At 40.5% G+C, this 72,089-nt stretch overlaps 1 protein-coding gene across 5 annotated transcripts; it reads right to left on the bottom strand.

The window, feature by feature from the left end:
- Positions 1–53,898: 53,898 nt before the first annotated feature.
- ZBBX (zinc finger B-box domain containing) lies at positions 53,899–71,645 on the bottom strand. 5 transcript variants are annotated; one of them, XM_064721491.1, is made up of 20 exons: positions 71,548–71,645; positions 71,310–71,366; positions 71,148–71,210; positions 68,570–68,635; positions 67,754–67,841; positions 67,147–67,260; positions 65,949–66,042; positions 64,806–64,851; positions 64,554–64,663; positions 61,123–61,297; positions 60,150–60,270; positions 59,407–59,546; positions 59,099–59,202; positions 58,689–58,792; positions 58,058–58,089; positions 57,386–57,645; positions 56,599–56,758; positions 55,927–56,082; positions 54,833–54,971; positions 53,899–54,182 (listed from the first exon to the last, which is right to left on the bottom strand). In XM_064721491.1, exons 5-20 carry the CDS (start codon positions 67,819–67,821, stop codon positions 54,107–54,109), a joined length of 1,899 nt encoding a protein of 632 aa, XP_064577561.1. In that variant the 5' UTR covers positions 67,822–67,841; positions 68,570–68,635; positions 71,148–71,210; positions 71,310–71,366; positions 71,548–71,645; the 3' UTR covers positions 53,899–54,106. The 5 variants fall into 5 exon arrangements, with proteins under 5 accessions (XP_064577561.1, XP_064577562.1, XP_064577559.1 ...); XM_064721492.1 differs by having other exon boundaries at positions 71,466–71,634; XM_064721489.1 differs by lacking the exons at positions 71,148–71,210; positions 71,310–71,366; positions 71,548–71,645 and adding an exon at positions 70,964–71,043.
- Between the last annotated feature and the right edge of the window lie 444 nt (positions 71,646–72,089).

The raw sequence follows: 72,089 nt of genomic DNA, 5'->3' as shown, positions 1-72,089 counted from the left end.
GCTGCTCCTCTGGCAATGCAGGGGGCACAAAGCTGCTCCTCTGGGAATGCAGGGGGCACAAAGCTGCTCCTCTGGCAATGCAGGGGGCACAAAGCTGCTCCTCTGGCAATGCAGGGGGCAGAGGCTGCTGTGCTGTCCCAAAGCTCAGATTGTACCCAGGTAGGAATGCTTGGCTCCTCCCCTGGGCGGAGCATCTCCCCATGGGATGATGGGATTGGATCAGCCGTGCAGGGACACTCACTGGCCATGGACAGAAGATAATTAATAATTAATGATCCATGAGCAGAAGAGATCTGGAGGGAGGATTGGCTGTGGGAGAGATAAAGAAAACTCCCAATGAACAGCAGAGAACTGCCCCAGCTCTGACAGATGACAAATAGAATACACACATATTTTAGAACCCAGGACATGTTCTCATCCATCACTGGATGAGCACAGCTGGACAATGGAGAGCCAACCCTCCCCCTCAGGATAACCAGAGCTCTCTGTTCTGCATGGAGTTTTTGGGACACAGGGTTTAAAGCCCCAAAAAGGTGAGGGATCTGTGTTACCTGTGGCTGACAGCTCACCCAGGGCAGCCTCGTGCTGCTGAAATCCGCGGGACAGCTTGGCACATGCCAAGGCAATTATTTGTGTTAGCACAGGCACTGCCAGGAAGGCATTAATCTGGAGATGATTAGAACCTGCTGTTTTCTTTGTGAATGATTTATCTATTGACTGTGGGAGTCATTTATTGATAATTTACAAATGGAGAGCACGGCACAGCTCTGCCGGCTGTTGGCAGCCACTCCCCGAGCTGTCCCCAGCACTGTGCTCCAGCCACGTCTCTCTGTCATCCCTCGTGCTCCAGAGTCAAGTGGGAGGTGTCCCTGTCCATGGCAGGCTTGCAATGAGAGCAGCTTTTGATGCCTTAAGATTTAGTTTTTGTATTTTCCAGATTCTGTACTGCCTTAGTGTGTAACCCTGAACTCCATATAAATTGTTACCATTCCCTTTTCCAGCCCCAGAACCAAGGACACCAAGGCTGCAGCTTCAGCCCCAAAAGTGCAAACAGCAGGGGATGGAGGGGAGAAACCGGGAGGGTGGGACTGCACAGCCTGAGCTGGAACTGGACAATGAACCCAACATGGAAAGGGACCAAAACTTATAAAAATGTGAAAATTCGTGACTCGCTGTCCATCCTTGTGTCCATCTTGGGTGTAGCCTCAACCAGGCTCTTGTGCTGCCCAAGGTGGATCCTTCGAAGGCCTTTCAATAAATACTTGCTTTACTCTTCAACTCTGTCCATCCTCTGTTCCAGGCAGCCTCTCCAGGGCTCACTTTGAGGTCCCTCCCCACCCAAACCATTCCATAGCTCTGAACCACATCCTGGGCTCTTTACCCCACACCCAAGATCTCCACTTGCCCAAATCCTACAACCCAACTTCAATAAGAACCTTCAAGGGAGCAGAACAGAGATACAAAACCCACAGCAAAATGGGAGAATTCCTTTGCTGTACTCAGTAAATGCCTGTGTTAATTTATCTCCCTTTTTATCTTCATCTAACATGTTTATGTGGCACAAACAGCTCCTGGAAGAGGTACAAAATTTAGGAGAAGAGAGCCTCCCACCTCAATCAAAGAAATGTATTCCATGACAAAGGAAAAAAGATGAAAGGTGTTTGTATTAGCAATAAAAGAACACCAGTGCTAAGATTTTTTTTTTTTTTTAACTGTGAAGGACAAAACAGAAATCATATAAAAGACAAAAATAAACAGAATTAATAGGAACTCAAAGCAAGGACAAGCTGCAGGTCCCTGATGGTGTAACAAATTACAAAGCAGGTAGAAACTAATGTCAAGAAGTATTTATTCATCTCTATAATGGGAACAACTTCAGGCAAGGACAATAATCACAAAGCAGGAAAGTGTTCATTAATTAAATGGAAACAAATCAGAATTGCTCAGGCACAGCTTGCCAAGGATCCTTTTGGCAGGCAGAGATATGCAATGTTCCTCCTTGTGCTCAGAACCTTTTGCATGACAAGAGCTTGAAGGGAGTTTATCAAGGCTCCTGCCTGCACAGGTAGCAACATTGGGTTTGCTGCTTTGCAAACCCATCAAAAATGGAAATCTCGATCACTTATACATATAAAGGGCTTAAAAAACCTCAATAGTGAATCACAGGCCATGGTGAAACCCTTGACTGATTTAACTCTTTCATGAGGTTTTTAATCAAACCTCATTTCAGTGAGATTTTTCAGGCAAAAGTTGTTCCAATTTTGGAAAACCCCAAATTCTCATTAGCTTTTCATGGGATTTTCAGAATAGTGACTACCAAAGCAGATTCTCTGTGCTTGCCCATCCCCTGTGACCCATCAATTCCCACTCACAGCACCAGATCCCTCACCAGATATTTGGAAACCTCCCCAACCCTGTACCAGCACCATGGGTAGCACTTAAATACTCTTAAAAAGATTACATATCCTTCTAAAATTGTTAAATTTCATATTTCCCATGTCTGGGAAGGGAGCTAAAAACCAGATCTTCCCTTTACTAGAATGGGCATGATTTTATTACAATTTCTGATATTTTTATATAACATTGCTGTTGTTGTTGTTGTTATTACTCACAAGTTGTTGTTATTACTTTCCTCCTTTGGTTTGTCCATGCAGACACGTCCTGATCTTCTCTCAGATCCAGTCCTCCAGACCTGGAGATATACAATCCTATTTTTGGAGCAAAGACAATAAATATTAGGCAAAAAAAAGAGGAATTTCTGGAGATCAGCAGTGCCTCAGCAAGGGACTGGGGCCATGAGTTTGAATCCCACTGCTTGAAGTCTAAAATATTTGGGGATTTTTAGATCTGACCATTTGTGTGTTTCAAAGGACTCAATCAACTGCAGCTCCTGAAACACCCAGGACAATTTGCATACAGAGGGACAATTTATTTGCAGGGTTTCAGAGTGTCACAAATTAGGAGGGCTGAGTTATGAACTCCTGGAGGCCCTGATGTACAGAGGAAAGCGCAGTGAATCCCTAATGACAGCCCCATAAAGATGATGTGATAAATACAGCATTAAAAACCCAATAGAGGCATGAATCTGCTATAATTTAAGGAGCTGCCATTAAACACATCAGGGCTGAATTTTTTGTTGCTTTTTGTTTCACTACTGCATCAACACAGAGTGGTTTGGGTTGGAGGGACCTTCCAAAACATGAAATCTTTCCAAATTTTAGGAGATTCCTTCCTTCCTCTTTGCCATCCTACATTTTCTCTTTGCAAATATATAAAGCAAAGAAACCCAATCTGAGAAAACCACATCAGATATTCCACACACCAAAATCTCTAAAAAAAGAAATAAACCACTCTCCACATTAAATACAACTTCCCTTTTTACAGCACCTTTTTCCAAGTGGAAGCCTCCCCGTTTTTTCATTTCACCATGAGCTTCACATAGCTCAATGTTGACTCCACAACCAAAAAGAAAAAAAAAAAGATGAGAACATTAAGATTTCCATAATTCTCCTTTTTATTCTGGGAAGTCACTGCAGGAGTTTTATAAGGAGGGAAAAAGTAATTTCTGAAAAGTGAAATGAATGCAATATTCATGGGGTGATCCGACAGACCATGTTTGAAGAAGCATAAAATTATCTGCCTATGAAGGTCAATTAGTTTTGACATTAATTTTGGTAGCAGAAGTTAAACCATTTTTTTCCTACACCAGTGACTATATATATATATTTTATATATATATATATATATATATATATATATATACACACACAGCAAATTCTAGAAAAAAAATGCAGGAACATTTGCAAATTGCAAAACATTTTCATCATTATTTCAATTTACGAGGGAACTGGAACATCACTAAATACTTTGATATTATTTCAGCTTCAGGCAATGAGCACTGCTGGCACATTGCTGGTGGGGATGGGGCCTGGTTATTTTGCAGGAGTCAAACCAGGGGCCATTGAGGAAAAGTGCTTAAGAAACTGATGGAAATTAGAAGTTCTTTGGAACCAAGCACTGAAAACCATAATGAAACTTTATTTCAAATTAATTACACTTTTTAATCGAAACAGTGGAGATGGTGCCAATCTAAACACAACAAATTACAACAAAATCTGATGTAAAATAGAAGTAGTTTAAAGACTTGCATGGAAGGGAAATAATTTATCATTCTGCACGAGAAATTTCATTTTCTACTTTAAAAAACATGACTTGCCAAATGAATCCAGCAATAACTGGAAACAGACCAACTTCCACAAATGAATGTTTTATATTTTCAAGTATACTTCAGTTAATTACAAAATTAATTGGCCTTGAAAATGCTGGAGAGTCTATATTTCATCACCCCCACCCCAGGCATGTGGGGGGACATTTTTAACCAAATACAATTCTCTGGTCTGAAAAAAATCTGCAGAAAAAAACATGAGTTTTTGGGGGGGTTTTGTAGTTGGGTTTTTTTGGTTATAATTGTGGATTTGTGTGTGTGTGTGTTTTGTTTTGGTTTGTGGTTTTTTTGGTATTTTGTTTTTGTTGGTTTTAGGGGTTTTTTGGTGGGTTTTTTTTTTTTTTTTGGTTGGTTGGTTGGTTTTTGGGGTTTTATTTTTTTGGTTTTTTTTTTTTTTTTAGGAATAAAATAACCTTAATCTTTATAAGGGCCCAGAAGTGCAGTTTGAGGCTCTAGAAGAGCCAGCTCCCCCCAGAAAAGATGGGAACATACATGGCAACATCATTGCCAGCACACAGTTCCTCACTCTTCACTTTTAGGATCTTTTCCCCATAAATTTTTATCGATTCCTGACTGCAGTTCCCAAAAGGAGAACACTGCAGTCCAGATTTGAGCATTGCTGCTGATGTTTTCCTAAAGAGTCTCCACTGAAAAGGGACATCTCTGGCAATCAGTCAGCACAGGGAGAGTTTTTGGATTTTATCCCAATGCTGCTCTGCCCAAAGCTCCATTTCCATCCCCATTTCCCCTCACAGGACACAGGATCCTCCCCCAGTTCTGGAAAATAAATCTGCTCCATCCATCCCTAATGCACAGAACACTGGGAGGTAAGGAAAGGCATGAATGGCTCGGAGAAATGTATTAATAATTTTTACAAAAGAATAATTTGTGGGATTCTTTCCAGAACCAGAAATAAATAAGGAATAATTTACCATTGCTCAATTTGCCATAACCAGCTGAGGGAGCTTGCCTTGGCAGATGGTGTTTCTGATCAACAATTCCCATTATTCCTTCAAATTTAAAAATTAAATGGCCAAAATTAAAATGTTCTGATGCCTATATTAATACTGATTTCTCTCTCCTCATGTCTTGTCAATTCTAATCTCAATATTATTTTTTTTTTCCTAAAAAGGAGTCATCATTGGAAAAATTTAAATTTTAAAGCAGCTGCGTCCTAAAAATAACCAAAAAGAAACCATTTGGTGACTATACCTGCCAAGGCGGTCAGATGGGAAGGATTTTCTCAGTGTCACAGCATCCATCCCACTCCCTACTCAGCACTTTCGTATGGAATATCAGGATCTCACCCGCATTGTCACTCAGCTGTCCCATGGTGTCACCCAGGCTGGATTCCTGTTAAAGGAGCAGAAGGAAAAGTTCTGTAACAGCTTTATATTGTATCTACCACCCCAGCAATGCCCTCACTCAAATAACACCTGAGTTGTGACCAGACAACTGAACTGAACCCTCAGGAACTTTTAAGATAAAGAACTACAAAACTTCCAGTCAAGACACAAAGAAAAAAATAGAAATCCAAAGAAAATACTAGAAATACACATTTCTACCCCTCTGCTTTTACTCAAACACTAAATTAGACCCAGCCCATTTTGAGCAGCAACACGCCAGCTTCCAAAAAGTTTATTTTTACAAATCCACAGCTCCTTCCAGCTTTGGGGAAACTCAAACATCTGCTTCTCCTGGCCGAGGCACTCAGCATCCTGCTGCCAAGCAAGTGCTCCCGTCAGTGCCCCGTGGTTCCTGCTCTCCATCCCTGTGCTGGCTGCAGACCAGCCGAGCTCCAGGTTCCCTCTCCTGCCTCTGTGCAGGCTCAGGGCTCCCTGGATGCTGCTGCTATTATTAGGCTGCCCTGGTTCCCCTCAAAGTCCTCCCACAGCTCCCAGCAGGATGCCAGGAGCTGGCAGGCTCCGAGAGCCTGAGGGCTGTGCATCTGTTCCGAGACTGACAGGTAGCACAGCAAGTTAAAAAGCCCAGAAATTTGCAGCAGAGGGCTCAGCCTAGACAAGGAAAAAAAAAAATCACCAAAAAAAAAATTCCCTGTTTCAGTTTGTTTTCCTGAGCACCAGGTCATGCTCTGCCATTGCTGCCTGTCAGGGCAATGCCTCAGGTTTGAGCTTTTATATTTTTCAGGTTCTTTTTATATCTATCTATATCTATATCTATATCTATATCTATATCTATATCTATATCTATATCTATTCTATCTATATCTATATCTATCTATAATATTTTGGTATCTATTTATATTTTTTTTTCAGGTTATTTTTTATATTTTTCAGGTCTTGCTTTAGTGTGTGGGTCTGGGCTTCCTATAGGAATAGTAAGTACAGTGAGCTCTGTGCACAGAGCAGGGAGACAAAACAATTCCTGCTCCAGCTGGGCACCAAGGACAAATGACCCAAATCTCAGCCCAGGAGCACAAACCCCGTGGGCTGCAGAGAGAAAAACAAGCAGGGTGGGACTGCCTGGGCTGAAGCTGGGATGGGACAATGAACTGCAAGGTGCAAATGGAGCAGAACTGATCCCAGGGACAGAGCCCATAACTGCTCGTGTATTTTGGGGCCATTTTGGGTTCATTTTGTGCCATTTTGGTTCATCTTGGGTGAAGGAAAGGAACATCCAGGCAAGGTCCAAAATCATTATTTGGGCACCTCCCAAACACTTTGCTCCCTTTCCTACCCCACAAATCAATTCCCTTCCAAGGCAGATGGAGTTCTCACCCTCTCATTGACCACGGGTGGAACACAGGGTGAAGAATCTCAAAGAAGGATTTTTGTAGCCTGGTAACTGCCCTTTGACCTGTAAATCATCTTTAGAAAGTGATCAGAGAGATCTCTGAGAGACCACAGCCAGGAAAACACTTGAGAAAGTCCTGAAAAAAAAACCCTCATGAAACAGGGAAATATTTCATTCTGCTGGTGTTAGTTGTGAACTTTTCCTTGACTCCACATCCCAAGCTGAAATCTGTGTGCCAAAGGGAAGAGGTGGCTTCAGGCTGGTGATCAGGGCACAAGGGGACACTGAAATCCAGTGAAAGACTGGATTAAAGCCTGCAGGGACAATTCCAGTGGCTGCACTTCCATGTAAATCACCACACCACTGCCACTTTTCTCCCCATAAACTGCTACTCTTCCATCCTGCAGCTCCTCTGAATGAAGTCCCCACACCCATGCAGAGCAGAGATTTATGCTCCAACTGTTGCACAATTTCAAATAAACCTGATTATTTTTTCAGTAGCCTTGGGCAGGGTTTGGACCTGGCCTCTATTAAAGCTTGAGTTTTCAGTTGGTTTTGCTGCTTGGTTTTGTTTGTTTCAGACTAGTCATAAATTAAATTTATTAATTGATAAGAAAATATCTCTTCTGGTGTGTGTGATGCTGCCGTGGTTGATTTCAGGTCACTCCTATTTCACACACCTTTATGTTAAGTCAATTGCTCTCTGCTATAAAAATTACACATTAATTTTGCTGGTTTTTTCTCTGTTCTGTAACAAAAATCCCTCGTTCACCCCTGGCAGCAGCTGTCAGAGTGCAGCCAGTGGTTCCTGGGTGGGAACCAGTGACTGCTGACATGGACACGGTGCCTTCTGCTGATCCCCCAGTTAAACACAGACATTTTTTTATTTATTTGCAGTCTGTACCTGCCAACCTCAGCAATGCACTCGTGCCACCTATTGGCAAATGACAGCAGAGTTCCCATTTCTGCTGAGCACACCTCAAGGAAAAATCCCAAATTCAGAGCTCCAGAGCAGCCTGCAAATCTCCTCATCCTCCACAAAAGCAGCAGGGTCCACAGTGAATCCTCCAGAATTCTGGAAACATTCTCCTGAGTCAAATTCCTCATTTTTAAATTTGTTTGGCAAAAAAACTCCAAGGGTGCATCCTCTATGGGTAGAAACACAGCTTAAGTGAAATTCAGGTTTGTTCATTCATTTCCAATTATTTCAATTCTCCAAACACTTTAGGAAAATGCAGACTTACAGACATGCTAAGTTTGGCAAATAGAGCAGGGCTCTCCAATCAATAGAGTGCCTCTGAATATTCTCTTGCACAACAAAATGCAGTGCCCAGGCAGTTTGGGGAGTCCTGCTGTTCAAATGGCAATAAAGAACACGACAGGAAATATTTACTGCTGCCAGCCAGGCAACAGACAGGTTCTCATTACCTAATGACAGAAACTGAGAACTCCTGGGTTTTTTTCCCTTTTAGTGTATTTTTCCAGTCCAAAAGGCTGAGTTAAAATGCAGTACATTTATGAGCACGTGTCCTAGGAAAATATGTGTGGTATCTCAGAGCCCAGGAATACCTAACATATGCATTTCTTTTTTCATTTCTTCTGAAAACTGATGTAAAGCTGGCTTAAAACCCAGTGCTGTGTGTGGCTGGCTTCACTCTGAGTTCTTTTCATCCCTGATAGAAGCATTTCCTTCTGCATAGGATGGTCATCCATTTAATTGCATGGTACAGAGAAAAAAAAAGCAAAGGAAAACTCAGCTGTGGAGATAAATCTCAATAGAAATGTGATGAGTGCTCCTGCCAAGAATCATTTGCAAAAGTTGCTATTCAATGCTAACCATCAGAAGTGGGACATCCACGAGCCCATCTGGGAATCTGGAGATAAGGAGCTGCTATTCAACACCCAGAGCAGTTTGTTCCTGGCCAGGAGCAAACCCACCACTTTAAATCCTGGTAACTTGGGAGAAAAATGCATTTTTGAGCTGCCACAGTCACAGAGCCTGAGCTGGGGAACCCAGGCCCCACTCACAGCTGGGGTTTGGGCTTTTGGAGCTGCTGAATACCTGATACAAACCAGGGGACCAAAAGAGGGGGGAATCCAGCCTGAAAAGCACATTTAACACTTCTCCAGGATGGGGCCACAGAAAGGAATTCTAATGCTGAGCTTGGGCCAAGAGAACACGAGTGCCAGTGTCTCTTTACATTTCTTTTCTCCAGCTAACAGATGCATTTCTATGTGGCTCCAATCACACTGTAGACTGTGGAATATTCCAGTTATTCTGTCTTTTTCTTTCTTCCCCCAAGGATTTCCAAAATTCCCTTGGGGCCTTAAGAAAGAAGAAAAGGGAGAAGTCACTCTCTTTCCAGATGAAGATATTTGGAAAAGCCACTTCAGCATCTGCTGTCAGCTGTCTGGTGGGAGGATGAGTAGACCTGGAGTATCTTACTCCTAACAGAACTTCAAGCCAACCAAAACCCAACACTCGTGAATTCAACAGAGATTGTGCTGAGATAATGCTCATCCTTGGATAATGCCATTGCTTCATGTACAGCAAGGCAAATTGTAACTTAATTGCACATTATTTCAGCATTATTGCTAATCCATTAATACAGGATTTTCCTCCATCCAATCAAAATGAAAAAGAAAAAGCCCCCAAAACAGTTAAAGAAAAAAAATGTACTAAGATCAAAGCAGAGCTGCTTCAGTCAATCCTTTCACTCAAGAAAAATGTTGGATCAATAAAGAAAAGCCTAAAATTCTCTGTTTATCTATCAGCATTAATGTGAGGATCTGGGAGAGCTGCACACCCCTCAGCTGCAAATCCTACAAATGTTCAGGCAGCTCATGTTCAGCACACACTGCCCTGCACTGGGTTCCCATGGCAGCAATTATTCCTGAAGTTCCTCAAAGATGAGGTCCCAATGCTTTTCCCTGCTCCTCCCATCTCCAGAATCAGCCCCTGGTGGCTGTGCCTGGCTTTCTGTGCAAATTGATTTTTGTGCCTTGGGACAGGACTCTTGACAACTTTAAATCTTTTATTTTCTGCTGCTCTGAACTGAGGGAGGTCTGCTTTGCTTCTCCCAGCCAAGGCCATTCCTGGCCCCCAGGTAACCAGCACAAGTTAGAAGGTTTTTATAAAGCAGCTAAGTTTTCTGAACAGCCTTTTCTTTCATCTCCAGCACTACCTGGACAGAACAGCACAGTGGCCTGAGGCCAGATGCCAAGAAGGCTGAAGACAGAGAGGGTGTTGCGCTCTGAAGAGGTGTCTAGCACAAAATCTGCTCCTTTTATCTGCTGCCTGTGGAGCACAGCCCATTCTGAGCCAAACACAGCATCCTTGTGTGCAAACAACCCTCAACAGTGGGCTAGAAAATTGACTTTCCCCCTGCCCAGCCAGCTCCGGGCTGTTTTCTCTTCCATCCACTTCGTGACTTCTCATCTTGTGCTGTCCCTGCCCTGAGAACCAAAAGGAGGAATAAACATTAAACTCACAGTAAAGAGAAAACTACCCAGCATGCCCAAAAAACCTAGAGCTGAGGGAGATCCAGCCCTTTCTCTCTGGCCCCAGCACAGAATCCCTGCCCCAGGCTGCCCAAGGAGGCACCTCCATGGAGCCACTGCTCAGGCTGTGCCTGATGTCCCCAAACCAGCCCAGAAATTGTTCCTCTGCCACCCCTCCACTGTGCCTGCTCCAACCTGTGACATCTCTCACTTCACTCTCCTGTCATCCCATCCTAAATCCTTCTGAAGCCACGGGAGAAACCCAGAGGGATCTTGTGGGACAGGGATGGGGGACAGGAGAGCTGCAGGCCCGATTCCCTCCTGCTGCCCCACTGGTGGCTCCTCTTGAGGCCTGGTTGGGACTACCTAAACACAAAATTAATAAGGAATTAAAGACAAAATTAATTAATTAAGAATGAAAGACAAAATTAAGTAAGAATAAAAATAATTAAAGTAATAAGAAACAGTTCTATTGATTGAAGCCGTTCATGTACATCCAGGGCAGATCAAGCCCCCCAGGGCCTACACCCAAACTGCCCCATGGCTCACGGGTTTCACATTTTTATAACTTCTGGCCATTTGCACTTTGGGGGCTCATCCTCCAATTCCAGCTCCAGGTAATGAAGGCATTGAGCCCCAGTTTGCTGCCCCAACTCCCTTTTGTTTCCATCTCTGGGCCCTGAGGCAGTGAGGTGTCCTTGATTCCCAGGCCTGGAGAGGAATTGTTGTGTCTGCCCCAAATGGGACAGCAGCAGCTGGCACTGGGTGTGGAGCTCAGAGTTACACACTAAAGAACTGCAGGGTTACAGATATATAAAAGTAGTAAATATATAGAAATACTAAGGTATCACTCTGGCAAGACATTCCCTGGAATTCCTGCCCATGCACTGCAGGGCTGAGCTGGGCCCCAACAAATTTTGTGTGCAAATTAAAAAACAGGAGCTCTCTAATGGCAAACACTGGATGGATCCACCTCCCCAGCAATGCCAATTTTCACCTTTTGCAGGTAGAAGAGTTGAGAATTATCATAAAACTAATCCAGGCAGGCTCTCAGGAGAACAAGCAGTATTCAAATGCAATCAAGGCAATGTGAAATGGAGTCTGTGGAAACTCCTGGCACATCTCATAATGGATTGCTCAAATATGATAACAAGTACACTGATTTTTCTCTCTGAGGCAGATTAAGGCAGTTGCTTTAAAAACACAAGATTAATCTGACTCGTGCTTTGATACTTATTTGTTCCAGCATTGGGTGAAAAAGTTGTGTGATAATGCAAAACCATCCAGCTGGGCATTAAGAGCAAAAATATGCCCACTGATGCAGTGCCATGCCATAAATTAAAATTAATTAAGCTTAGGCATCATCTTGGATGGGAACAGAATTTGCACCTGTAAATCTAATACTGAAAATCTGTGTTATTTTTTTATAAAACATCTCTAAAATTGTGTTAATCTTTAGTTGACTTGTGGCACCTTAACTTCACATTTCTTATACCTTTTTGGACAGGAAAACTTGAATATATTTTAAAAATGTTGTTAAAGTGATAGGAATTAAGTTGAATGTTTTTATCAAATACAAATAAAATACTGAGGAGATAAGCAGCAAATTTGCCATCAATTTCTAGGAATTCCTTTAGATTTACTCCAGTGAAAGTAAGAATAAATATCAGCAGTTTTCATTAGTCCTGGTCTTTTACTGGCAAAATTCTACTGACTTCAAGGTACTTAATGGAAAAACAGAGAAGAGAAAAATAGCAGCCTTTAGTGAGATAATTTTATACATGGATGGACAGATGAAATAAAATTTCCCACCATTAAATGATCTGGGAAGTGACAGGAAAGGTTAAAATAAAGGAAGCAATGGATTATTTTCTTGCCAAGGGAAGTTTTGCTTTCAGGAAGATTGATGCCCAGTGAAGGGAGAGAAGGGAGTGGCTGAAGGAAAGAAGGGAGAGGCTGAGTTTATGTCTGGAAATTCAGCAGCAGGTAAAAGGCTCAGCAACCTCTTCCTTTTCCAGCTCCTTCTCAGGTGGAAATATTTCTGTAGCTGCACAATCAGCAGGAGCCCACTCAGCTCTGAAATCATTAACAAAAGGGGTTATCTCATTAAGCATGGAAACAGGTCATTTGGATACAAAGGGAAAAAAAGAGGAAAACATAAGGGAAATGACAAAAGAAGGAAGAAAGATTTAAGAATGTATTTGTTACATAGTTTCCAATACAGCACATGCTAAAATAAAGAGACCCAAATGATTCTAGATATTAAATCCAGTTTTCCCTCTTCCTTAGTATCCTCATTCACCTTATCCAGGAGGACAACTTTCCTTTCTAGCTGAGTTCACCATATGAAACTCAGAACTGCACAATAAAGCACCACAGAACCTGAAAAATATAAAAGCCAAAACCTGAGGCATGATGCTCATCCTTCTTTCCCAAAGGCCACTTCCTGTCTCCAACCCCATCTTCAGTTTCTTTAACTCCACAAACCCTGATCTTTGTGAAAAACACCATTAAGGATGTCTCTGGGTAACCAAGAGATTTTCATTAATTATCTCAGTAAGCACTAAAGAACGAAGAGCGCATATAATATATGAACAGAACATCACCAACAAGGTGTCTTCAACACTGCAATCTTAAAAAGGCCTGACAAAAAACCTAAAAAGTTACTTGCATATTGAATTTTGGAAAATTTTCAATTTTGAATACAAAAATTAGGTTCTTCTGAAAGTTATAAGCAATGGTGTTTTTTCCAGATAATTGATTTAATAACCAGGGATAGACATTACTAGAATTCAAGACTGCAAAAGGGATTCTTCAGCACCCTGTGTAAGTGATTTCTGTGTCAGAAAAGATACCTCACATTCTTTTCAAAAGAGAAGAAAATACATTTAATTTGAGAGCATAACATCTGATGCCACGCAAAGATAATAACATTTCTTTTTTTCTTCCCAGCACTTGATGATTTTTTCCACTAATATGATTTATACACAAAAACAAACAAACAAACAAAACAGATTTAAAAGAAAAGCAAGACACATCTTAACGATTACTTTGATAATGCTAATATGCCCTTTAAAAAGGAGTCCAGCTGGGAAATTGAAAGGGTGACAAGTGGAACCAACTTGTATTAGCTTGGCATGAGACCAGTCACTGGCATGGCCTAAATGACAGTGACTGCATCTGGGAAGGGGTTGATAAGGAAATCCTGTTACAGTGCACTGCTAGATTATTATTTTTTCTTCCCCTCCTTAAATTACATCTTACATGCTTTTTCTCTTTTTTTTTTTTGTCATTTCTTCATTTTCTGACAACAAAATTGTTTCATTTGAAACACTTTTGATTAAGCAAATGCCTCAATGATAGCTCCCAGCACTTTCTTTTAAGTGAGGGGGAAAAAAAAGTCTTATGTAAACTAATCTGATCACTCAAAGACTTTGGCTGGGCATCCTTCCAGTCAGAAGTTTAAAATTTATGATAGTGGTTTACAAAGTACCTTCCAGAGTGAGAGGAAGAGAGAGCATAAGCTCTTTAGATGACCTTGATCTCTTCAGCTTCACTGGAGGCCATCCCAGGGGAAGGATTCTGTGTTTCCAGCAGGGATCAGACTGGAGAGGTCACTGATGGAACCTCGGGGTGTGCAGAGGTGCTGGGGAAGCACCAGCCCCAGCTGAGCTCCCTGAGGGTGCAGAAGGAGGAGAAGAAGGAGTAAATTGAGAGGGTCTTGTCAAAGGCTCTCACCCAGCTGATCCAGCTCTGGTTCCAGCTGGATCTGTCACCGCTGTTCCCCCCCCTCAGACACAAATCTTCATCCCCAATTAAGCTGTCCTGTGACTTCACAGGTCTCACCAGGCTGTCACAACTTTGTCAGGAGAGGTGGAGTGTTTAAAATAACCCTCCTGCTGCTGACATTTGTGTTTCTGAGGAATAAACACCATCCCTGCCACCTCTGACTTCCCCAGACTTGTTCTGACTCTGAATCACAGCACAGAGCTCAGGGTCCATCACCTGAACATTGATCCAAGGGATTTTTAGTTTCTCCCCATTCAGTGTGCTGGGAGATGGCAACATCAAAAATACAATCAGGAAAGCCAGCAGAGAAGCAGGTGAGTCACACAAATTCCAAATATTGGGGTTCATTTCATCATTAGGGGTGGCTGAATTAATGAGAGGAAAATAAAACATAAAATAATCTGAGTTAAAAGTAGAAAAATAAAACATAAAATAATCTGAGTTAAAAGTATAACTGACTTTTCTCCAGGTCTGTGGGTTGCATGCAGGCTCCTCAGGAATTTCTGGAACTGCTCGACAATTTCAGTCAGATCTGTCAGATTAAAGGTATAGAACATAATTATCTTCTCATTAAAAAATTGATTAAAAGGCATACAAGAGCACTGCAGCATGTTAATGCAAAGGCACCACGTTCTGCATTAAAAGATGCAGAGCAAGTTTGCTGAAGAGACTGGAGCATCCCAGAAGAATCTTTAGCCAAAGCTTATCCAGGCTTCAAGATCTTTATCTTCTCCCTATCTAATGGCATTTTCCTAACTATGCTCTGGAAAAACAGTGCTCCTGCTCCTTGGAGAATCCCAGGAGGGTTTGGGTTGGAAGGGACATTAAATCCCATCCCATCCCATCCCATCCCATCCCATCCCACCTTCCCTGTCCCAGGCTGCTCCAAGCCTCATCCAGCCTGGCCTTGGGCACTTCCAGGGATCCAGGGGCAGCCACAGCTTCTCTGGGAATTCCAGCCCTCACAGGGAACAATTCCTTCCCAATATCCCGTTAAACCTGCCCTCCTCCTTCAAAGGTTCCTTGCGCTGGCTGGATTTTCACAGGAACTCTTGGACTTCTGAAGCTTCAAAAATATGGCATAAAATCAAAGGACAATTCCAAACTTCTTTAAAAACATAAATAAAATTGGAACTCCTGTTCTGGAAATCACGTTGCAGTTTCAATACTGCAAGATATTTTAATCTTCCTTTCCACTCTGTTTTTTCTGTGTCATGTTGAGTTCACCTTTCAGGAAACTGTGGGTAAAAATAGGGTTCTGTTGTCAGATGGATTCCAGTCATCACAGGACACCAATGTTCCCAAACAATTCCAAATCCTCTCCAAGTCCCTGTGAAGAATCTGAGGAACTTCAAATGGCCTGAATGGTTCAATATTTTGATTCACTGGTATTTTACCGAGCACTTGCTACAGTAAGGTGCATTTTCCTTTTAAACTGGGCAATATTTCAGCCACCTTCCAATCCATTTGGCCCTATAATTTCTGTCAGGTGCAAATTAAGGTAAAATATTACCCAGGCCAAACCCAGACTGCCTGGCTGGCTCTGACTAATTTTCCAGTATGGTTTTATGCAAATGTGCATCCTAAAGCATTGATTTAGCTAAACATGTGCACAGCCAACATTGCTCCTGGCTCCCCCAGTCATTAATTTAATATTCATTTCATATTCCCATGAAGTAGAGAAGTTATTTTACTTCACTACAGAGATTAAATGACTGACTTGGAGAAATTCAGTAAATTTGTGAAAATGCCAGGAACAGAATCCAGATCTCCTGCCTAATTCCACAACAACCATTCTTCCAGGCACCATGCACTGCAGCTGCACAGTGGAAATGCAGAAGTTAATTACTCTCAATTCTTGTCCAATATAATCTATTTACTTCTTCTTCAGGATTAAAACTAACGTTTTGTCCTAGTACAAGCCCACTTTTTCTCAATAAATTCAACATTCCAGGTGGTTTGGTTTGTTGTTGATAGAATTTTTATGCAGAAGACCACAAATTAAGTTGAATTTTTAGCCTGTAAATGTTGATTATGTTGATTGAGTAAATAACGAGTCAAGCCTTAAAATAAGGCATTTTATGCCTGGACAACAATTAAAACCTCATGTCACATTATTTGTTAGTTTTCAAGCATTAGGAGATGTCTCCTCTTTCATGCAGTCTTTCAGCAGCTGAAGATTTTTACATCTATAAATATTTAAATCACCTCAATATGTTCTCCCTGTACACGAGCTGCTGCTGAAGCTACATTTGTTTTAGTTTTCACTCTGAATAAAGACAAGCCAACTGATTGTGATCTTTTCCTCCTGGTTCATTTGCCACATGATTTTAAAAGGGACAAAGCAAACACACAAAGCTGACAAGGAATATGAAGCTTCCTCCCCACTAAACCTGATTAAAGGAAGTCGTCCTGAAGTTAATGTCAATGGAAATATCATGGAAACATGACTGCTTGTGGTATTTCCAATGGAAATACCAAACAAAGAGCTCTCCAAATACTACTCCTCCTGTAAATATCATGAGGATATTTGCTGCTCAGCTCAGAGGCAGGAGGATAAAATGGAGAAGAGGAAGGAGAGAGCAGAGAAAGGAAAGAAAAGTGGGGAAAGCTGAGGAGCAGAGTGGGGCAGAGCCCTCTGTGAGGATGCAAAACAACAGAAGCAGAGGAAGTTCTCATTAATACAATCTGAACTTTAAGGGTTGGTTAGGATTCAGAACTCCTCAGGAAATGAGTGAAAAGGAGGCGAGCACAGAAGATTGAGCTACAAGACCATCCAGGCTGGTTTTGAGCAGCTCCAGAGAACTGTCCAGGCTCCCCATCCCTGGAAGTGCCCAAGGCCAGGCTGGACAAGGATCACCTGGGACAGTGGAAGGTGTCCCTGCCCATGGATGAGCTTTAAGGTCTCTTCCCACACCAACGCCCTGGGATTAGAACCTCAGAACTGGGATGGGAAAGGCGCATTGGGAATTGAGGTGAGAACGAGATGGAAGAAGAAGCATTTTAAAGCTTTTCAGAAGTAATGTAAATGTACACAGACCCACATTCCCCTTGTCAAAACACCTGAACAGTCCTTACTTAAGGCACTGATTCAGCCTAGGAGACACATTTTGCTATTTTCATGCATATGTATTTTTTAAGTGTGTATAAATATATACATAAAGCAATTTTCCTGACAGTGTTTTCCTGTCTATGGAAATGCATTGCAACACTTATTTTGATCCATCCTCCCAGTACATTATTCCAGAAGCCAAAATGTATTAATGAGAAAGAGACTGTGCAGCCCAAATCCTTGTTGATTTTCTCAGTCCATCCTACACACAATAAAATTAGCACCGGGCATCTTTAGATGCATATTTACAAGTTTGAGTTTTCAGCTCTTGTACAGAAACAAGACAAAATATGAGGCTATTATTTAGTTTCTTTTGACATCAATCTTTCCAGATGATTGATTCTGCTTTTTTTTCCAACACAATTATAAACGTACAAGAAGTCTAGAAGAACTTTTGCAGTGTAAAAAACACCCTGCAGAGTGAGAGGAAATCCCATTCACGAGTGAAAATTATTTGTATTCCACGGCTGTGAAAATAAACTGAGTACTTCACCAGTTTTGTAGCATGGATTAATAATGCATAGATGTTCACAAATGGTGGAGGAAAGCTTCAGTCATTTCAAAATCCTTCTGATCAGTCAGCATTCCATAAAATGTCATGGAGGAAGAAGGAAGCTTTGGAGAGCGCAATGAACACTGTGCTACTGAACAATTATTTATGACTCACATTGAATTGATAAAAAATTATTCCTATTAAAATTCCTCCTGGATGTCTCACACACATGCCAAAAAGTTCTGCATTGAGGCCAGAGAGTCTAAAAGGTCATGGAACTGGAAGGGGAAGAAGAAAGAACTCACCAAGTGGTTTCACAGAACGTGAAGAACTGAGAGGAGCCACATCTCCAAACTGCCCAGAGAGCTCTGCCTCCCACCTGCCAACACAGGTATAAAGACCAAAAAAAAGTGATATTTAGCTGCCTTGCTTCTTGAAAAAAATAAACCCAAAGTTAATACCATTTACAAAATAAATATGCAGGACAAATTAAGGATGTATACTACATGAGCATGTAATTTGAACTATATATACAAAACGAATATGCATTGCAAATTAAATATAAATTAAATCAAATCTTATCATTTCCAACCTCGCACTATTCCAAAATAGATAAGACCTTGTCACCCTTTAAATGTATTCAAGTACACGATACCTTCAAAAGAGCTTCATTTATCAAGCCAAGATGAAAAGAAATTTACTTAAATTAGAGGTTTTGGTGGGGGTTTTTTGTAGCTGCACCAAGCTGAGAACATAAAGCAGGCAGCAAACAGCTCAGAGATACACAATCACCTTCAGGATTCACCTGGCATAAGGGTTTTATTGATCCTGGTGTTATGAGATCCCATTTAAGACAGAAGCCATTCCATCCCCACGTCCAGCCTTTAGTGGCTCAATAAACATTTCTATAATTCCACACTCACACTGCATACACAGAGCAGGAGCAGCTTCTCCACACTCCCTGGGGACTGAGCTTCACCAGCTGCTGACTGAGCTGCCTGCTCCATTGATCAGCCAGATCTCCCAATAAAAGAGGTGCCTCAGTCCTGATTGAACTGGGGGAGCCCAAAAATGGGAATTCCCTTGGGATGAGGCATCAGCATCTCCCTGATTCAAGCCACGGAGGGGCAGAGCCCAATTAACATTTCCAGGGCAAATGGAAAATGTGATTTGGGATCTGCCAAAATGGTTTTTTGCTGCTGTTTCTCCAGAAGGAGAGGTTTAAGGATGTGCTCTAAGAGCCCAGGCTGGAGAGTTTTCATTTCAGCACAAGGATCTTGGCACAGAAATTCTTCTAGAGTGGAGTATTCTCTTGGATCAAAGAACTCCAAGCCCTTCTTTTCCTCACTACCTGCCCAAAAAATTATTATTATTATTATTATTATTATTATTATTATTATTATTATTATTATTATTATTATTATTATTGTTATTATTATTGTTATTATTGTTGTTATTATTGTTATTATTATTATTATTATTATTTATTTGGGCAGGCATCAGTTGCCTGGGCTCTTGGAGCACATCCTTAAACCTCTCCTTCTGGAGAACAGCAGCTGAATATGCCCTGGAAAATGTTAATTTTCCTTAATAATTCCATGATGGTGGGATTCAGTGCTGGGCTGTGTTTCCATATCTATTTGTGATGATGATGAATGATAATAATAATTATATTATTGCTGCAAATAGATATGGACACACACAGCCCAGCACTGAATCCCACCATCATGGAGTTATTAAGGCTGGAAAAGACATTTAAGATCCTCCAGCCCAACCATCAGCCAAGTTTCCCCATTAAACCACACCCTCAAGTGTCACATCCACTTGTTTTGCTCCGAGATCTCAGAGTTCTTAAAGCTCAGCTGTACCAAAGGATGACATTTTCATATGAAGGGGACAGGAGTGTTCCTCCAAGCCACAATTCAGCTCTCTCTGTAGGAATTGGCTTGAGCAGATGGAATTACATCAATTTTCCCACTTTCATCAGCACTGTCAAATAAATTCAAGACATGAGTAGTTAACAGAATAAGGAGTTGAACTGGCAGCACATCTAATAAATCAACCAGGTATCAGCTACTTGGCAAAAATAAACAGCTTGGCCAAAATAGTAACAAAGACAAAACTTGACAAACAGAAGCCTTAAAATGCATATCTGATTAAAAAAATGTCCACAGAGGACAAGAAAGGTCTGAATAATTCTGTTCAACTCTGCAAAGCAAACAACTACCTCAGTTGTGAATGTTGTCACTAATTATGACTTAAAAACCTGTCTGTGATTCTCTGAATAAGGTTGGAAAAGACCTCTGAGATCATGGAGTCCAACCTTATTATCTGAGACCTTAATTGATGCACTTTGTGCTTTTGTAAGTGCATTTTTGTTTCTGAGAGAGGAAAGGCCAACTCACAATTTAAGCCAATAAGAATTTACTTATTAATTTTTAATACTAAGCCCTGTGCAGTGATTGCTCCTCTTCACCTGCTGCCATCCCAAGAATGCCCCAGACAAGACCAACCAGGATTGGGGTTCTTGCTCCAAAAGACAAAAAAGAGGGGGTGGTTCTCTTTACTGTTGGCTCATTGGAGATTTTTGAATATCCAGATCACTTTGTTCCTTCCACTTATTTCATTTTCTACAGTATGCTGTAAAAAGCCAAAAGCAGATTCCAGCCTCGGAGTGCAGGAGCTCATGTGGTGAGGAAGCCACAGAACCGGAGGCTGTGGCTCCCCTGGGGATTCAAAAGTGAGGCTGAATCTGGAATTGTCCCATAAACAATCTGTGCTCCATGGCACATTTTAGCTTCTCTGAGTTTAACCCCTCCATCCCACAACACCAGAAATTCCTTCACTATACACTAGAGCTGCAGGTACCACGGGATGGTTTTGGCGCCAGACAAATATTTTGGGTCGGAACAAAAGATTTTTCCTCATCCTACTGATATTTGGGGTCACTGAAGAATCAGTGCCTGCAAGGGAGAGCACAAAGATCTCTTTTCTTTACAGCAGCTTAAATGACATTGAAAATATCACCAAAAAATAAAAAGTTCAAAAGCTACACATGACTGACAGTAAAGAAGGACTCCTTAAATAGCAAAGGTCTCTGAAGATGCATAATACCAATGCATATTCTCCTTAGGAAAAAACATTTTAAAACATGTAAACAATTGAGAGCTTCATTCATCCTAAAATTCAAAGCAGAAGTCATCAATGAAACAAAAGGCAACCAGCCTAGCAGCAAACTGCCATTTCTTAAAAAAAAAAAAAGAAATTAAAACTATTTGGTTTTCCAGCTACGAAATATTCAAAGTTCACAAAAGTTCTGTTACCCCTTAAAACATAATTTTTCTTCAGGCTTCTTGAGCACAAAAGCAACTTGACTTTCTTTGTACCTCCTGATTTAGCACTATTAAACCCAAGGTAAGGGATCCTCAGACTCTTCCTGTAACTCACCTGGTACAAACCCCACCTGAATTCAGAAACTCATGGAAGAAAGGATTCCCTTTCTAGAACCTCCCATGAACAACACAGCAACCATTTTAACTTTTTTTGTTTTAAATGTCCCATTTTCTAAGCTGGCAAAATGTACTTGGGGCTTGCAGTCAGGTATTCCCAAAATTCACAGATTTGCCTGTCAAGAGCCTGGATTCAATTTCATCTTGAAATTGATGCTGGCTTTTTTTTTATACTTAAAAAAAGTCTCATAGCCTAATATTTCAGGGTTGCTGATGACAAAATAATACAGCAGAAATTTAATAAAGCCCTTTTTCTATAGGATAAAGCCTGTGGAACTGACAAGGTGTACACTATAATTAGCAACCTGCACCTTCATATACTTGTTGCCTGAACAATAAGCTGAAAACCTGAGGTATCTCTCCACATGTCAGCAATCCTTTCACCAGCACAACTTGCATACTGATGAATATTATGTAAATGAATTTACAGATAAAAAGGAAAAATACCTATTCTGATGCAAATCACACCCAGCACACAAGCAGTGGGAGTGACTGAAGCCTAAACGCCTCTTGTGCTTTTTCACAGCACACAAAAAAATAAAAATACAGGAAAAAGCTGTCTGCATGTTCTCACTGCTGCTGACATGGAACCACGAGAAATCAAAATTTAAAAAAAGCCAATCCACAGCAAACAAAACATGGAGAATTTGCTTTAGTTCCTGTTTGTTTAGTATCAATGTGACACCAAGCAGCTGCCCCTGTGGTGAGGCTGAGGTTTGGAGATTTTTAGCTGCTGTGAGCCTGACAATGACAATGCCACTGCTCTGGAGAGCCCAGGGATGCTTTCAGTGATGCTTTCAGTGATGATTTCAACTTTGGTATCACCAGGGACCTTCTCCATCCCTTCCTCTGCCCCTACTCCTGCAAAGCCGAGGAGAAAAAGTTCAACTTGGACCTAAATTAGGTGGAGGAAAAATACAGCCCCCAAAATGCATCTTTCATACATTCATTTCAAGTAACAAAAGGAAAGTTTAGTGGCTGAATCAGTAAATGTTGCTGAACATGCAGTTCTGTTAAAGTGGCTACTCAGAAGAAGAAATCAGTGGTAGGGAAGAGAAATACTGGAGTATTTCTCTGCTGATGAGAGCTGTGCCAAAGCACAGCTGGAGCTGTGAACTTCCCAGACAGAAAAAAGGTGATTTGTACCATTTTGGACCTGAATATTTCCCTCCTAAAAATCCTGGGGCAAAGCAGGCAACAACTGCCAGAACCAGAGCACACAGCCTCAAGCTGCACCAAGGGAAATAGAGGTTGGAGATTAGGAAGTTTTTCACTGAAATATTGCAATGGCTGCCCAGGGAGGTGGTGCAGTCCCCATCCCTGGGGGTGTTTAACAAAGCCTGGATGTGGCACTGGGTGCCAGGGTTTGGTTGAGGTGTTGGGGCTGGGTTGGACTCCATGGTCTTGGAGGTCTCTTCCAACCTTTTTATTCTGTGAATTCTGTGTGATTAGTAAACCACAGCTCATTTCTCCTGCAAAACTCCTGGCATGAGGCTCTTTCTCCATCCACATCTAAGGGTCAGAAGGAAAATCCAGAGAAAACTGGGGAGCTGGAAACTTCCAGAGCACCTCTGGGCTGGTGACAGCACCCAAAGCAATGGAACCCCCGAGGAGCTGAAGGAATAAATTCAGGGGGCAGATTTGGTCCCCAGACATGCCCTGACCACTGGCACTGCTCAGACAACTCTGCATCCCAATTCCTCTGACTGGCCCCAGATGATGGAATTTACCACAGGAGGTGCTGGATTCCATTTCTAATTCTCTGTGTACACATAAACTTGCTCCAGCTAATTTAAGTGGGTACATGCCAGCCCAAACTCCTGTGAGGATGTTTCAATTTTAGCCTAATTTAATGGATTATTACATTTTAAGCTGACAATGTTCCTGGCTGATTTACAATAACATGAAATAAAGTTAGTTTATGTTGCAATAAGAGTGGCTGAGCAGCCGATTGGACCAGCTTAATGAAACTGATTTAAATTACACCTTCATTTAAAGAGGTACAGTAATGCATATAAACAAGCCCTGAGTGATGCTTTGAATATGAAGAGAACAAGAATGACTGTAAAGAGCTACCGACATTGCTGGATTGTTCATCTCAGCTTCCCAAAGCTCAGCTCTGGAGGGCTCAGCATTGAATCTGGCCTGGGAGTAGTCCAGGAGAATAAAATCAGCATAAGGAACAAAGTAATTAATCTTATTTTCTATGTGGATTGTCTTTAACTTATGTAAATTCAAAGACTCAGTGTTTCTCCAAAGCTACTTAAAAAAGGGGCAGGGCACAAACACGAGATCACTTGTATTTAACCCAGTGTGATGGGGGAAGTTGGTAAATTCATCACTGAGAACTTGATTCTAGTGCTTTAGGAGTTTAATCTGCAATACCATCAATTCTGTACTAAAAAGCAATTAAAGAATACAAGCAAAAGTCATTGAGGTCATGAATTTACTCTGTGTTAAATTTACTAAATTCTGTCTTTTGTTCCTTGTCTCTTCTTTGGACAAAAGAAGAGTGCACAACTAAAGAGGGGCTGGTAGTTACACAAAAAGAAAACAAAATATTATCTACTTTGGCTCTGTTTACTTAACTTATGTGGCATTTCAAAGGGGAGAAGTTGGTTATTAGGCACTTCCAGAACTTTTATGTCCCCCAAGATTTAGTTCATTGTGCTGAAATAGAGTGCAAATAAAATATAATAAGGAGGAAATGATGGTATAAAACATTGTGTTGGAGTGGGGAGCAGGAAGCCCAGCCTTATCTTCCCACTGCAATGCATGCTCCATTCTCTCCTTGGAATGGGCTCATATATAACTTTAAGAGTTTGGAAATAAAGCTTTCCATTTTACAATCTGTTTAATGTCAGCTGCTCACTGTTTCATGGTGGGCTTTGTGACAGCCCCATCCTGCAGGACAGGACACTCCCAATGCCCCGAGGGCTCAGCCCAAGGTGCTGATCAGGGCTGACCCCAAACTCTGAGATTTAACGCTCTTTGACTCTAAATTAATACACGTTTTTGAAAATAAATCAAACAAAAAATGCAAATAACCTTACTTTTCCTTTTCAAAGACATGCAGCAAGTGCTCATTCTTGTTCTTGTTCTCTCAAATCTGGGCAAAATTGCAGATACAGGGAATGACATCTTCATCCTGCCCTGCTAAGGGCAGGCCCCTTAAGGCTATGAGAAATAACTAATTAAAACAGACGAAGATTTACCCCTAGGTCCCCTCTTAAAAATTTTTTTTAAAAAAAATCAGCATTTTATTACATTCATGACTCCCAGAAGAGCCGAACTGCATTAAATTACATTTTTATTAAGTTGAACAATTAATGTGTGCAGAGTTTGAGAGAACAAATATCAGAGCAAGCTGCAGCCATCCTGTCTCTGTGCCGGAGCCTCCCACTGCTGCACTGCACTAATCCAGGTTTATGGCTGCTTTGCATCAGCAGGGCAGCACGAAATAGCCAGGCCACATCCATGAATCTGGCCCAAGACACTCAGCAGAATGGTCCTGGGGTTTCTTAACCTCTTTTGGGGCCTGAGGAAGGGAGCACAGAACTCAGCAGTGGATTCACTGAGCAGAAAACCATTTGCACTGAAACTGGGTAGCCCAGCAGGCAGAGCTTATTAACCCAAATTCCTCAGCACTCTCAGCCCAGGTGTTACCACAGACAATTCTGTTCATGCTTTATCAGGGCTTTTTTCCTAATTCTCTAGTTCCAACTTGGCAAAAAATCACTGCTGACTCCTAGCATTTCAGGGCATGCTGAAATCCAGACCACCTGTATTCCAACATGATTTCCAACATTTCATAGTTCAGACCCCAAAAATATCCAGGAATGCCTGTTCTCCAAAGGGAGGATGGTTTGGCAAAGCAAGAAATCCCAACAAGATTCTTTTGCAGTTCCCCATTAGCACCTGCATGGGGATCCCTCAGCAGGCTCAGAAGCCAAACACTCCAGCACTGAGTTCCCACATAAAAATCTGTCCCAGTTCAGGCAGAAATCAAACTCTGATTCTCTTGGAGAAGTCCCTGGAAGAAGCTGAAGGGACAAGAGCAAAGAACACTGAGCACACAGGAGAGAGCTGTGCCCACTGAACTCACCCAAACAGCACTGGCACCCTCAGAGCAAAGCACAAAGAACCACTTAAAAAAAAGTCAGAAATTAAAAACCCTTGCCCTTTAAAAGAAAATTTGAGAAAATGAAAGCCCCTTCCCTTTAAAAAGAAAAAGGTGAGAAATGGACCTCCAAAGTGCTCAGGTGCCTGCTTTTAAACCACTGGCTCACCTGGGAAGGTCTGATCTGCAAAACCTGCAACAACCTGGAAATGTAGTTATGGCAGATTGCTTTGGAATAAACATATTTTCACCACACTCCAATTTTGTTTTGTCATAGAAAGGGCTGCTCCCAGACAGGGCTGTCTGGCAAGGCAGAACTCCTGCAGCCAGCCTTCCAAGGAGCCCTGTGTAGCTGGATTAAAGTAGGAGACCCCTTAGTCTGTGGCTAATTAGGCAGCCATGTTAATGAACAGACCCATTAATGAAGGCAGGAGCTCAGGGTTGAACCATCTGGGGAACTTTCCCAGCCCTTACAGGAACCCAATCTCCTCCTGGGGAAGGAAATCCCTGGGCAGCATCACTGGGAGGGGATGGGAAGAGCACAGGCACCCACAGAGTCCCCAGGCAGAGAAGTGGAATTAACTCCAGACCTCCTGTCCCACTCCAAGATCTCAGAATTTCACCCAGAAAATGCTGCCAGACAACAGAGCCCTGGACAGAAGCTTTGTGTTTGCAAACTGGGCACAGCTCCACATTTACACCATCATTTGTATTTGCTAATTGTTGAGGCCAATAAAGGTCAGTCTGAGATTATTTGTTTTGACTCTTCAGCTATATTTGGTAGCTTTGCTCTTTTTCAGACCACAAAATTTTGAGGAGGAAAACAATTAGGGCAGAAGGTAAATCATCTTCCTAACAGGTTCTGGGAGAAAACTTTGAGCCTATTCCTGTTGAAGAGCTGACACACTCCACAGTTTAATCTTGAAACAGATCCAGGGAGGTGAAAGAATGTCACAAGTTCAAGGGCTTGAGCTGTAGCCAAGAAAAAGGCAGATACAGATACAGGCACAGGCTGTGCATAAAAGCTGTGTCTTTCCTTTTTGTCCAAGGGGAGAGGAGGAAAAGCAGCAAAAAATCCCACCAGCTCTGTGCCTCAGTTTGGGCAGAGCTTTAAACATCATGTGGCAAAAGCAAGATGTTGATGTCTTCCTGACTAGGTCTGGTTTGAGATGTTTGATTATTTAACATTATTGTCAATACAACATTATTGACACCATAAATGTGAATAAATAATCAGAGCAGAAGATAAGAAAAGAGTGAAGTGGAAGAAGAGTCAAGTGGAAAAACCAGACACAGTTTGTAGAAATGGTTTACATTTGGGAACCATTGAGAGGTGTGGGATGTCTAGCCCTGAGCCCTCCCAAAACTCCAGCATCTGTCAAGGTGTGTTCACACTCAGCTGTCAGCAGGGTGATGTATTTTATCAGAATATCCTCAGGAATTGCAGGAGCTGGGGCAGCTGCAGGGGGACTGACCTCTCTCTCGGATTGCTACACCATAAGAGGAAGGAAAACCACTTACAGCTGGAAATTTCAAGTTTTGTCCTAGAGCTGGCAATGAAATAATGAGAAAATTTCAAGTGGTGGCATGGTCAGAGAGCGGAGCAGGATGAGACACTGAAACTCACCAGAGCAGCTGTGAAATAGCACAACCAACCCCTCTCTGAAGTGGCTGCTTCACTTTCCTGAACAGGTGGTTTCACTTCTGTCACTGGAACACAAAAACCTCCAAAATTTCCACTTTTTCCCTTTTCACAACCCAGGATTTCTTCAGTGCCCTCCAGCAGAGAAATGAAGACTACAAGCATTGCCTTTATAAAACACCAGCGCTGTCAGTTTTTCCCAGCTACATGACTCCTCTTTGCATTTTGTTCTAGAAAAATTATGTGCCATCCCAGAGCCTTGCTGAATCCAGTAAAGTTCTGGAGGAAAATCTCTGAATTTCATTTGAACTGTGCATTCCTGTGAGCTGCCAGACTCAGTAACAAAGCTAGAGATTTCTTTTGCTAGGAATAAAAAATAGAAGAGGCTTAGAAAAACAACTGAAAGAAAATCTGACTACTCTTTATATAAAAGATCTAGGAAATGTTTTAAAGAGCAGCACATGAGACTTAAAATTTCTATTCAGAGGCATGTAAGTGCATATAAAAAAAAAAATCACACATTGATTGGCCTTCTGTTTATCAAAAGAAGTTTGGAGCAAGCCTTAAAAATATTTTACAACCACATATTTTGGAAATAAGCTCCTCATGCAGCTACAAAAGATTATGGTGCATGGCCAGTTTAAAAATATAGGAACTCTCTGTTAAAAAATAAAATCTCGGCTGTTATTTAGGATGTAAGGCATTACCCAAATGACTTTCAATGGGAAAAAATATGAACACCAGCAACATTGTTAAAGATAAAATTATGGATAAAAAGGGTATCTTGTGGCTTTTTGTTGTTTCCTAGGTTTTAGCTTATTTGGAGCAGCTGTGCAGTTGGGTTTAGGTTTAATTAATTCTCATCTGCTCGTAAAGGAATCTTTGATCTTAAAGGAGTCCTTCTGTTGAGAGTCAAAGCTGTGCAGGATAAGAAAAGGACATGAAATCCTGTTGTGCCTTAAGCAGCACCTGAGGAGGGGTGGGAAATCCTCCTGGTGCCACCGTGGGCAGAGCTGGGATTGCTCAGCAGCGCTGCCCAAACACAGAGCCCAGCTGGAATTACACGGGCACAGCACCAGAGCATTGCACCAAGGCAAAAAATCATAGAGAAATGCTTCAGAAAATCATAGAGAAATGCTTCAGAAAATCAATGGAATCACTGCCTGGCCTTGCCAAGGTATCCCTCTGCAATTCCCATGTGGAAGCAATCCTGGGTGAGCAGTTCATTAACACAACAATCCATTCCTGGGGAAAAACAACCAGCACCTGGATAAACTGTTAGCACACCCTGAGAAAAATTAAAAATATCTCTCACAAACAACTTTTCCTGCATATATACAACAAGAATTTGAGTGACCAATCAATAGAGAATAACAACTTGTTACTGAGCAATAAAGGGATTGGTAAGAGAGCTCCTGAGCAATGGGAGTCACCCATGAGCTCTGTAAAACTGGATAAAATTATGTGTATTATTATTATAGCTGTATAAATTATTAATATATAATTATTATATAACTAATATATTATCTATTATACAATATTGCATTATATATATTTAAATATTAAATGTTTTATAAGAAATAAATTATTTATTAGATATTACAAAATATGTTTATTATATATTATCATTTATTATATATGATATAATAAAAAACTTAGTATTTTTATATAGTTATTTATATATTAGTATTTTATAATATATATATTATATATTTGCATTATACTTATTATATATTACATAATACATTTATTATATATTATATAATGAATATTATATATTCATTATATAATATATAGTTATTGATATGTTATATAAATATATTTGTTATATATTATATAATAAATATATAATTTATTATTTTAACTGTACACTATTATAACTGTTGTTATTATTATATTATTATAACTGTATAAAATTATGTGTATTATGTGAATAAAGAATAGCCTTTTTCCACCATGAAGAAAACAGAATCAATGTGATTTATTCCCATACCAGAGCCCAATTCTTGGTTAAAAGCTTCAATCTCCACATCTCTCACAAAGCTGAGCTGGCTGCCAGGCCAGGGCTGGACTTTGGGGCTTTGGGAATGTATCATGGAATGTTATAATTAAATTTTCTGTTGTGTTTTTATCCAGCAAGTGTTGCTGCTCATTCCCTTACCTTGGAAATGAACAGGATTAAAATCGCTGGGCAAAGAAGAGTTCCAGGTCTGGAACAGGATTTCCCCATAATCTAAATCAAGAGTCCAAATTATCCTTTCAATTGTCAGGACTCTCCTGGTTCAAACCCCACAAGACAAAAGCCTTTCCCCCCCTTCATTCACCATCCCTTCCTCACACAGATCTTCCTCCAAAAGCAGAGGAACAAATTCTGTGTAGGGTTAAGGGATGAGCTCTCCAGGCATTTGTGCTTTCCTGACAAACAAAGGCACAAAGCTGGAAAAATCTGTCAAAGGAGTATATTTAGTCCAGGCAATCACTTAGAAACCATTTTATGCTTTTAAGGGATGTTGTGCAAACGAAGCAGCCTCAGCTCCCAGCCTGGCTGTTTGATTTCCAGCCTCAGATTTCCTGGGCACAAAGAGATGCAGAAGGGAGCACAGCTGCTCTGGGTCACGCAGTAAATCCAGCGCTTTGGAGATGCACTGGGTCTGCTGTAAATGCACAAATTAACCCTAAATCTCAGCTTTTGGAGCTGCTGGGGCTCTGACAGACAGCCCGGCAAACACATCCCAGGTTTCTGAGCTCAGCAGGTCACTGACACCTCCTGCAGAACAGGATCCCATTGTTCCATGTCCAACACCCAGGCACACACACAGCACCCTCAGAGTACCCATCTCAACAACAAGAATGGCTCCTCAGGGCATTTTTGAACAGCTTCAGATGAAAAGGATTGGAAAAAAACAACCTTCTAAGGGTAGAGCAAAGCCAGGAACAGCAGTTACACAATAATCCAGCTCAAGTGATGGATAGAAGCTGCATGCAAGCCCAAGCTGTGATAGTAAAGATGGATCAAACAAGATGATTTCTTTTCAAACAGGAAGATTTCTTTTCGAAACAGGAAGGCTCTTCTTTGGTTTGTTTCCCCTGAATTTATTTGGATGGCAACAGGAGCAGGAAAATATACTCACACTGTTTTTAAAATTAGAAATAACAGTCAGAAAAAGGAGAAATAGTTTGGCATAACTGCAGGATGCCAGCCCTCATGAACCTGTTCCATCAGTGCTTTATATTGCAAGTAGAAAAAAAAAATGGGCAAAGGGGAAGTTAAAATCAATGGGTCATACCCCCAAAAATGCATTTATGGAATATTGGAGAACTAAAAAAAGTTGAAAAAATCTCACCCATCAGAAAACTGTGAGATGGAAAACCAAACTCTGTTTTTAGCTGTGCTCCTCCAAGGTCTGCAGGATTGGTCCTTTTTAGAACACATTGCTTTGCTTGCAGAGCCTCAGAGAGGAGACAGATGATGCAGTTATTACTGTTCAGCACCACTCTGCCTCTTGTCTTTTCCAGGAATTCCCGATATTCTGTCCAGGACCTTGGCCACAGGCTCTCCAGGAGTTCCCCCAGCTGGCACTAGATGGGGTGTGATGCTCAGCACCTTCTGATCACAGACCGAGCAGCTCTTTTGGGGAAAGGAGGGTCAATAATGAGATTTCAGCCCAATTGAAACACTGGGACAGCTTAACTCAGGAAAAAAACCACAGCCAGAACTCTGCATTCCCACTTTTCCCTAAATATTAATGTGATCACATTCACTCTGGCCTGAAGTGGGTGTGGTAATCTCAGGGAGGTGACTCAGAAATGTGAGAAGGGAAATCCCACACTGTTCTCTCACACCTCCCATCCCTTGGAAGGCTTCCCTACCAAAATGATCACCACTGCTGCTTTCCAGAATCTGAAGGAACAAAAGAGTGGTTAAAAGTTTTGTTTCAAGTTATTATAGTTATGATGAAGACCTGAAAATTATAAAGAAAAAGCAACCATTGCTATAAATCTCCTGGCCTTGAAAGAAACTGCTACACAGAACAACACAAACACAAATAGTGAAGATTTAACACAAAAGCAGCAGCTGAAGAATTTTGCTAAATATTAATGCCAATTCTCCTTCTTAGGTCTTTGCACCACCTACAGAAAGAGCCCCAAAAATCAGCCCCACACAGAAAACCACATTTCTTCCCTGACTCTTCAAATCTGTTTGAAGCAGAAAAAAAAAAAGAAATCTATCATGACTTTGAGATCACTCACTTGTCACTGGAAACTCAAGGAGTGAAGTCACTTTTTAAAACAGTTTTAGTTCTTCCTAGTCACCTGTTCATGGAAATTTAAATTTCATTGTAGTAAAGGCTTCGATCTGAACTATTTGGCTAACAATTTCCTCTTTTGAAAAACTTAAAGAGGGAGAAAAGTTGCCTTTGACTGGTTTTTTAGAAGTTCATCTGCAAGCATTCTTTCTTTTTGAACAAGAAAAACCTAAAGTTTCCATGACTGCCAGGCCATTTTAATGAGTTAAAGAAAGAGATTTCTTATAAATTATTCATTTCTTTCTTCTCATATTTTTTAGTTTCTTTGCTCCTTACTGTATTATATCACTATTCTATATCCTCTGCAACAAAATCCTTAATTCAAAATAACCACATTTGACTTTTTGACTATAAAAGCACAATAAACCAAGTGATGTATAGAATACCCCCTGCAATTCCAATGCATTGGATTCAATTTAATCCTTTTTAATTTCTTTTTTTTTCCCTTTGGTGGGAGGATAGGGTAAAAAGACTGAAGAGGGAGGAATCTAAGACTGATGAAGGTTCAAGAAATGCCCAATAGTTTTATCTTGGCTCCAGCACTCTTTCAAGTAAAACATCTAATGTTTTCAAAAACCATAAAAGATCTGGCCAGGATAGGAAGAAAAATCTCTGAATCTATCTAATGGTCTGGTTGTATCCTGAAGCAGGAGAAATAATAGCCTGGTAATTCCATCCCAGGGAAACAGCAGGCTCCATTCTCCCACCCATGATAAATGAATTTATCCCAGCACTGATTTGGAGCCTTATTGGAACAGATATGAAACACTTTAACCAACAATGAACGACTCCATTGCTTGTGGCTGAGTGGAACAGACTCAAAAATGTTTCCTTCATAAAGCAGTTATGAGAGAGAGAATCACAGACAGGGAAGATTTAACACAGAAGCAGCAGCTGAACAGTTTTGGTACATTTTAATGGCACTTATCAGTCCTTAAAAACACACCTATCAAATACACACTGTACTGATTATACCTTACAGGAAAGTGATCTCACCACTCCCAGGAGATGCTGAGCTGAATCACAAACTTATCTTGGTTCTTTGAAATTATCAGAAGGTGCCTAAAGCTAATAATTAGTACTTAGACTACAATATCTTCTCTCCCACTATGAAGATTATTGTGTCCCTTTTTTTTTTTTCCTGGGGATTTGTGCTCATTTATATTCCAGGACTCATCTGTTATGAGAAACAACCCCAGCAGAGTGGAGGCTGCACACTGAGAAGGGTCTTGGAATGTCACTACTGAACTACGTAGGAACTGAGAGCCACAAATGCCAAAAGGACAGAAAAAAAGGAAAAAAAAAATCTTGGCCAGGTTCTTGAAGTGAGGAAAAGAGAAAAATCAATAAAAGTGCCAAATCTTGTAAATCAATGTATTATGATGGTCCCTGAGGCTGAAGGATGGGGCATGAAAAGGAAACAAGCAGCTGAAGCTCCCAAGAGCTCACTCATTATATGTTAAACATCAGGGCAATGGAGAGATAAAACTTACACAAAGAATTAAAAAATATGAACAAAACCCCCGCCAGAACATAATTCTGGCCAACAGGAACCAATGTCCTATGAGGAGCAGTTTCATTTCTTGTTGGGTTACCACAGCCACCTGTATCTGAAACAAGTCACCACAAGTGAGCCCCCTTAAAATAAAAAGTTCAGATTTATCCCAGTATTACTGCCCTGGCTTTAGGTCACCACAGGACACAAAGGCTGGGAGAAGGACCCCTGAGTGACCGTCACATCCTCTTCTGGAAATCCTGCATTTCAAACCAACACAAACCAGTAGCCTCTATGCCAGTGAGTTAAGAAATCTTTCATATGCAAATAAAAGCTCCACTTCTATGCCCAAACTGAGAGTAAATCTATCTCTGTGAAGCAGATTAAGTTTCTTTTGATTGCTCACCAGTTGGATTTTTCTTTTCCTCTCTGTTCCCTGAGCACCTTTTTAAAGAACTGGACGAAGATCTTTCCTTAGATTTTGCACAGCATCTACAATTCTTGCTTCTTCACATGTAATTTCCCAGTTTGCTAATAAGTGCCCAAACACCTCTTTGAGATGATCTCCTACAGTCAGACAATCAGAGCTGTTCCAGTTTCTCTGAGCTTCACAGAGCTCCTCTATTTAATTAACTTCAAGTGCTGTATTCTCCAAGGAAGCAGAGGGAGAGTTTATTAGGAGGTGTGGTATAAATTACACAGTAATTTGAACAGAGTGGAAATCCAAGACAGTTTGAGTGCAAGAAATGTGTCTGTAACACACCTACTCCCTGAGAGGCCAAAGGGCAGAGCTGGGTTTCCAGCTCTTATTTAAGCCCCCGAGGAAGTGTGATCCCTCAGCATCTCCAGCAATTTCATCCATTAGCAATGCACGCCAAGCCCAGCTCCCAAAGGCTTTGCACAGATTTTTAGAGCTTAAATCAAAATCACCATCCAAAAAAACCCACCCACATGCTCACTCGTTGCCTAGGTGAGAAATTCACCAAGTCTTCCCTTTTGCCTGGAGGATTTTAAAGTTGCATCTGAAGGATCCAAGCCTGAGGAGCAGATGAATAAATCCCAGAGGGGCCCTCACACCCTGGAGACCCCAAATGTTCCAGGCACAGACACCAGACAAGAGCAAATGGATTGGCTTTAAATGATTGCCAGAGTATCAGATAATGGCTCAACAATTAAAACAACTCTCCAGAGAAGGGAAAACAGGGCAAAATCTCCCTGCAGAGGATTCCAGACCACATCATTCCCCTCAGCATCCTGCAGAGCAGGAGAAGGAGAGGAAGGCAAACCATGCCAAATTAACGTGCCATAAGGACATTATGGGGCAAAACTGGGGCAAAATTTGGGGCAAAATTCCAATTCTCTTTGAAAGCAAGGACTAAAGCTGTGCCTTAGCCACCAGAAAGCAGCAATTTGCTCCTTTGGAGGTGGGAATTTCTACTTAGGATGGAGTGTGTAGGAATCCAGGGCTTGGAGCAGCCTGGGATAGTGGAATTGTGAAAGCGGAATGGGATGAGCTTTAAGGTCTCTTCCATCCCAAACCACTCCAGGATTCTATGATTAATACTGGCAATCAAAAGCAGGTTTCAAGGCATTTCCTTCAACCCTAATTTTAAAAGCAAGCTCTGTTCAATACTTTCAGAAATTATGCAAGCAGACAGAACAACACACACCGAGCCAAGTTTACATCCTAAACAGCAACACCATCAAATCCATACACACAAATTGTTCTTTCAGCAATCAGTTAAGTAGAAATACAAAAAGTTTTGCAACATAATATGGCTACATTCTGGTGCATTCATAAATCCTATCAGCTTTCCTTTTATTAACAAGATTCATTTTAACTGTTGGTATTAACATGACAGCAAAATGTAAATGATTTGGGAAGACTTTCTCAATTGCTACATAATTATAAAGGGGGAAAAATTCTCTTGTATCAAGTTCATTATTAAAAAGGATAAGTAAATAAATCTATAAAATATTCTGTTAGTTGCTGAGAAACCTCATTGTTGATATGACAACCATGGCACAGAAAACCAGATTACAGCTTCCTTCAGATCTGTGGGGATTCTACATTTTCATTAAGGATAGTGGTTTCTATCTGCTATGCTATAGTGACACCTACAGAAAAAAACCCAAAAACGTTTAAAATGGGGGCCATGGGCAGGAATTGGATTAGAGGTGATTTTAAAGGGCTGCAGAAGCACACCTGTGTGTGGATGCAGTAAGAATTGTTTAGAATCCAGCATGGAAGCTCTGCAATTCCATCTGCCAGTCTTCCAGGACCCAATTTACAAACCTTTTCATGGCAGTCGTGTCAGCAAACCACACAACAGCAAATTTCCAAGCAAAGCTGGTTATTAAAATTGCTGAACCCATGCTGCTAACATGCCTTCAGAGGCAGGGATTTTTAGTTTTCAAAGGCTCAGCACTTCTCCCCTGTGGTGCTGCTGAATTTACAAAAAGGAGCATCTCCAGAATCTCCTGTTGATTGTGCATTGTTGCACTGATGTTGTGCAACTTGTTTTCTCTTGAAAATGCACTCAAGGCTTTGCTTCTGCTTTTGCAGAAGGAAGAAATATTCCTTTTTTCCAGACCTGCCTTCCTCAAAATTAAATGCCCTGGGAAGTCCTGGCACAGCTTTTATGTTTGACAACACCTCCAACATTAGAAGCCATTTGCAGAAGTCTCATTCAGTCAATATTATATTCCTGAATCCTCAAAGCCTGACACACAATTTCAATTTTCCTCTTCAACCAAACAATGGCAGAACAATCTCCTCTTTTTCCTGTTCTCTAACACTTTGAGGTATTGGAGTTGAGGAAGACTTTAATGACATTAAAGGCTTCAATGAAGGAGCCCCTTCCTTTGAAGGAATGGATAGAAAATCTTTTTTAAAAGCCTTCATTAAATTTCTCAGTATGAAATTACAATCAATAATGCAATTTATACTTTGTTTTCAGTCAGTAACAGCTCCACAAGAGGGAAATGCTCTCTAAGGTTTCTTCTCCCCCATGTTCAACATCCAGACAAACTTAGGAGCAAATACCTAAAACCTGGACTTGGATCTAAATATGACAAAAACAGCTCTTGGAATGCCTTTATTTAATCCTACCCATGTAACTTATTGCTTTAGGATGAAATTCTCTCAACATGACCTCCAGCTGTGCCTGCCCCTGACATATTTGTTTGCTAAACTGTTCAGATGACATTTATTTGCAGAGATCAGCCATTCTCAGCACACTGAGCAGACCATAAGGACTCTAAGCAGGGCTTGACACCAGCCTTAGCACTGCCACCATCCCAGGCTGCAGCAAAAAGCCTCTGCAGAGCTCCCTCTGAGCCCCTAAATAAACAGAAATACTCACCAGAAGAAGTTACCAGCCATACACCACTGGTTTGTTACTCCCTGCGCTTAAATGTTTATTCAAAGTCACAGATGGTTCTTTCTCAATCAAATGAGAAATGAAAAGAGACAATGAAGCAGAAATGTTGTGGCCACTCCTGGAAGAGATAAGGGTTCCTTCTCACCTCGCTCCCTGCACAAACTGAGCAGGAGAAGCTGCAATAAATCAGGAAAACGCACAGCTACCTGGGACAGACACATCCTCTGAAGGAAAGGCAACATTTTTTTGCTGTCACAGCAAGAGTTAAACCCAACTCCATTACCTCTTCCTTAGAAAGCTGCTCACATTCCACCTCCCTTAAATTGCTCCCTGACTTAAGTAATCATCTCCTTCAGGCCCTTAAGCAACGACTGGAGCTGGGTGAGTGAAAACCAAATTTCATCAGTAGCAGCTGAGGTAGCACAGGAGCAGCAGAGGTGTTCCTGGCAGTGTATAAAACATTGGCAGTTCAGAAAGGAAGGAGCCCTTTCCCATCTGACAGGTTTTTAATATTTCCACTCAGTGTGCCTGAGTGCTGCCCTAGGCATCCCAAAGTTTGCTGCACGACATCACTCATTTCAACAATTCCATCAGACACGGAAAGCAAAAATAAAACACATTAAAAAACTATCAAGGCAGGCAAAACTTGTGCTGCTGGGGAATCCAAATCCACACTTCTCTCCTTGTGAGAGCTCTCTCTGCTGGTGCCAAGTGTCCAAGTGGGTGTTCCTATAAAAGGATGGAGGTGGATGTGGCCAAAATTGTGAGCACTGAGGGCCTGAGCTGTCCGTCCCACATCACCCAGTGGTGTCTCAGAGTGGATTTTCCATTTGCTCCAGCAGCTGAAGAGCTGTGGCTGGTTCTCCATCAGGTGGCAGGGCTGCCTTGAGGCCCCTCCGTGGCTCCCCCATCACTGATGTGTTCCTGCTTCAGTTTCCATTATTTGTCCAGCTTTTTACCTGTGCCCAGGTGCCTCATGCTGCTGAAGAGCCAGGTGCAGGTGTTGTCCTCTCCTCATCCTTCTCTGCAGCCAGGAGAGAGGCTGGGTGTCACAGACATCTTTTATGGAAAATCCTTTCCTTAGGATTTTTCCTCCTGAGAAGCTGAAAAGCCTCAGGAATAAAATGCAAACAATGATTATCTGCTGCTGTGGAATGCAACAGGTGCATCTGGGATTGGTCTCATGTGGTTGTTTCTAATTAATGGCCAATCACAGTCAGCTGGCTCAGACTCTCTGAGCCACAAACCTTTGTCATCATTCTTTTTCTATTCTTAGCCAGCCTTCTGATGAAATCCTTTCTTCTATTCTTTTAGTATAGTTTTAATATAATAAATATCATAAAATAATAAATCAGCCTTCTGAAACATGGAGTCAAATCCTCATCTCTTCCCTGTGAACACCATCACAGTTGGGCATTATTCTCAGGCAGCATCCTGCAGCAGTGCTGAAATAAAATTGGAAAATTTCGTCCCAGATATCTGGCTTTTGGAGCACATTTTAAATTGATCATATTTGAGTCATTTTAGGGCAGTTGGGAGGTTACACCCAGGAAATCAGCACTTACAGAACACGCTCAGGCCTCTGTCCTTGCTGTAAAATGAAATTTGCACTTTGATTTGTTTCCTTTTGCTCTTTGAGGCTTTGGACTGTGGAGGCTGGAAGTGCTGGATTCAGGCTCAAGAAGCATTTGGTCAATGCTCTCAGGCTCAGGATTCTCTGAATTCTCTGGATTTTTGGGGTTATCCTGGGCAGGTTCAGGAGCTTCACTCAATGATCCTGTGAATCCCTTCCAACTCAGGATATTCCATGATTTTTTTCAGGAACAAAGATTTCAGGTTTCACTGTCTGTCTGTGGAGAATTTTTGTGTCAGAGCAGGATTTCAACCAGTCCCTGTTCTTTTTATCATTCAAGATAAGAATAGACTTATTTAATTCAGGTCACGTTCCTGCCTTTTATTTCATTTTCTTTTCACAAAACAGAGTCTCAACTTCCATCTCAACTCTCAAAATACACCATGAAAATGTGCATCACTGATCTAAAGAAGTGCACATGCAAATTCCCCTTCTGTCATTAATTAAGCACTCCTAAACATAATCTCATTCCAGGAAAATCCAAGCACAGCTTTTCACCTCTGCCTTAGGTAATACCTGGACATAAACACAATATCAACACTTCAACAGTGCATGGAGTAAGAGAGAAAAATTTATTTTTCTGCTCAAATAGAACCTTTAAAGTTTAATTTCATCAACTGGCTCAAAACCTCACTACACTCCAGCTATTAAATCTGAATATAAAACTCTTACAAAAGCCTTACTCTGCAACCTCCCCTATTTCTGTTATACACACATGCACAGTCACAGAGAAAAGAGAATTTGTGCACATGGCCAGGTCAGACACAGAGAATTCAGTATTACACAGTGGCCACAAATCTCAGCTTTCAGAAAGCAAATGTCACCCACACCTCACAGAACAGAACCTCGACAGAGGTTTTGGAAAAAAATCCATTAAAAAAAATCCAAAAATGTACATCCAAATAAGGAATATTTTTGGCCAGCAGGGCACCAGGTAAGTCAGAGGAGCTGATAAAGCTGATATTCAGTGGAGCCTGCTGTGGTATCTCAGCACCTCCCTCCATCCCTGCCCCTACAAACACCTCAGCCCTCCAGAAGCACTGAAATGTTGGGATCTGATGCAGAATATCCAGAGCAGAGCTCCCCCAGCATCCCTTGGCACTGCAGAGCCTGGGAAATTCACTGAAAAAGGGGAAAAATGTAAATACCTGAGCTGGAGATCAGAGGAGCAGGACCATGTTACAGGAGACAACATCCCCTCCCAAACCCCTTAAAATGGAATTTAAACACCAAAATCATTTTGTCTGGATTATTAAATCAAGAAAACACTGTTGCTACCATTACCAGCAGCTAAGGACTGCTTCATTTTGCTGTCTAAAAGAGCAGGCAGCCAGTCAGGTTCCTTTACTTTTCATTTTGCATGCACTGGGACACAACTTCACCTTCACAGGACAATGGCAGCAAACAGCACAGCATGAAAAGCAATTTTCTGAGTGCAGGATTCATCCCACAGACTGAAAGTCCCACCAAAAATCAGGATGCAGTAACTCCAAGTGTCTGAATTAAGCACCCAGCTGTTGTGGTGGGCCCAAGATCCTGAGGCAGTCCAAGGGAATCATCTTGCACAGACAAATGAGTGCTCTCAAGATGAAAACAAAAAGCCACAGAATAAAATTGCTCACAGGTGGCCAGCAGCAAGCTGGATATAAATGGGATTACAGGATTGTCAAATGTAATATCAACTGTTCTCTAGCAAATGGGCAAAGAAGGTCCTCTCCACTCTTCTGTGTGCTCAGGAAACTGCAGAAATCACATCCCTGAAAAAAAAAATACAGAAATTCTTTGTAATTTATTGAATAGCTTTAGATTTGTAACATAATGCAGCACTCAGCAAGCAATGGAAGATAAATCACTCTTTTAGCTCAGACACTGAGTGTTTCCAGTCACTCAACCACTGCTCAAAGAAATTATTTACTCTTGCAGAAAGCTGAACTCTGGATAGTAAGAAAATCATTTAGCTTCCATTTACTAACACAGTTCTGCCACGTGTTGCAGAAGACCATCCTGCAGCTAATTTTCTTAATTTTAGATATATTTCAGCTTCAGTCTTAAAACCCCAGTATTTAAAACAACTTATTTGAATGTTCTGTGTAAGCATTAAGCTTTATTGGAAGAATAAGAAACTACACAGCAAATTTCCCCACAAATTTACCAACTTCTGCTGAGGAGAGTTTCATTCTTCCTTTCTCTTTCTCAAACTGTGCCATTCTTGATGCTCTGCAGGCTCATTTTCCTTAAACATCTTTGATCAAAAGCATCCAGATGTTTCCTTCTGCCTCTGCCAAGTGCCAGATTTCACTTTTTTTGTGAAGTCATAGAAGTTCTGAAACAAAGGAGGAGTTTTATGAGCATTATACAGTCAGTCTTCAAGGAATCTCAGAAGTCATTTGCTTCATCACATGGACTGGCTGCATTAAACCTCTCCTAAATTTAATTACATTCCTAAACAATGGAGTGAGCACAGCTTTTACAGCAAACACAGCTGGAGCCATAAAAAGGTGAATTAGTCACATCCTATCCTAAGGACCAAGGGGAATCTCCTGCCAGACACTATCTTTGATCAGTTTAGCCAAGTTTTAATGTGAGGCTTTAATTGCTGCCTCTCATTAGATACAGTGACTTGAAAGAAAAGCACTGGTGGAGAGAGAAGATCTTTAGAAACTACAAGTGCTGGTTAGAAATAAACACTTCTGACAGTCAAATTAAAATCAAAGTTAATGTGGAAGTGGGATAAAGTTTCCAGCTTTAGTCTTAGAGAAACAAGGTTATGGAAGCACCTCCCAAACACTGTATAAATGGCAAAAAGAAACAAAACAAAAAAAAAAAAAAAAAAAAAAAAAAAAAAAAAAAAAACCCCACACAAAAAAGAAAAACAAAAAAACCGCCTCCTCCCCCCAAAAAAAACCCCACAAAAACCCCAACAACACAAAACAAAAAAACAACTAAAACAAATTTAAAATTTAAAAATCATGTGCTTCCTGCAAAATAAGGCCATTCCTGGAGAACTTCCTTCCCAAAGAAGAGAGAATTGGAATTCTCCAACTCAGCCATGACTTTGACTAAGGTTCCTTCCCACCCACTGTCACTCATTTATCAATATTCTGTTTCCTCAGTCACACAAAAATTTCTGCAAGCTCCCACAGCCAGTTTTAATTAGAATATTCTGAGTCATTTTGCATCAGCAGCAAATTGTCACCTATTTACTTCCTTTTCCAGGCCACCCTTGGAATTGCCTCCACACGAAAACCTGTCCTTCAGTTTCACTTCCTTTTAACAGAAAATTGAACAAGAGTTTCATAGAGAATTGAACAAGAGTTTGGATTAAAAATCAGGCTTTTTAGGCATTCACATTTTTAGTAAGTTGTCAATGTCTAAAAAACCTGATTTTTAATCCAAACTCCTGTTCAATTTCCCAAAAAGCTTTTTTATATATTTTTAAGAGGCTTTTTTGAAAAACCTTTATGTAATAGGTAAATTACATCATCCTCATACTTGTTAACTCCTCCTAAAATCTTCCAGGTATTGTTTGTCATTATAAAAGCTGGAGAGAACTCCCCAATACCTGTTTGTGCATCCCTCTGAGCACCTGAATTTATTTTCTGCTGTACTGAGTCAGATTTGGATTCAGCTGCACACTGGCACAAAGGCTGGGCTGAGAATTCCTCCCTGCTGCTCCTCCTGCACCCAGGCAGATCCGAGTGCTGTCCCACAGCAGCAGCCTGGTGATTTCATGATTTCACATTTTCATTCCCCTGCAAGCACTGGGTGAGGACCATCTGCTCTCTGTGCACTGCTCCTGCTCAATTTATTGATTTGTCTCCAAACTCGAGGGTGCTGAAGAGAATAAAGCTGTTACAAAGGTCAACCCAGTCCAACAAGCCCTACAGAAAACACATTTTGCAGGATCATTTACCTAGGAAAACTCAACTACAGATGTGATGCCTGCTTTTGTGGGGTTTTGCCATCATTCTGGCTGGGTTATGTGAAGGAACAGAAGGGAATCTGACCAAAGTCATAATACTAAAGCTGCTCTATAGCCCAAAATTGTGCTACAAATCATTTGCATTTATTAAGCAATTTACTTTTATACACACCCCAGCTGAAAACACATGAACACAGAGTTCAGCATCTATAAATACATCCCTGCTCTTGCAATAGGTAATCTTTCCATTTTAAATCCATTTCTCCTATAAAAAACACACAACAGTCCCTCAAGTTTCACAGTCACACACATTCTCTTTATCAGTACAATTAAACCTATCCTGGTTTTCTCTATTTTTCCTTTCCCAGTTGTAAAAAAATATCCTGGAACTCAATTTATTAGAGTTTTGTCTACTGGAGGCTGCATTTCTAATAACCTAAAATAAGTAAATCCCCCTCATTGGATGGAAATGGACACACCTGAAGTTGGAATTGTACAGAATAGTGTTTGGTGCATCCTGCAGGAGCTTTTAGCTCCTGGCTGCCCCACACACAAAAGTACTTGATTATTTGGGGTTCCTGAGCTGGATCCCAAGAATTTGGAAAGGAGCAGCCTCCTTGCTGAGGGCTGCCAGCCAGAGAGGGGCAAAAACCCTGGTGGAGGCAGGCCCTGCTGAGGGACAGAGCTCAGGGCACTGCTGAGCAGCAGGGAGTGCAGAAAGCATCAGCACAGCCTTCCCCGGGTGTGGGATCTCAGCACCTCAGGACTGAGGTGCCGAGTCACCGAGACCACCCTTGGGGGCCCGGAGTCCTGGAATGTTCCAGAATGTCTGGTGCTGACTTTGATCCTACACAGGAGACGACACCTGTATGAGGACAGGAGGGTTTCACCGGGGTGAATGGTGAAGGGATTGGTTAATTAGAGGGTGAGACACAGGGTTTAGGATTTCTGTACAGGGGGTTTAGAGAAGTAAGATGGAGGAATTGGGGCGTGTCCTGTCCTTCTTCTTCTTCTTCTTCTCCTCCATCTTCTGTGGTGATGGTGGCACTTTAGGATTGGTCGTTACTGAAAGTGCACCGGACAATAAGAATAAAAAGGATTGGGGAAAAATGATAAATATTGTACACGTAACTATGGGTATAAAGATAGGTGACTGCCCGGAGGACAGCACAGTGTGCTCATGGCTGGCTGCTGAGCAGAGCTCTGTCGGGCTGAAAGAAAATCTTTTAGATAAACAATTAATAAACATAAAAACCGAAAGAAGAACTGAAGCCTCTTCTCGTCCTTCGATACGCGGGCTGTCCCAAGGCCACTCCGGGCCTTTCCAGGCCCTTCAAACAGCCGAAAACCGGACACCCTGGCTGCAGCAAGGGCTGTCTGGGGGAAAGGATACCTCAGTCCTGGAGGCCAGAAATTCCTGTAAAAAGTGCAAAATCCAGAAATCTCACCTGTAAAGTCCATCTCTGCAGTGTGATCGGGATTTTCTTCTCTTCTTCCATGTGTACATTACCAGCTGCAAGAGGAGGGAAAAGAACAGGTGAAGGTGATGCCTCAGGTTTCAGCTTTTCTATTTTTCACATTCTGTGCTGCTTTAGCGTGCAGGTCTGAGTTTCACATTCAGGGATGGTGAGCTCTGTGCACAGAGCAGGGAGACAAAACAATTCCTGCTCCAGCTGGGCACCAAGGACAAATGACCCAAATCTCAGCCCAGGAGCACAAACCCCGTGGGCTGCAGAGAGAAAAACAAGCAGGGTGGGACTGCCTGGGCTAAAGCTGGGATGGGACAATGAACTGCAAGGTGCAAATGGAGCAGAACTGATCCCAGGGACAGAGCCCGGGAGCGCTCGTGCATTTTGGGGCCATTTTGGGTCATCTTGGGTGCAGCCCTGGCTGGGCTCTGGTGCTGCCCAAGGTGGATCCATGGAGGAGATGCTTTGGATAAATCCCTGCTTTATTCTGGGACTCTGCCCAGCCTCTGCCCCAGGGCAGCCTGAACAAAAAGCAAAGTTTGAGGAGCAAGGACAAAATGCCTCCTGTAGCAGAGGTTGCAGCAAAAGCAGAAGGAATTGCAAATGCTGATTGGCTTTATCTTGCAATACCCTGCACCTTGGTCAGCACTGCTGGAAGGAGAGGGAGCCAGGCTGGCTGGAGAACACAAAGAGAGCTCAGGAGAGTGTGGGAGGAATCTGGGCCAGGTCTCAGCGGTGTCCAACACCCACAACAATACTTTGCAGAGAAGAGTTTGGCAGCAGGAGTTTATTCAAACCCAGGTAAAACCATTTGGCTGTTTGCTGTCAAAGAGGATTCCTGAAAAAGCATTTCCAATCAAACCAACAGCTTCACTAAACAAAACAAACAAAGCCACCTACAACACTGCTCAGTTATCTTCATTTAATGTGAACCTCAGAATGGAGCAGCTGCCACATTCAGGTGACAATTTGGTTGACGTTTTGACACATCATTCACACTCAGAGCATTGTTCTTCTCTTGGAAGCAAACAGATTTGTGCTTTAAATATCCCACTTCATGCAGTGATACCTGCAGGCACAAAGCCTTGGGTGTCACTCATGAAAAGAAACATTTAGTTGAGTTGTAAATTATAAGACAATGGAATTTGAATCAAAATGAAGAGTCAAATATTGAGTGGATGCCACCAAAAGGTGACATTAAACTTTTTTTTTTTAATTAAGAAGAAATAGGAATAGCACCAAGCAGGATAATTAGAATTTTCAGCATGTTTTCCCTCCAGCACTTGTTGAAGCCCTGGGAAGAGTCACTGGCAGCAGTGAAATGGGCACCACCACCCAGCCCATGCTCTGATCCTGAGCTGCAGTGCTGCAGGACACTTGGAAACAAAACCTGTCAGAGGAGGACTCACTCATGTCCAATTTAGCCTCACCATAAGAAAATAAATGCTGCCAGGAGCAGGCATCCAGCTCCTGTATGCTATTTCTGTCAGGAAAAAAAATTCTGAGAATGTTCCTTCGTTACATTTAATTTAAGTTCATGCCTATATCCATATTTAATGTCTCATTTTGACTCAAATCCTCCTGTCCAACACTGAAATCTCACTGTGCCTTTGAAAATCACTCCAAACTGACAGAGAGAACATTCTCACCTGAAGCTCATGCCAAGCCTCACAAAGCTTAGTTTCTTTCCTTTGCTTATTTCCATTCACACAGAGGCAATTTAGGAAATCAGAGATTTTTAGAGGTGTTTGAACTGAAGGCCTGTTTCCCTTTGAGGACAGAGTCACACAGCAACAGCACAGACAACAATGCTGGGAGTAGAACTGAGGCTCCCAAGAGAGGAAAAACAAACCTTCTGAGCCCTTTTAGCCTTTCCAAGACCATAATCCACAGAATCCAGACTGGTTTGGGCTGGAAGGGACCTGAAGCTCCTCCTGGCCATGGCAGGGACATTTCCCACAGCCCAGGCTGCTCCAGGCTGGCCCTGCTGCCTGTTCTGGAGGGAGTGCAAAGGAGATTCCACCAGGGATTCAGAGCTTTTCCAGTGGAGCTCTTCCCCTTCTTCCCAATAGATTTTACCTGGAAAGAACACCTGGCCATCTTCCTTTCCTGAGCTGTTAATAAACTTTCTGAGTCCTTTTAGCCGTTCCAAGACCATAATGCACAGAATCCCAGAATGGTTTGGGTTGGAAAGGACCTGAAGCTCCTCCTCTGCCACCCCTGCCATGGCAGGGACATTTCCCACAGCCCAGCTGGCCCTGCTGCCTGTTCTGGAGGAAGAGTGCAAAGGAGATTCCACCAGGGATTCAGAGCTTTTCCAGTGGTGCTCTTCCCCTCTTCCCAAAGGATTTTACCTGGAAAGCACACCTGGTCCCAGCCATCTTCCTTCCCTGAGCTGCTGTAAATCCCTTCCTAGGAGCTGTTAACAAACAGCACTGCCCTCCCAGCCTGCAGGAACAGCATCCCAACAGCAGCAGGAGGCTCTGCAGGGCTGTGACAGCGATGGCCCTGTGCCTTGGCAGAGCATTTAACACCCTTAATACCTCGGGGTGAGCCACAACTTTTGCTCTGTGTTTAAATTGATCAGCTTCTGAGGCTGCTTTGGCTTCTGAGAGCAGGTTTTTTTTGATGACATGCTGAGAGCACAGCTGTCTGGGCAAGTAATCTGCAACTAATAAAACTCTGCAGCTATTTCTTGTTCTGATATTTGACTAAATGGGAAAAAAAAAAAGCTTTTGTTGAGCAGCAAGCATTCTATTTTGTTTAGAAAATTGTCATGAAAGCAGCCTCATCATTCTTCAGCTGCCTTATTAAATGTAGATGCCATGCAAAGCAGTCCTGATAAACACCCTGCAGCCAGATCAAAAGTCCTGGAGTGAAAAATAACCCCCACTGCTGTAAATTGTCTGTCTGGTGTGATTTTCTAAGCATTCCCCACATGCTGGGCCATAAGCCTGCTCCTGGTGCTGCCTCCCAGTTCTCGCTTTGTGTTGCAGGAACGATGTAAACACCAGGGATGTTAATGGAGGAGTCAAACATCCCCATTTTTCCAGGTTCAGTAGAAAATGCTTGAGGGAAGAGGAAGGAAAATGGTTTTACTTGGAGATGATTGGGATATTCAAAGCATTGTACACAGAAGTTATATAAGCAAACTCATCAACTTTCACAGAATTACACTGCCAAATAAATTCAGGTAGAAAGATTAACATGAAAAATATTCTCCAGGAAGCTATTTTGACTTTCCAAACAGACATCATGAAGCATAAGAAATGTTATGTGGTGATGCTTTTCCAAGAAAGTTCAGCAAGTTTTAATTTGTACTGCAGGAGGGAATTGCAGATAACTATAAAACACTGTCTTTTGAAGTGCTGTACATTATAAATGTCTGGTAAATTATAAAAAGATACTTCATGTCCCCAGTGCAATACAGAAAAAAATAAAGGGTAACCATCACATTCTTGTATTGGTTTTTGATGAAGTGAACAACATTTGAAACTCCTCAGAACATTAAATCTTCTCTTTCACACAGTTTGTAAAACATCAGGATGATTTCCAGTAGACTTTAAAACCAAGTTATGATCTAATTCCAAAGATTTTCCATGAAAACTTGTTCTTGCCAATCAGGCCTAAGAAATTCTTTGTAAAATTCAAGCTGGCTCAGCAACAATAATATTGATAAGTCTGAAATATATTTATCATTATTGTCAGCTATTCTGTCTTAACTTTGGCCTGGGCAATGGTGTCATGGTTGAGCCAGACTTAAACTTTCAGCCCATTCCCTGATCTAAGCAGTTCCTAATCAGACAGCAGAAAACAGCTGAAATTGCTTAAGTACCACAATGAAAACAAGCAAAAATATTCCACAGAAAGCAGATTATTGGCTCTGCATTTCCCACAAACACAGCAAACTCTAATCTGTTTGATTTAGCAATGATTTAGGATGGTTTTTTTTGATTTAGGATGTCTTCCATAATGGCTATGAAGCTTTCCAGCTTGAAAACTGAAAAATCTCATCAGCTTGCTTAATACTGACAGGGAAATTGAAGTTTGATGCTGCACTCCATCAAAATTGAAAATGTGGGTTTCTTTTTTTTTTTTTTTTCCAATTTCCATCTCAAACCTGCACAATGAACAAATCCAGGCCAGGCTGGACAGGGCTGGGAGCAGCCTGGGACAGTGCAAGGTGTCCCTGCCATGGCAGGGGTGCAAGGAAAAGGTTTTTAAGCTCCCTTCCAACCAAAAACACTCTGTGATTCCGTGAAAATTCAAAGCAAGTCGTTTGGAAAGAGCCACGTGAAAACCATTTTTACATCCAGCTTGAGTCTTCCCACTTTTGCCTACATCACAAGAGGAAATATTAATTTCCAACCAATCTCTTATTAAACACTACATCTTCCTGCATGGGAGATATTTGTCTACCTACAACCAGCTCAAGATTTTATTTCCACCCACATTAGTCCTGCAAGCACTGCAAAGAAGCACAGGGAATTTAGAGCAAAATGTGAGAACTTTTGGCCTGACAGTGACAATGCTTCCTAGCAATGAAATTTTGCACTTATTTTAGTAGTTATATCATCACTTTAAACAAGAAAAGATGGACAGGGGGTTGTAAAATTTAGGTAATTTAAAAAGCTTTTAAAGCAGAAGTCAAGCCAGCCAGCAGCTCACCCTGGGCTCAGAGTCTGTTCCCTGTACCAGAACATTTGTTTGAAGATTATTTCCTCAGCTCTCTCTTTCCCAGGCAGTTTATTAGCCTGAACCCTGTGTCCTACACCTGAGGAAGTTTATAGCAGCTGAAAGATGTTGGAAATTATTTCCAGGAGCTTTTCTCTTAACAAACCACGCACAGGAAGTGCAGCTCCTGGGCACTCTGAGCCCCTCTCCCCAAATCCTGGCTGTTGCAGGGGCTGAGCACTGGATCCAGGACAGGGATGGGCAAAGACTCTGCCTTAGAAAGGACATTGTCCAAAATGGATCCCAAAGTCATTTCAGCTGAATGTCACTGAGAACAGGATGTGCCTTTTCACTGGCAAGCCTCCCACAGGCTTTATCAAGAGCTGATTGAGGCTGTCCCTGCATGCTCCAAGATTTCATCATCCCCATTTTAGCCATTTGCATGATCTCTGCTGAAGGGGAGGCTTTTTGCTTTTTAACAAGTAGGAAAAAGCAGGAAAAAGAAATCAAAATCCTGATCTCAGCTCCCATTTTGATCTCTCTCCAAAAAAATACACAATAAAAGCAACTCATGCTTTAAGTGGATACATGTCCTAAAAGTCACGTAAAAATACAGAAATAAACTCAAAAAAACCAAAACCAAACAAACAAAACCACCAAAAAACCAAAAGAACCCTCCCAAAAAACCCCCAACCAACCAAACAAAAACAAACAAAAAAATAAAACAGGAAGGAAAAAATGGAGAGGGATGTACAGGAAAGGAAAGGTTGCATCCATACCTGCAGCTCTTTCTGATCTAGAAATTATCATAACTCTGTTCTCTTACTCCTTTCTCACTTGATTCTGAGGCCAAACATTTTTGAAGGCTGGTTCTCCTCAACTACTACAAAATAATGTAGCAGAATGAAATTTTAACCTTCATTAACAGGTTGGCCAAGAGAGAAACAACCTGTGCAAGCCTAATAATTGGAATTAGGCCAGATGATGTGATTTAGGAATGTGATTCCTAATTGGAATTAGGCCAGATCTCTGCCTCAAAAAGTTGCTGGTTTTTGTCTGTGTTTTTTTTTAAAACCCTCTTTGTTCTGTTTGTAGCTGGTGTTCTTACTGTGACCATAAAAAGTGGTTTTACAGCACTAACAGCTAAATGCAAACAACAGCAGCTGTGTTTCAAGCAACATAGGATGTATCTATTTGATAATTTAATAGTAACTCTAATGTAATATAAGTAGGAAAATTAAATATAGTAGAGGAGAAAGTATATTTGTATTTGGCAAGCTCCAGCAGCCAGACAGAAATAATGCAACAGAGCATGATTTTTCCAGGCTGTTTCAGAGCACTTTGAGAAAAAATGTTCACATTTTTCAAACTGAGCCACATTCAATTAACTTCTCTTCAGGTTTCCCTGTATAAATGATTCAAACTTACAATAAAAAATATAAAATAATTGTCATGGCTCTGGTGCAGAAGCAGCATTGGTAGAAATGGTTTGTGGGCACCACACCATGGGCCACTGTATTTTGGTAACTTTTCATTGCCCAATTTACAGCATTTTCAGGTTATCAACAGGATTTTGGTAGATCCAAGCATAATTCCCAACTCACATTGATCACCTGTCCATCTTTATGAAGATGTTTATTCAGAGTTTTGTGTCCAATGCCATTATTTCATGGCACAGAAACACTACAGCAGGAAATTATGGAAGGCCTCTCCCAATGAAGAGTTCCTTCAACAAAAATCAGCACATCTGCAGTAAATTTAACACAGGGAGGAACCACAGCAAACAAAGGAAAACAAAATAAAATTGATGGAGTTTTATACTATTTCATCTTGCCAAGTAAATATCAGAAAAAATGTGGAAGTACCACAAGAAATGCTGCCCCAAAAAATAACCAACTAACAATTATGTTGGAATTTTTCAACACAAACATTGGGTAATTTTTGTTGCATTATGTTCAGAGAAATATGATAGACACACACTGGGCCAAATCCTGAAGGATTGGCTGAGGCGTTTTTGTTAGGTTTGGGGTTTATTTCCAGATTTTTAGTTAAAGTAAAAGAGAATCTAATCCATACCTAGCAAGGTTTCACAGCTCATTCTGCTGAATATTTGTTCCTTAACCCCTCTGTTGTAGTTCCTTTGGAAATCAGCATCAGTGATCTCAGTTTTAGTGAAAGAACACATTTCTTGGGGCTCCAATATATGGAATCAGATAGTTTTGGTTCCATTCCTCGGGCCCTTTTTAACATTGTATTCCGGGATGGTGAAGGGATTGGTTAATTAGAGGGTGAGACACAGGGTTTAGGATTTCTGTACAGGGGGTTTAGAGAAGTAAGATGGAGGAATTGGGGTGTGTCCTGTCCTTCTTCTTCTTCTTCTTCTCCTCCATCTTCTATGGTGATGGTGGCACTTTAGATTGGCCATTACTAAAAGTGCACCCAGCAATAAGAATAAATGGTATGGGGAAAAATGATAAATATTGTACACGTAACAATGGGTATAAAGATAGGTGGCTTTACGGAGAGCGGCACAGTGTGCTCATGGCTGGCTGCTGAGCAGAGCTCTGTCGGGCTGAAAGAAAATCTTTTAGATAAACAATTAATAAACATAAAAACCGAAAGAAGAACTGAAGCCTCTTCTCGTCCTTCGATACGCGGGCTGCCCCAAAGCCACTCCGGGCCTTTCCAAGCCCTTCAAACAGCCAGAAAACCCGACAGAAATCAGCATGTGAAATCCCTCAGTTTTACTGAAATAAATCACAATTTTTCTTTGAGGGTTTTTACATCACTCAATATATGGAAAATCAGTTTTAGTTTTGGAGGTTTCCATTCCTTGGGCTTGTTAACTGATCTGTATTATTAACATAAAATAGATTATTATGTTTCCATCCCTCACCAAAAGCATAAGCATATTAAACAACCTAATTAATCCTAATTAACTAGAAAGTCACGGAACAGTTCTCTTGACCAAAATAATTTAGAAATGCCCTTGTGTTGATGGCTTGCAATTTGCAGGATTCATTTTTGAAACGAAAAAGACAGATGTATTTGTCTCTGATGCAAATGGTCTGGATAAATTAAAACTAATTGGGTTTATGTGTTCCTGATAATTAAATGAGATGCATGTAAGCTATATTATGATGGAGGAAAGAACAACTGTTAATTTTTATAAATGAGATGAAGCAAATGACAGCATCTTAAAGTCTATTAAAGGGTAAAACCTAAGGGTAAAACAGAGCTCTGCTCTGGAGCAGAGACCTTCACAGGGTTTTCAGTGGAATTCATCCCTTGCTGGTTGAAAAGAAAAATCAACAGGAGAATCTCAATTTTCACTGTCCAATCTTTGCCCATTTCTGTAATGAATGCGATGTTCTCTCTCAAACCCAAACTGATGGCCAAGTCATTTCCATGTTTCTGTTTTATACAATTATAATACCAAAAGTCAATGTACACAAAAGGACAAACTCACCTCCAAAGCTCCAAAAAATGAACTGGTCTTTCATTTTCCCCCTCCTTTTCTCTTTCTCTAAATGGACTGGAAAGATGATTTTTCTGTGCAAATCCCTCGACACTTGGGTATGGGTCAGGCATCCCTACAACAGGCACAGGTAGAAATAAAAATAAAACATAAAAAGATATTAACATTATCATTTGTAAATTGTATTGATAATAAGGAATATATTGATATCAAGGAATCATAGAATGGCTTAGGTTGGAAGCACCTCAAAGATCAAGCAGATAATTACATTAAACCACATTCATAATAATAAACAGCTTTCAACTTTCCAACACTAAGTTTGTTCTGTTAGCAACAAATGTATCACAGAACTGCAGCAATTCAGATTCTGTTTTTGGTCATCTGTTTAGGATATCAGTTCCACCACTATAACTTAAACAGAAGGGGAAAAAAACAATAAAAAACAGCTTCAAACGTTTTAAATCAGGAAAACAAAACTGAAATATATTAAAATCACCACTGCCTAAACAGAGAACACTAATACATTGAAGGAAGCTTATTGTTAGCCCAAATTTAGTGGCAGGTGTTATCAGCAGCTTTTTTTTTTCATCTTTTAAGCAAAAGCATTGGCAAGGAAAAACTTTGAAAATCAGATGCTGAAAGCACTCAGTGACTTTCTGGTTATCTCCAACAAGCTGAAATTTAAAGGATTACCCTGCCTGCTGAGGGCTGGAGGCACACACTGCAGCAGCAGCTGCTTCATCAGTTTTCCTGTTAAAAAAGGTTGGGAACAGCATGGAAGCAGTCAGGCTGTCTGTGCCAGTGGAATGAGTGTAATAGGAATATTTGGAAGAGTAACTGAAAAAGAAAGGTTACATTGATGAGAGAAAAGCACTGGCCTCCATCTCCAAAGTGGAACTCCTGCTTTGTGATTTTATTCTCCCAATTTCTGACAAAGAACTGCTGTAATAAAACATCAATATATGGTAAACTCTATAAAGAAAAGTGAGGTGGAAAATATGCCCTCACCTTAAAGACAAGAAATGAGGCAGGAAATCAAATCAATGGTCTGTTCAGCCTGATGCCTCTAGTTTGGATGAATTAGGGTGGCTGAAGTGCTTTTTCCTGTAAAAGGAATTGTTGCAAAGATTACAGTGTTGTGTGATATTAGTGCAGAGCTGCCGAGGGGGGCAGATAACACAGCAGAGCCCTGGGGTGTGGGGAGAATCCAAAGCAGAGTGGGTTTAACTGCCAGGAACCAAATCAGAGACTGGAATGCTTCCACCCATCCATTAGTGAAGGGCACCTGCCACCTCTGAACACAGCAAAGCAGAATTTAAAGCTTCTCTTCCTAAAGCAAAGTTTGAGGATAACAATTTCCATGAATTCTAGAGCCCTGCCAGGCAGTTCACCCATAAACATTTAAGAATTATCAGACAAAAGCTTTAATTAATCCCACTTTCAAAATTTCCCAACACAAAAAGGCAAGTCTTTGTCACTGCTTTTGATACACCTTTATTATCAAAACTAGGGGAGAAAAGGAAAGTTTTCCTTAAAAACCACAGTGAAGGAAACCAAAGGAGGAGACAGTCAAGCACATGAAGGGAAAGAGAACTTTTTCAAGCTAAGCAAGCTGCTGTGTCTGAGAATCCTACAGATGTTAGCAAAAGATACCATTCAGGTAATTTCAAAGCCACTCAATTACTGGGTACAATTAAGTATCTCCTCAACAAGAGAGCAGAAAGTCCCCAAACCCTCTTTACACCAAAGCACCACATTGGCCAAATGACCCTTTACAGGAATTATATTAATTGCATTAAACCTTACACTTTCTGGGGAGGAGGAAGAAAAAAGCTTTTGATACAACACAAATACAGCAAGTTCAAAAGGACACTTGGGGCTGTTTGTTAAAATTCAAACCACCCAGGATGATTTTAGCTGCATTTCCTCTTTGTTCTTTTAATTATCAAAGGCCTGTAAGGCAGTAACTTACAGCACAGCTGGATTTGCCTGGACACAGATCCCTCTGAACTGGAATTCTGGAGCAGGGAAAGAAAGGGAATTCACTCCCAATTGATTCTGAGCAGAGATTTGCTGCTGCTCTGGGCTCCCTGCTGCAGTCAGGAAGAAAGGAGTGTGGCAGGAGAAGTTAAATGTGCAGTGGAAAGCTGTTAAATTCTATTCTGCAAGGTGCAAGTCCCTTCTAGAACATCTGACAAAGGGTCAGATGACTCCTCCTGTGCTTCTCACCACAAACCTGATCACACAGACACCCCAGTTTATCCCATTAATACCCCTGGTGTGCCCCCTTCCAGCCTGGCCACATCAAACCACATTTGGAGACAAAATTCCACCTGCAGATGAGAAAACTTACATTGAATTAAAGACAATAAATAAAACAATCCTAAAAATAGCAGCACAAGAGAAGTTCTTTTATTCTGTTATTTCTTCATAGTAAGTTTTTTTTTTTAAAACCAAATCAAGGTATTTTCAAGAAGTTTTAATGACAACTTTACAGAATATTCCTTAGTAAATGATGTCTTGAGCAGAATTTAAAACACCTCTTGATCTTCTTGGTTCTCAACCATCCAAAGGTGGATTCAGAGCTGACTTTTCCATGTTCACTGCAATGCCAGAACCTGCTGCTTGTCCTCCAGAATTGCTTCCTCAGCATCCATTTGGCTTTCCTCCCAGTCCCTTAAAAGAAACACACCCCAGTGATTTCCAGTGCCTCCAATTCCCCAAATTCTCGGCTTTAAGCCTTGCTGACACATGTTCACATGTGTTGAACTAACAGGCACATAAAAAAGCTTTTACTGGAGATGTTTGGCAGTACAAGCTTCTCTAATTCAGCTTTTCCCTCAGTTTTTGTCCCAAATCTCCAAGCACACAGCATGGAGTTCCCTTCAGTGCTGCTCTGACTGGATAGGAGTAGGAGATCCCAGTAAGAAAACAGATACAGAACTTCAGGAACTTCCTTTTTTCCAATCATCTCCTCAGTGTCCAAGGCAAAATAACAAATCCATGGCAAGTCATAAGCCAAAAATTGAGATGATTTTAAGAGATTCACCTCTAGTAAGTACATCTCAATGCTAATGCACTGAAAAACCCACAATCCCCAAATTTATCATTTGGAGTCCAAACAACAAAACAGATCCCTCAGTTGTGACTCTGAGCTGCCTGAGAAGGGGTTAGCACACCAAGACACCACACAGGTCATGCTGACTTTAATTTTCATTACCTGCTAATTACAAGCAAGCTGGGGCTGTTTTTATTTCAGTTCTGACCTGGTTGGCATCTTGAATAATCTAAAAGTCATGAAAACACAGCCAGCAAGTTGAACTTACCCAAAAAGATCAAATGTGTCGTGGTCTTCCAGCTCCAGGGTGTTCTGGAAATCTGCATTTCCAGAGATCTCCATGGCTCTGCTGGAGGAGGTTTCATCTTCACAAGCTAAGCTGGAATGGTTTTCATGGCCTGAAATGTCTTAGGAGCAAATATGAACAAAAAGATGCAGTATTTCCACTATCAGCTTGAAAAAAATTCAAAATATTGGCAAAAACTTGCCATTAAAAGTCTCAAACCAACTCTAGCTAATGAAAAGTACCATTACAAATTAAGATTGTACTTTCCAATGTATTTGTAACTTTTTTATTAACACCTATAAATTCACCACCTCCTACTTCAGAAGTATCTTTCAGAAAGAAAAACATGATTTAAGTATTCTGCACAATGCCACAAATTTTGTGTGAGGGGAGACACTGAATTACTGCAGAAAGCTCTGAAGTTTGGTTCGTTTTTTTTTTTTAATTTAAACCAACATGAATAAAATATAGACCCTTTCCAATATTTTCCTGGGATTCAAAATTGACAGCTTCGATTTCTGCACACAGCATTATTTAAATTAAAATGTCAACCTGGTTGCTCATGATGTGAGAAATAATGCAGAGCTACATTTCCTGGGATGGAGACAGTTGAAATTGAGAAAGGTAACACAGAAGTGCAGACGCAGTTATTACTTGTGTCCCTGTTTCTTAGAGTTCATATAATCAGACTTGCTTCTGTAGCAGAAGAAATCCTTTATTAGATCACTCCCAAATTGTACCAGAGACTACCAACACACACAAACACAGAAACTTCTTCTGGAGGGTTTATTCTCTAAATATTCAAGATAAGAGTGGAGTAAAAAGGCAGCAGCAGAAGCAGAAAGTAAGCTAAATAAAAAGAATTCTTGGTGAGAGCTGAAAAAAGGTAATTAACTCCAAAGCCTATTAAAAAAAGCCCACTAAAATACAAATTCACAAATGAAGATATAGAAATGACCAACTCAAAATTTAATTTTCCAATTTTAATTGTGGAAAATTAAAATTTTGTGGAAAATTTGAATTTTCCACAATTAAAATTACCCTAATTAGGAGCTCAGAGCTGTGGCTGTCCCTACCTGACCACGGCATCCACGCTGCCATCAGATGAGAAAGTTGATTTTGAGCCTGGAAAGCATTTGCAGCTCTGCTCAGCTGACTTTCCAACACACCTTGAACCACAGAGTCATCAGCATGTTCACTCAGGCTCCTCTCAGAAACCCACTGCTCCTCTCCTGAAATCCAGCATTATCAGAGGAAATTATTTGCAGGTTTTGTGTTAATATGCATTTACTCTTTCTATTTTTGCTGCATTTAATGTGTGAATTAAAGAAGCCAAGCAACAAAGTTTTTACAGGTATGTAACAGACTAAAAGCCTGACTTCAAGTGATATTTTAAATCAGATTAATGATATTCACTTGTTGTTTCATATACACCATGAAAAGCAACAGGAACCTCATGGAACTCTATTATCAGGGGATATTTATATAAATAATTACATTTATATTATATTATATATATAGATTATACATAATACCTAATATAATATATATAATCATACACAGTTTAATCATCATTATAAAGATTAAATTTATGGCACTAGATTGCCTCAAAATAGGGAGTTTATTTTATCCCTGGCCAGTGGTATGACTGTCACCCTGAAGTGACTCCTAAAGCAAGCTGGATGGAAGGGAACTGTAAAAAGATGATAAATAAGTATATTTTTGAGGATTTATTCACACAAGAGTACCTGGAAAAGGGATTGTCCTGTCCCTAGGGCTGGAGGCAGCAGACAGGGAAGAAGGTGCCTCCAGCTTTTCTTGTTTAGGGTTTGCACCTACAACAAAGAAACCTTCAAGTCCCTGATATGATGTAGAACCACATTTCTGTCTTTTGGCTACATCCTGTAACTTGGATAAAAAAGAGAGATTACAAACAGGAAACTTTATAATTGCCCCTGCAAGTTCAGATTAATAAAATGCTCTTTTCACAGAGCACAGGCTGGTTTGGACAGCCAGCTGTAATAGATATTCATGAGGATGATGTTTTTGCTCAAGATGTGCTTTAAAATCCTAAAAACTTCCCATGTTGTGAGAGCTTGAGTCTGTTCTTTCACTAGGGACATGAAAAGCAGATTTTCTTTGTGTTCACTTTTGGGTACATAAAAGAAGGTGAGCACTGTTTACCAATGACTCCAAATCAATGTCCCAACCTTTTCTATCATTTTTTTGCTTTTAATTTAATTTTCAGCAAATAAAGATATTTGAATAATTTGTTGGATAAGACAAGGCAGGTGTCTTATCATTTTTGGTCATTCAGACAAGAGGTGAAGGACTGTTAATACAAATATGGGAAGAGCTGTTCTTACAACACCTTTTTTTTTTATGTCTGAGACAAGTTTTGGAACATTAACAGAAAACTGGCACCACAAAGTGGAGCCTTTCATATCAAATACAGCACAGTGACAATCCCCTAAACCTAAAGGGGATAAAGCAACATCCCTGATTTATTTAGCAATCAAAGACACCATCACTCACTGCTGAAGATTTTGCAGTGCCAGGCAGGACCAAGCTCTGAGTGTTGCAGACCCTGCCCTGCTGCAGCTCTGTCTCCAGATCTCTGCTGCTCCTCAGCTCAGCCCCAGGGAGATCTCTGCTCCCTCCTCCAGTGGGGTCACAGATCTCCTCAGGAGATTTCCTCTCTCCACAGCAGCTCAGGGATCCTCTCCCAGCCTTTGGTTCCGTGCTCTCCTCCCACACTGCATTTATTTCAACATCACTGCAGACATTCCGTTTTTCTATAGGAGTACAACAAAATCATGAAAATAGGAATACTTCTAATGAATATTAATTATAAGCTGCAAGTCAACTATCTTTTCTTCATGAATTTAAAAAATACAAAATCTCCACTAAAGCTAAAGAAAGGCAGTTGTGGAAATTTAATAAAATTTCCTTAAAAACATTATAAGGTTTGAAATCCATCTTACAGGCTGTGAATGAGTCTGTCAGTTGGTCTTCTTTGTTATATGTTTATCACAGTCCATCAAACTGCAATCAAATCAAATTGTGATAACCCAGAGAATGGGACATAATTTAATGACCTTTAATTATTTTTCAGCCCACCAAAGCTGACTACCCCAACCTATATGAGAATGATAAACTGAACACATTTATGTATTTTCAACAAAGAACTCAACTTTTCACATTTACCTTGAGGAGTTTCTTTAGGAGAAACAGGATCTCTGTTGAGAGGAAAAAGTAAAAATTATTAAGTTTCAGCTGAGGAAGTTAAATGGAAAGAAGACTTTAAGACTTTCCCATTTTACCCATTTTTCCTTTAAGGGGTTGGTTCTGTCTTCTAGTCTGCAAATGCTGAGCTTTGATAAGAGGAGGTGAAAAAATGAGAAGGATACAAAAAGCAAACCAGGTCACAGTTAATCCAATAAATGTTGGGAGATCAGAAGAGTTGCAGATGTAGCAGTTATTGTTTTTGTCTGGAATTACAAGGTAGGTTAAGTAAGAGTATCTTCAATGTGCAGAGCACTGATCCATGGTGAAATCTGTATGTGAGTTCCTGCTCCTATTTTATCAAAGAGAATTTCACTAAAATTCAGGACAGGCAAGTGCAAAGAAATGCATCTTACCCATCTGGGTTAGGATTTCCAAGTGATGCCTCTCCAGTTACAGGCAATTAATATTCCTTAATGGCTTTGAAACACTGTACACAAAATAACTCAAATCTAACTGCCTGCAGAGAAAAGCTCCCATTTCTTAGCACTTAATCCCATCTTAATTTGGGATTATTTCCTTTCCTCTCCCACAATCTCTGCATTCCTGATACCTTCCACTCTCCAGTGGGTCAGTTTTTCCTTGCTTATTCATCCCCTCATCTCCAGTTTCCTCCACTGAAGAGTGTGAAGATTCTTCCAAGTCCTCGCTCTGAGACTGAATAAAGAATAAAAATAAAATAAATTTAAAAATAAAGAAAAAAATTGAAGAGTGCTGAAAAGCTGTCAGACTTTATTTATGTATAAATCCCATACAGTGCAGGCCCCCGAACACAACAGAAAAAAAGTACAGGGAACTTTTGGAACTTTCAGTTTTCCACATTTGTATGGAAAACAAACAATGCTCCAGTATTCTTCCTTATTGGAAGTTATTTAACTGTTGCGACTTTAAACATTTAACAGATGAAAACTTGAACAAATCAGGTCATTGTTGAGACTCATCAAGTCCTTTGTCAGTACTCACATCATCAAGGAACTCAATTTTCACAGAGGACTCTGCACTTTCAGAAACAGTGTTGGATTCTTCAGCTCTATAAATAGATGCCCAGTATTTCTTCACCTCTTCATCTATGAAATATAAATAATTTCATGCATTTCAGTTTTTCCTGCTCAAAACTAAAACATTTTTATTAATTATGAAAAACCACAAATATCTCTTTTTATTATTGCTGCTTTTAGAAAACTGGTTAAGAGTAGGAATATTCAGCATTCACAGAAAAAAAAAATCTCAAGAAAAAGGTATTTTAGATTGAGTAAACAAATCTGTTACACCTGTTAACTCCTCAATGCCATCATCATCATCATCATCATCTCCTTTTCCCCCTCCTTCAGCCCCATCCTGTTGAACACTCTGGGCTTGCACAGGCCTTGAATCTTTCGTGCAACTTGCAAAAAATTGATCAACAGGAGTTCTGAAACAGGAAAAAAAAATAAAATCAATCTTAAAAAGTCATACTTTTAAAAATATATTATCAAAAAAAAGGAAAAAACCCTATGAGCCAATTTACTGCAGCAGCATTAACTAACTCCTCCTAACTTCATTGAGGTGATTTTACTTCTCAAGAACTCATAAAACAGCTCTGTAATGTCCACAAAAGAATCCTGAAAATTCCTTTTCTCTGTAGCAAATGCCCCAAAATCAAGTAGCTAAATATCATTATCAGTCTTCAAATTCTACAATAAACTGAGAGCAAAGAAAATCCCTCTAAATACTCCCTTTGCAGGAATTCTGAACTATCAAGTCATCAAGTCTGGTTATAATCATTATTTTATTAAAACAAATTCTACAGTAAACTGAGAGCAAAGCGAATCCTTCTAAATACTTCCTTTACAAGAATTCTGAAATATCAAGTGATCAAATCTGGTTATAATCATTATTTTATTAAAATAAATCTCCCTGTATACACTCCCCTTGACTCTTGATAATATATCTAATATTTTAAAAATTTCATCTGGATTTTCATTAATTAGGTATTTCTGAATTCTCTCATTAAGAGCAGCAAATGCAGCAACACCTTCTGTATTTCTTCAGCAGGAGTTTCTCCATGTAGCTCAGGCCATCCTTCTGGAATTCCACATGGATGGGCTCCTTCAGAGCACTAACATTGGTCTGCACCTCACAATTCTCCACAGCTTCTGCCAGAGTTATTAAAAAGAAAAATACAGCTGTTTAGCATTATAAATGTGCTCTTTACCTACATTATTTTTTAATGAAAATCATATTAAGTCTGTGCTTAGTTCAGTCTTTGCATAACTCCAAAATTTAAATGGCCAGCAATATTATATTTACAGAACACAGGCAGTAGTGGGGCAGCCATAAAAACTCATTTATTACAGGTTTCACACTGGAGCCATAGAAAGAGTGGGGGGATGGAAATCCATGACACCACAGATCAAAATCCCACAGAAAAGAAGAAAAAAGTGAAAAAAAAAAATCAGTTTAATATCATTCTGTACAAAAAGCCAGAGAGAAACACCACCATCCATGGACTGGAGGAACAAGACACAGATTGGATTTGCACAAATCCAATCAGACCAGAGGAATTTTCCATATTTTTCCATGCATACTTCAGCTGATTGCAGCTTTTCATTGGGACAAAGAAATATTAAGAGCCTGTGGAAGGCAAGCAGAAAATGTACTTGGATAGAGCACACAAAATCCTGAGCCCTGCACATTCCTTGCCTCAGTTTAAAGCTGGTTTTATGTTTGAGCATTGCAGCTCATGCTGAAGGGCCACGTGAGGTACAAAGCCATGGGAGGGTTCAGGGACATGGGCTGGACATCCTGGCATTACAAAAACTGAGCTAAACATTCTGAATATCATTTTAAAACCCTTCAGAGATGATTATTGTTAATAAAGGTACACTGAGAAAGAATAAAATGGGTTTTCTTAAGCTTCAAAATATCTCCTTCCATTAATCTAAAATCTAACTCCCCCAAATGGCTCCCATTGTATGTAAAATGTCATAAATCAGAACAAACCATACCTGGTGGGACCTCAGTGGCACACAGAGCTCCTCCAGCCTCACTTTCACCTTTCCTCCACTGAAGCAAAGCTTCCTGGAAAGACTCTGCAGACGCCTTCTCATCAAAGGCGCCGCTCAGCAGCAATCCTCTGTCCTGCTTCCCAGGGCTTGCACTGCTCGATGCTGAGCCTGGTTCCTAAATCAGGGCCACAACATTACTGAGAAAGCATTTCTGAGCAGCAGCAACATTTGTAGTGTCAGCTGTGGAACTGCAGCACTCACTTTCCTGGGCTCAGCTGAGCTACCTGGTAACCAAGATCACTCCCATTTTATGTGATCTTACAATTAACTGCAAAGATCTATCAAGAGCTAAATAAGAAAGATTTAGCTAAAATATACAATAAATATTTTATAAAAATATTAAAATAAAATATACAATAAAAAATAATATACAATAAATAAAATAAATATACAAAAAATAAATAAATATACAATAAATAATTAAAAAAAATAAAATAATATAAAAATAAATATAAAAAAATAAATAAATATACAATAAATATACAATAAATATACAATAAATATACAATAAATATACAATAAATATACAATAAATATACAATAAATATACAATAAATATACAATAAATATACAATAAAAATACAATAAAAATACAATAAAAATACAATAAAAATACAATAAAAATACAATAAAAATACAATAAAAATACAATAAAAATACAATAAAAATACAATAAAAAATACAATAAAAAATACAATAAAATAAAAATAAAATAAAATATAAAATATAAAATAAAAATATCAAATAAAAAATATAAAATAAAAAAATATAAAATAAAAAATAAAATAATAATAAAAAAAATATAAAAAATTAAAAATAAAGGAATAAAAAATAAAAATAATTAAAAAAAAATAAAATAATAAAATAATAAAATAAAAAAAAAATAAAATAATAAAATAAAAATAAAAATAAAATAAAAATAAAATAAAATAAATATTAAAAATAAAATAAATATTAAAAAATAAAATAAAATAAAATAAATATAAAATAAATATAAAATAAAATAAATATAAAATAAAAAATAAAAAGTTTTTTTTAACTAGACACACAAACCCCCTGATTTTAAAGGTTTCTGGTATCAGAGCAGTGGCCATGGACACCACATCCCATGTACAAGGGGATGAAATGAGGCATTTAATGCAGCATGTCTCATTTAAAGGAATTTATGAGCTATGTGCTTTACTAATGAAGAGCTGCTTATTGAAGCTTCCCAGTGGACTGGGGCACATCTGGAGAGGTCAGCAAGAGGAAAATGGTCATTTAAGGGGCTAACTGGGATAGCCATTAATACAGCAGCCCAGGGAAGTCCAAACTGTAATTGATGAGATTGATTGAAAACAGTTACAAAAGGAGAAAAACAGTCCTACGCTGGGACTTTCAACCCAGTGGTTTTTCAACCTTTATTAGAACAAAGAAAATTACTGTGGAATGTTTTCATTACCAACTCTTGGATGATTATCAAGCAAAACCATGAAATAATTTATGTATCTATGGGAAAAAATCCTTTGTCTACACATCCTCCAAGTGAGTGACCTGTTCTTACCACAACAAAGCAGCAAAGGTATGGGCAGACAGATGAGAGTCAAACATTGTAGCCATGATATTTTCTGAAAAATCCCTTTGCTAGGATTTTTTCTCCTGAGAAGCTGAAAAGCCTCAGGAACAAAATGTAAACAATGGTTATCTGCTGCTGTGGAATGCAACAGGTGCATCTGGGATTGGTCTCATGTGGTTGTTTCTAATTAATGGCCAATCACAGTCAGCTGGCTCAGTCAGTCACAAGCCTTTGTTATCATTCCTTTTCTATTCTTAGCTAGCCTTCTGATGAAATCCTTTCTTCTATTCTTTTAGTATAGTTTTAATACAATATATAGAATAAAATAATAAATTAGGCCTTCTGAAACATGGAATCAACATTCTCATCTCTTCCCTCATCCTAAGACCCCTGCAAACACCACCACAAAACATCCCTACACACTCAGGATGTTCTCCCAGCCCCTTCTTTCCACCTGCCCTATGCTTTAACCGACCCAGGGACTGGCTGCACATCCAATGGCACTTGTGACTTGCAAAAGCAAGAAAAGTTGGCTGTTAAAATTGTCTGCACATCCAGGGCATTCCCTCATCCTCTTACTGCAGCGCGGGGTGAGCACTGTGTGAACAGGGGATCAGCAGGGAACAACTCGAGCGACTCGCAGTTCACTTCCCACCAGCAGCACGGATTCCCAGCCCCATTCTTGCTCCGGCTGGATCCCTGTCAGCGCGGGGATCCGCTGGGATGCGGGAGATCCCCCCGGGATGCGGGAGATGCGCCCCGGGATGCGCAGCGGCCGCAGCTCCCGCGGGGGCGCAGCGCCCTCGGGCGGCCATCGCCGGCACTGCAGCCGCTCCGGGGATCGCTCCGGGGCCGGGATCGCTCCCCAAAAATCGCTGGGAAAAAACAAAACACGCACGATCTGCAATGCTGGGAGTGTGCGAACGTCTTTGTTGAATGAAATGAGGAGCACGGAAGCAAAATCCCCGCGGCTTTGTTGGCACGTTCTCTTAAATTCCAAATCCGCACGTATTTTTCCCCAAAGGAAAAGCATTACAAAGACATGCACAAAATATCAGTTCCTAATGAGGGTTAGCAGCTCATACTAGTTTAATAAAAATGGGAAAAAAAAATCATATCATGTATTACAGAAAGATCTCCCTCCACAGTCTAAGAGAAATTAACATTTTATTCTAAAAAAGTGTAATTTCTTATTCCAAAGGGAAAATCCAAATAAACTACTTTAAAATCAAGATGCATGAGGCTACACCACACTTTGGAGGCTGGGTTTCCTATTTATTATTTGTTTCCTATTTTCTCCTTGCTAAAAGGCAAAAATACCCTTATTAAATAGAAATCGCCTCATACTTGATAACAGAAATTTCCACTCTAAAACAGCCAACAAGGTGCCAGCTTGGAAATCAGTCAGAATTCACCACGTGCTTTATGTAAGGATTTAAAATTACAAAATATTCATGGACCACTTAATTTTGGGCCCTTTGCCTGCAACCACACATCTTTCTTTAATCACAAAGTGTTCTTTAGTTAAGGGTGAGATCAGCCTCCTTCAGCCATGGCCACATGCTGGGCAAATTAATAAAAAATAGAGTTTAAATAAATTCTTTAACAGTTACCAGTTTAAAAAGTGGTCACAGTTGTGACAACAGAACCATTTAATCTGTTTCCTTGCATTCAGGGAGATCAGTCTGTAAAATTTCTCTTTACAGGCACTAAGTAATTATCAGAGAGAAAGAAAAATGTGTGTCTACATAGTGACACAAAAACATTCTACACACATTAATTTGTGTTGCTTGAGTTATTTTAACCATTTACTTACCAGCAGTCCAGCCTTAATTTCAGGTGGTCTGTAGCCCACCCCCTTCACTCCCAACTTTTCATGAGCTGCAGGATTTCCTCTTTTAGGCTTAACTGGTTTTTTCACTGGCTCTGAAACAAAACAAACAACAAAAATCTCAACTAATCCAGTGTTCCACTCTCTGATTTCTTCAGTGTTTAATTGCAGCAACCCCTACAAAGCAATAATCTATCAGAAGTTTAAGTTTTATTTATTTAAGAAAGATGTCTTTACCTTCAGTCTGTTTGAGTACTTGTAACTTCACTCTTTGTGGAGAAACCTAGAGGAAAGGATATTTCCATGTATCTGTAAAAGGTTCTAATGCTAATGAATAAACAGTAAGTTTTACAGAATGAACATTATTTTAGGGAAATAGGGCATGTATTTAAAGAGAAAACTCCATGTATTGCTCATGAGAGCCACAAAGCCCTGGACCAGTTTCCCTCCCAAGCCATGAAACATTGTCCATGTGGCCCTTCCATGATCTAACATCCCAGTAATTCATAATTTTCAGCATTTTTGCTCCTCAGTCTTTCCCTGCAAACTGAGTTCACCCTTCAGCCTCACTGCCCCTCACTCACCCCTTATTTTTAATTTTCCTGTTTTTAAAGTTCTGCCCATTCATCTCCTCAGCCACCCCAGCTGAAACCTGAAATCTGAAATCTTTGAAGCAGCAACAGCTCCAAGTTCCTTGTCTCAGAGAAGGGGAAGGGAAAGAGGTGTGTAAAGAAAACATTTTCATTCTGATCCTCTCCTCTCACAGACAAGGAGGCAATTTCATTGAGTTCTCATTTTCTGCCAGTTTAAAAAAAAATTGCCACAGATTTTTCCAAAAGAAGATAAGTACCCCATTTGTACTTACTGAAGAGAAAACAGATTTTTTCAAAAATCTAGCAAGAAAGCTCTACATCCCCTCTTTTAGGTCTGAGCAAGGTTGTGATAGAACAAGAGTCAATATAAGTGAGTTAAAGACTTTAACTGTGGTGTATTTCATCTGGGAAGGCAGAGAATTTGCAAAAAGTTTCACCCAAAGCCTTTCAGGATTTCAGATCCACCCTGGGCACCAGCCAGCCAAAGCCAGGCTCCTGATGAGTTCCACCAGTGCCATTCTTACAGGATTAAATCTGTAGGAGCAGGGATAATTTGCTGTTTATCACAACTAAAACCCCAACAGATCACCCAACAAAACTTGATGTTCCTCCAGCTCAAAGGGACTCAGAAGCTTGGCATGGAAAAATAAGCAGTCAGGAATTTTACTCAGATGGGGCTCAACCTTTTGGTTTTGCAGTATTTGAAATTCTCCTGCTCTGCAGCCTAAACCCAGTTCCAAATCTTGTTTTACTTTAGGTAGCTTTACTTGTAAATATGGTTTCCTACCTTCTTCCTGTTTTCATTATTTTGTGCCACAGCTCTGGTTTGGGGGGTCCTTGGTCCTGCCTGCCCAGATTTCCAATGATAAGCACCCAACTTCCTACAAACCAAGGCAAGAAAAAGCTTCAAATTTTGGCCTTCTGCAAGCAAGAGAAGCATGAAATTTTTCATTTACATTGTTAAATATGAGCAAAACATCACAAAAATAAAATTCTCTATAGGACAATCAAGTTCCCAAAGCACAAATACTCCCTTACATAGAAACCGGCTTTAAAAGCAGTAAATACAATAAATGTGTGAGAAAGTACTTATTTTTAAACTATTCAGTTTGTCCAAGTTTTTATATTTAAAAAAAATGTTATCAATTCTCAAAGGTTGGTTTCAGAAGAATAACAACAAAAGTACATTTTGTGTGAGCTTTCATTGTCCCAGTTTACTGCAGGACTTGATCCAGCAGTACTAACAATGCAGGAACTCTCAGATCCTTTCCAGCCCAAACCACTCCGTGATTGCAGTGCTGCAAATGCCAAATCCTCCTGTCCTCAGAGCTCAGCACTGCAATCCTATCAGGGGCTGCAGGTACAGGGCCTTGAGAGCAAAACAACAACACCATGGAGACAAAAGTGCCACACATGCCCTGGAAAACACTGCCCCAGCAGCTCAGCAGCACCAGGGCATCCCAACCCAAGGCATCTGCATTCCCAGCAGGCAGAAACTCAAGGAAAAGGAAGCAGGTGTTGCAGGAATTTGCCAACACTCAGGGTGACTCAGATTTAAAGCTCACCCCAGCATTTGCCTCATTACATTGTGCTTGGTTCCAAGCCCTGTTTGCCATCGTGCAGGAGAGGCCTCCCTGGGAGGCCACACAAATGTAAAAGGGGATCAAAAATATCAACGGCATCCTCTGCAGAAACATCAGAAATAAACAAGGAGAAACTACTCTGTCTCCTGCTTGAAAACTAAGGGGACAAATCCAGTCAGCCAGGGGAAAAGGAGAGAACAGGGAATAAATGAGGAAAACAGATCAAATATCATATGGGACTTTCAAATTAACAAAGTCATAAGGAAGCAAGTTGAACATTGAATATTTCTTCCCAGTCTCCTCTCTCCAATCTAATTGTAAATTCCAAACTTTACAAGAGATCCCACATGGGGAGGGAGCATTTCATTGGATTCCTTTTTTCCAGAGAGAAACTGAACCCACCTCCTCTCTTCTTTTTCTCTGTTCATGTTTAACTGCAGCTGCAATAATCTTCTCTCCATCTCTTTGTTTTCTGTTTCTAACTGAGCTTTCTCCAACTGCAATTCCTTGACAGTTCTGGAGGAAATAGTGAAATAGTCATTAGAAGTCACCTGGAAGTCAGTAAGGTATCTGAAGGAGTTTAAAGCAGAAAAACAGAAGCTGGAAAATTTGTCATTACAGCCATGCCCCTCCTTTACCTCCCAGCAGGACTGAAAACAGGAAAATTTAGGACAGGTCAAGTAAAAATTCCAACAAAAAACTGATACAACTGTGCCTGTACTCAGAAAGGTTTGGGGTATAATTATATTAAAATAAACAATTCACTGATTTCTTTAGTATGCTTGTATTATCTGTGGATACACAGGGTTGGTTATAAAACCTGTAATTTAATCAGGAAGTAGATTAAAGCCTGAGAAAAGAAAGGCTCGTGGATAAAAGCATAGAGAAAATGCTAGAAAAGAAACACATGATTCTTCTTGTTCTTCCACTCTCCTATTTAATGTTGCATTAAAACTTATTAAAAACTACAAAAACACATCTCAATCTCAATCAGATTGAAGGCACTTACTTTGTTTTTAATCTCACTGAGGTTCCAGCTTTTGAGCCTGGGAGAATTACAAAATCATTGACATTCATGATGCCCAGTGTAACTTCTCCTAAAAAGGGAGAATTTCAGTGATTTAGAGTTAGGAACCTGTTGAAATGGGAATTTGATTGAAATTAAAACAGTAAAAAACTCATTACACATCCAAAAACACTCATATATAGAGGGAAATGGAGCACAAAACTTGTTTATATGAAGTGCTAATAAAATCCTAGAGCAACTGAAAATTAAATTTAACTGAGGAAAAAAAACCCTTTTTTATTACATTTATGATACCAGGGAAAAGATTTCCTTGGCTGTTTCATTTGGACAATTCCCTAAAGTTCATGTGCAAGCAGATTAATATTAACTAAAACACAACTTTCTTGAACCAAACCTATAGAAATCACCAAGGAGGAGAAAATTGTACCAATGGCTATGAAGTGAAACCATCTCACCTGATTTGGGAAGATAAATTCCTTCTGTCACAGACAAATTGATACAGAGGAACACAATAACTCACAGAGCAGAGTTAATTCCCCCTCTCAAGACTTCAGTGGTATTTTGAATACTTTTTATTTTTTAATCCAGGTTGTAAAATAAAATACCTTTCCAAAAAGCAAATTCATACAGCAAGGGGTTTAAATTGAAGGTGAACATCCAGAGCTTTGTTGGCATGGAATGTTTGTGGGATAAATGCAGCTCAGTGCAAAACTGGGCATTTCCTGCTGCTGCTGGAAATAATGGGAAAAGAATGGGATAATGGAAAAAGAAATAAAAGTTCACAGTGCAGAGACTTACAGCTGCCAAGGTGCTTGGAAACTCTCCTGGAGCTCGTGGGTCTCACCTTCCTGGGGAGAGCAGGACCTAGGAAATGAGAAGGATTGGGAACATCCCAAGTGGAACACTGCCTGTTCACAGGTAAACCTGAAATTCAGCATTAATGCAGATAAAATGTGCCCAAAAATCTCCACCCATGGGGCCAAACACCTCAATGGCACATGGAACTTAAAACACAGAACCTAAAATGCTGCATTTCAGCACTGACAAAGCATCAGATTTGTACACAAAAAATATTTCTTATTGTATCACAAAACCCAAGCACTCAATTCTAACGTCATTTCAAAACAGTTATTTCTTTATCACTTCCCAAGATAAAAGATATTATTAATTTTGAATAGAAGAAAGTTTTTCTCTTGGCTAAAGAGAAAAACCTCTCCTCTGGAGAGGAGGAGGTCACACACTGGATTTGAGGGGCACAAATACTATTTAATAGTAAAAACAGAGGGAAATGACACAGATCAGCTGAGCAAGCTCAAGGAGGGAAAGCAGTTAATAAAAAAATACCATTTATACAAGTTAACTTTAACATATTCCACTGAAAGCAAATATTTAAAGGGATAACATAAAAATGGTGTAATATCAGTGATAAATATCAGAGATGCTGTGTGAGAATATGAGAGATAAAGAGCCCTACAAAGTTTCAGGAACTCTGGGTAGAGAAAAAACAGCATCAAATTGTAGATAACAGGGGATAGACAGTGATCAACCCTCTGAATTATTCTGAGAAAATACATGAATTATTGAACAGATAAAGCATAAAAACAACTGTTAAACACTGACATTGGAAGAGTCAAAATTACACAAACTCCTGTGGGTGTGGGGAAATGCACACCCTGAAATATCCCTGAGCTGGGCCCTCAGGGCTGCCAGGGAAGGGCAGCAAAGGCAACCCCAAACCCCTCAGAAACACATTTGGAATTTAAATACTCACAGGAGTTCCCTCTTTCTGTCTGGTTTTTCTTTAATGAATCCCTCTTCTCTCTACCAGGCAGCACAATTTGCCAGTGAGGCAAACACTAAAGCACCTCATCAACATAAATAAATCAAGCACTAATTAGCCACATCCTTTCTGCCTGCTCCCCTGCCACACTGGTGCTCAAATTTCATCATTCCAGCAGGTTCCTCTGTGCTGACAATGGATGTACAGTTAAAAGTAACAAACCAAAACCTGCTGTATGGGCTAAACAAAGTTTGAGTCAACTTTAAAGACTACAGAGCTAAATAAACCCAAACTCCACATAGCCTGTACCTCAGCTTAGCTCAAGTCTCTTCCTAATCAATTTAAAGGTTTATGACTTACAGACAGCTGAAGATGGGTGTAGTTTATGTCACACTACAAGAGTTTAACCAGGGCAAATTCCAACAGCTTGCTCACATCAATAAACCCATCAAATCCAGAGGGATGCTGCTGTCTGTGCAATAGCTCACATCCCATTATCAACACCATGAATGTGGATTTCATGCTACACTAAGTTCCATCCACTTACGAGTACTTCAAACTAAACTATTTCCTTTGAATTATTATTCCAAGTGCAATAAAGAGTTTGTCTATCGTCACTCCTCACCCATTTGCTGTTAATTACAACGACTGAGACTTCTGGTCCTTCCAAACATTTAACATTATGATAACTACTTTAAAGAAAAAGAAAAAAGAATGACATTAACAATATTTAAAAAAAAATTACACATAAACTTTAATTCAGATATGCTGAAATAATTCCAGCCTTCAGAATAAATTCATGTTCTTCATGTCCCAATATCTGTGACACCAGCCATTTCAAACTCCACTTTCTATTTTTAAACCAATTATTCATTTCTAGGTGTAACACTCTACAACATTCAGTTGTTGTAGAATGTTAGATCAGGACAAAAGTCAGATCAGGAAAACGACATGAAACTTACTAAATGCCACTTTCCCTAAGTCCTTTTACCATATTGTGCAATTTCACCACACTTTGGGAAGATGCATTATCTTGGTAACTCTGCAAACTCAACATCTCTTTCTATGGCTTGTAAATCTTCACTGTTGTGGTGGTTTAAAACAGCTTGGTTTTTAGTTAAGGGGGAAAAATACAGCAGTTAAGGGGGGGAAAACATAGTTAACCACTACAACTGTTTAATTGAGAACTGTAATTTCAGCTGTATTGTAAATAACTTCAAACACAAAGGCCACAAGCAAAAGGATGCCTTTCCACACAGTCTACTAAAAAATATTTTTTTTAAAAAAAAGAGAAAAACAATAAAACAAAAAATAAACACACAAACAAAAAAACAACCAAGCAAAAAACCAACCAAACAAAAAAACCCACTCCACATTACAAAGCACATTTCTTACGAGAAAAACCTTCTTACCCACACAATGGAAATACAGTCGCCCCCCTCTGTGAGCTGCAGCAGGGGGAAATAAGCAGGTGGGGTAATAAATAACAGATGGGGTGATAAATAACAGATAAGGTGCTAAATAACAGCCAAGGTGATAAACAACAGGTGGGGCGATAAACAACAGGTGGATGATGGCAGCAGAGTCAGAACTTGCCTTTAAAGCTCTGCTCAAGGCCCGGTGTGGGTTTGCGGGTAGTTCTCGGTCCCGACGGTCGCTCTGGGGAAAGAGCAGAGCACATGGGCAGAGAGAAAATAAAAGTGTAAAAAGCCTCGTAGTAAAGCGTGGGATTGTTTGGGGTATTTTTTCTTTCATTACCGGTGTCTTTTCAAGGCTGATGAAAAGTCGGCGGGGCAGGGAAGAACGAACCGCAACCTAAAACCAGAAAGGCGTGAGAGGGGCAATGAAGAGAACAGGGCCAACTGCGCGGGTGTGTGCCCAGGGCACACTCTGGGGGATTTACACAACTCACACCTGCCCGGGTACTCTCAGCCCCTCTCGGGCATGGGCTGCGCGCAGGGAGCCTCGGCTCCTGAAGGGAACCCGCAGGGCTCACCCCGGCGAGGTCTATCGCTATCCCGGGGTCTGTCGCTGTCCCGGGGACTGTCGCTGTCCCTGGGGCTGTCGCTGTCCCCTGTCGCTGTTCCCGTCCCGGCCCCGCCGCCCCTCGGTCCCTGAGCGTGGCGCCGTTGCCATGACAGCGCGGGAGAGTCCATTGGACGCTGCCGTGTGGGGGGGACAAGGGGAGAGACGATTCCGTGTGGGGGGCGCGGAGCTCGGCTGAGGGCAGAGCTTCATTTATCACAGAACCGGGGAATAAACTGGGTTAGAAGGGACATTAAAGATCATCTAGTGCCACTCCTGACAAGGCGGGGACACTTTCCACTTGTTGCTGCCAATCCCGCCCAGCCTTGGACGCTTCCAGGGACGGGACGGCCACAGGCGCTGTGGGCGCGCTGTGCCAGGGCCTGGCCGCCCTCGCAGGGAACAATTCTCTCTTTATCTAAACATGCCTTCTCTCAATTTAAAACTATCACCCCCTTGTCCTGTCATCTAAACCTGCCTTCCCTCAATTTAAAACCATTATCCCTTGTCCTG

The sequence above is a fragment of the Zonotrichia leucophrys genome, chromosome 9 (genome assembly GCF_028769735.1).
Source record: "Zonotrichia leucophrys gambelii isolate GWCS_2022_RI chromosome 9, RI_Zleu_2.0, whole genome shotgun sequence".
NCBI classification, from domain to species: Eukaryota; Metazoa; Chordata; class Aves; order Passeriformes; family Passerellidae; genus Zonotrichia; species Zonotrichia leucophrys.
This window is presented reverse-complemented; position numbering and strand designations above follow the sequence as displayed.

Coding starts and splice junctions, on each gene's coding strand:
- ZBBX (XM_064721491.1), bottom strand. CDS start 67,821: ATGAATGTCAATGATTTTGTAATTCTCCCAGGCTCAAAAGCTGGAACC. Junction 64,664..64,805: donor AGTACTCAAACAGACTGAAG/GTAAAGACATCT, acceptor GTTTTGTTTCAG/AGCCAGTGAAAAAACCAGTT. Junction 54,972..55,926: donor AGCGTGGATGCCGTGGTCAG/GTAGGGACAGCC, acceptor TTTGCTCCTAAG/ACATTTCAGGCCATGAAAAC.